The sequence below is a fragment of the Myotis yumanensis genome, unplaced genomic scaffold (assembly GCF_028538775.1).
Source record: "Myotis yumanensis isolate MYYU_CA2020_CCGP unplaced genomic scaffold, mMyoYum1.0.hap1 SCAF_5, whole genome shotgun sequence".
Classification (NCBI taxonomy): domain Eukaryota; kingdom Metazoa; phylum Chordata; class Mammalia; order Chiroptera; family Vespertilionidae; genus Myotis; species Myotis yumanensis.
The window spans coordinates 59,405,159-59,476,945 of NW_027223756.1; the positions used below are offsets into that span (position 1 = coordinate 59,405,159).

The 71,787-nt window shown below is 43.2% G+C and overlaps 4 protein-coding genes, 1 non-coding gene and 2 pseudogenes across 5 annotated transcripts in view; 4 read left to right on the plus strand and 3 right to left on the minus strand.

The window, feature by feature from the left end:
- The first annotated feature begins 14,691 nt into the window (after positions 1-14,691).
- LOC139011754 (folate receptor alpha pseudogene) lies at positions 14,692-15,450 on the plus strand (annotated as a pseudogene).
- Positions 15,451-16,489: 1,039 nt separating this feature from the next.
- LOC139011839 (U6 spliceosomal RNA) lies at positions 16,490-16,596 on the minus strand. Its single transcript, XR_011471668.1, has one exon. It is a non-coding gene; the product is annotated as a U6 spliceosomal RNA (small nuclear RNA).
- Positions 16,597-23,018: 6,422 nt separating this feature from the next.
- LOC139011755 (tripartite motif-containing protein 75-like) lies at positions 23,019-24,425 on the plus strand. The gene has a single exon (XM_070417242.1). It carries the CDS (start codon positions 23,019-23,021, stop codon positions 24,423-24,425), a length of 1,407 nt encoding a protein of 468 aa, XP_070273343.1.
- Positions 24,426-36,120: 11,695 nt separating this feature from the next.
- On the plus strand, positions 36,121-37,527 carry LOC139011756 (tripartite motif-containing protein 75-like). The gene has a single exon (XM_070417243.1). It carries the CDS (start codon positions 36,121-36,123, stop codon positions 37,525-37,527), a length of 1,407 nt encoding a protein of 468 aa, XP_070273344.1.
- Positions 37,528-45,135: 7,608 nt separating this feature from the next.
- On the plus strand, positions 45,136-46,551 carry LOC139011379 (tripartite motif-containing protein 75-like). Its single transcript, XM_070416937.1, has one exon. It carries the CDS (start codon positions 45,136-45,138, stop codon positions 46,549-46,551), a length of 1,416 nt encoding a protein of 471 aa, XP_070273038.1.
- A 4,638-nt stretch (positions 46,552-51,189) lies between these two features.
- On the minus strand, positions 51,190-52,606 carry LOC139011757 (tripartite motif-containing protein 60-like; annotated as a pseudogene).
- A 15,730-nt stretch (positions 52,607-68,336) lies between these two features.
- The window catches only part of APELA (apelin receptor early endogenous ligand), a 16,055-nt gene continuing 12,604 nt past the window's right edge, over positions 68,337-71,787 (minus strand). The window contains exon 3 of the mRNA XM_070417245.1: positions 68,337-70,108. The gene's annotated coding sequence lies outside the window, so the exon portion shown is untranslated. The remainder of the gene's footprint in view (positions 70,109-71,787) is intronic.

Genomic DNA, 71,787 nt, shown 5'->3' on the forward strand with positions numbered 1-71,787 from the left:
AATTGGTTTACTTATACGGCATTTTACTTCAAGTTACAAAACCAATGAACAATGTTAAGTGAGGACTTACTTTAGATCAGGGGTGGGCAATCTTTTTGACTCGAGGGCCACAATGGGTTCTTAAACTGGACCGGAGGGCCAGAACAAAAGCATGGATGGAGTGTTTGTGTGAACTAATATAAATTCAAAGTAAACATCATTACATAAAAGGGTACAGTCTTTTTTTTTTTTAGTTTTATTCATTTCAAACGAGCCGGATCCGACCCGCGGCCGTAGTTTGCCCACCGCTGCTTTAGATTCTTCTTTTACAGTTAAGGTCTCAATGCTAGCTTAGTTAAGCTCCCAGGTCCCAGCTGTTCAAGAAGTTGGGCTATATTTTATTTGTTCTGCCGGAAGCCGGTCCATCCTTGCTGCTTGACACAGTCGCTGCAGGAAAGAAACATCTGCACAGCATATGCTTCAATGGACCTGGCATATATAGCATACTGTTCTTAATATGTTTGCTCCCTTTAAGCGCCATGTGTTTTAACCAAGGTCACCTCTCCGAGAAAGGTTGTTTCCCCAGGTGGGGATCTTTCCCTGAGGTTAGGGAGGGGATACAACCCCTTAATTAAGTGCCAGGCGGGTAGTTAAGCTACATAACCTTTACTCCCTGGAATGGAGATAAGAAACGCCCTAACCTTTGTAATAGAAATTGACAGGATTAAAATCGGCTGGTATAAATATGGATGTAACAAGACAATAAACATCAGAACCTCATCAGTTCCTGACCAGAACTCCGACCAGAACTTTGGCTGGAAATCCTGGCTATAGGTCCTGACTAGGCTGCTGACCAACTGAAGGCTGTCTTCGTGTCATTCCTTCTTTGCCGACTCCATCCACACCTTTGGGGACCCCCGGACCTGCTGGGGCTGGACCCCAGCATCTACAGAACTTGGCAAGAGAACCTAGACAGAACTTGGCTGGAGATCCTGGAGGGAGAACCTCGCTATGCTGATGAACTGAAACCAGTTTCCGTGTCATTTCTTCTTCGCCGACTCCGTCCACACCTTTGGGGACCCCTGGACCTGCTGGGGCTGGACCCCAACATTGTTCCACACACACATTAAGCCCCTGCTGTATATCTGGTGCTAAAGTTACAAAAAAACATAATACAATACAGAGTTCTGTCTTATGAAGCATACCTATTCCAAAAACTTTGATGACTTGTGCTTAGTATCATCTATACTAATAAAAGGATAATATACTAATTAGACTGGACATCCTTCCAGACAAACCCACAGTGGTGGGGGCCAAGGCAGAGGTGGTTAGGGGCGATCAGGCCAGCAGGGGAGAGCAGTTACGGGCGATCAGGCAGTCAGGCAGAGAGGTTAGGGGCGATCAGGCAGGCAGGCAGGCAGGCAGGCAGGTGAGCGGTTAGGAGCCAGTGGTCCCAGATTGCTAGAGGGATGTCTGACTGCCAGTTTAGGGACAGGGATCAGGTCTAAGCCGGCAGTTGGACATCCCTCAAGGGGTCCCGGATTGGAGAGGGTGCAGGCCAGACTGAGGGAAGCCCCCCCCGCCCCCCCCCCCCGCCATGAATTTTGTGCACTGGGCCTATAGTAAGCTATGAAAGAGATATGTATGAGTCCATTGAAGCTGATTCAGAAATGTCATGCTAGAAATAACAAACAGGGACATTAAAAATTATTATAACTGTTTTCTATGTGTTCCAAAGGTTAAAAGACACATGGAAGGTATAAAATAGACCCAGTCAAACTTGTAGAGATGAAAACTACAATGTCAGGTGAAGAGGGCAATAGGAACAGCATTGAGGCCCCAGAGAAGACAGCATTTTAGCTGAGACAAGTATTTTTTTTTTTGGTTGGGGGGGGGGGGGGGGAGAGGCAATTATTTGAAAGGTGGGGAAAACTACTTGGAGACACAGGGATTGAAGGAGTATCCATGAGAAATGGGAACAATGAGCAGCTAGCATCGGGAGAGAGGGCGGGAGATGGTGAGAGGCAAATCCTGGAAAATAACTTGGGAATGGATTGTAAAGCACACAGTCCAAAGTTGGACTTTGTCATGAGGATAATGGGGAGAGTTTGAGGGAGAGAAATATGAATGTTCCTTTTGGAAGAACTTTGACTGCAGTGAGAGGGGGTTGTGAAGGTCTACAGAAGGGAAGGTATTAGCAAAGGCCATGAAAAATGATGAGAGCCTTGACTGAGATAGTGAAAATAGAGAGAAAAGAACAGTTTCAGGAGTTAAAATGGTAATGAATATTGTAATATACAGTAATGCATATTATATAATGAATATTATATGGTAATGAATATTACTATAGGAAACAAGGGAAAAGGAAGAATTAGCGACAATATTGGCTAATATTTATTGATTGCTTACTCTGCACCTAGCAGTGTTCTAAGGACTTTTATGTGTGGTTACTTATTTAATCTTCCCAACAAAGCTTTGAAGCAGGTGCTATAATTATTCTCCTTTTAAAGATGAGGGAACTGAGGCACAGAGGGATGAAGTAGCTTGTCCATAGCTGGGAAGCAGTAGAACATACATTTGAACCCAGGCAGTTTGTCTTAGGAGCCTGCCCTTCACCACAGCACTTACTGCTGGTTGTCCCTACAGCTCTCGATAATCTCTCCTGATTATGATGATACCATCACTGAGTGAGGGAACACTGCAAGGACAGGTTTGGAACATTCGTTCATTCATCACTTGTTCGCTGAGTGCCGACCATGGGTACTGGCATTACAAAGACATAGCAAGTGGGGAGACAGTGGGTCTCAGAAAGTCTACTGGGGAAGACATAAGTAAGAGACCATCACAGGATAGTATGCGGGAGGAGGTCAGCACCAAATGCTTGGGAAGACTGGACGGGGTGGCATGATCCAGATGCTTGGCTGCCCAGGAAGGCTACCCATGGGAATTGCCCCACCTGAGCCTGGAAGGCTGCATGGACATTAGTTAAGGCAGTGGTCAGCAAACTCATTAGTCAACAGAGCCAAATATCAACAGTACAACGATTGAAATTTCTTTTGAGAGCCAAATTTTTTAAACTTAAACTATATAGTTAGGTACATTGTTATTAACTTAATTAGGGTACTTCTAAGGCTTAGGAAGAGCCACACTCAAGGGGCCAAAGAGCCGCATGTGGCTCGAGAGCCACAGTTTGCCAACCACAGATAAGGAAAGAGCTGTGGAAACTAGAACATCTGCTGACCGAGAAAGAGCCAGAGGCAAAGGAGTCTTGAAGAGAACAGAAGTAATCAGAATTGCACTATGAGTTTTGGCAAACTAAACAGGAAACTGTCTAGGCACTGAATTTTAAAAATTGCAGACCAGTGCCCTGGGGGCGGGGGGAGGGGAGGCGGGCGGGCAGTTGGTTGGAATGCCATCCCATACACCAAAAGGTTGTGGGTTAGATTCGAGGTCAGGGCACATTCTGAGCTTGCAGGTTTGAGCCTCAGTGGTGCCAGAGAGTTTGGGAGGCAATCATTTTTTTCTCACATAGATGTTTCTTCCTCTCTCTAAAATTAGTGGAAACAGCCCTAACCGGTTTGGCTCAGTGGATAGAGCATTCGCCTGTGGACTGAAAGGTCCCAGGTTCGATTCTGATCAAGAGCATGTACCTTAGTTGCAGGCACATCCCCAGTGCGGGGTGTGCAGGAGGCAGCTGATCTATGTTTCCAACTCTCTATCCCTCTCCCTTCCTCTCTGTAAAAAAAAATCAATAAAATATATATTTTTAAAAAACTGTGTTTAAAAAAATAAATAATAAAATAAAATTAGTGGAAACATATACTTGGGTGAGATTTTTTTTTTCTTTTTAAAAATTCTTTATGGTTTAATGTACTACATAAGTCTCCTTTTTTCCCCATTGACCTCTCCCCGGCCACTCCCACCCTCCATCACATACCCTCAATGGACACTACTCTCTGTGTCCATTGGTTATGCTCATATGCATGCATACAAGTGGACGGAAGGGGCCACATGCTAACCTGACAAGCTCAGGGAAGCCCTGCATGGTGGTCTTGCAAACTCAGACCTAAAGTAACCACAAAGGATGGTCTGAAATTAAACTTTAACGAGAAGCAGTTATGGTGGGTAATTATCTCCTAGGCCAGTATCTTCACTGACAAGGTCAACTTTTACCTGAACTGAGCCTACCTGTCTTTTTGCATCTATAACATACTCTTGAAATGTCTGGGTAACTTGTAACTTCCCCTTTTCTGGACCCCTTGGGGCACAACCTAATGTACTTGGGCTCCAGGACAAATACCACAAATTCCTTCATTGTTATGTTAATTGTTCCTGCACCCACCTAAGTATGTATCTATCATTTTACTTTTTATCCAATCCCAGGGGTTGCCCTGCTTTGCTTTCTCCTGCCTCTCTATTCTATCACTAATGGATTTCATGTAACCCACTTACATCCCTTTCCTTTGATTGCAATGTATAAATACAGATGTAACCCACCATTCTCTGGAGCATTATCTCAATTTGTTGAGGTTCTGCTTCCCGGCATATGTCGATAGTTTGGCTCCAATAAACTCACAAAAATTCTTTACAGGTTTCAATGTGTGTGTTTTTTTTTTTACCTTAACAAAGTCCTTTGGTTGATCTCTTACCCTCTCACCCCCAGCCTTCTCTCCTAGGTTGAACAGTATATTCGATGCTTCTATGACTCTGGTTCTAGGATTTATTTGTTTGTTTATTTTTGGTTAATCCTCAGCCAAAGATATTTTTCCATTGATTTTTAGGGAGAGTAGAAGAGGGAGAGACAGAAAAACATCCATGTAAGAGAAACACATTGATTGGTTGCCTCCCACAGGAGCCACAGCAAGGCCCTGCCAGGGAGTATTCTGCAATCAAGGTACATGCCCTTGACCAGAGTCGACACCAGGGTCCTTTGGTCCGCAGGCCAACGTTCTATCCACTGAGTCAAACTGGCTACGACTTGGGTGAGGATTTAATGAAATAATTTTAAAAATTGTGGAGCAGCACTGAATGCCTGAGATTGGAAATCAAGGAACCCACCCCAGATCTGGATCATGCCCCAGATTACTGAATTATCTATATAATCCTGTGGCCCTGCCACCACACTCCGCCCTGTCCAAAGTAAAAAGCCCTTATCTTTGTCTCCTAATCCTATTCTTGGGCTTCCCTTTTGCCAAATACTAGTAAGGACTCATTTCCCTCTCATTCTAGGATACCTAGTTAACCTAAATTTCTTGCATCATCCGTGCTATTCATTTACTAATTTATTATTACCTCTCTATAGTATCCCCTGCACTATAGTCTATTGTATGCTGCTTAGGTCTGCATGCTTTTATCCCTAATCTCGCCAATGAAAATGTAATCTTCTTTTGGACTGTGTCTTAAGTTCTTTTGTCTTGGTCAAGTGCCTAATATATAACAGTTTTCCCTAAGAATATTGTTTTAAAATATATTTTTATTGATTTCAGAGAGGAAGGGAGAGGGAGAAAGAGATAGAAACATCAATGATGAGAAAGAATCCTCCTGGACAACCCCACACTGGGGATCCTGACCTCCTGGTTCATAGGTTGACACTCAATCACTGAGCCACACTGGCTGGGCTTCCCTAAGAATCTGAAATTGAGAGATTGCTGTATAAACCAGAGACTGGGAAGTACTGTCCTGTCAAAATAATACTGTTAAACATGATTCACTGGATTTTTAAGTAGCAGCTGAACTTTTGTCAACTACTTCAGTGACATTGTAATAGTTGTTTTCATTGAGAATCTGACATCTACACTAAAGTCTCCTCAAAGGTCTGTCAGGGTGCTCTAAAATATTTCTATCATAGCTGAAAGTTTGTTTTAAGGCCTCTGAATAAAGCCTTCACCACCTCTCCAGAATGTTATGGAGCACAGAGACATAGTTGAAGAATTGCAACCATATGTAATTATTTCATCAATAATATCAATAATGTTAAATTAACAAATCATTATCTAAGTTTGAGAGCTTAAAGAAAAGTATTTACTTTAGTTTCATTATGTATTACCTTGTTTGAAGATAAATGAATTAAGACGTCCTCTACCTGTTTTAATGATTATTGTTTTCACCAATTTCTATACTGAAGTTATCTAGAGGCTTATGGTATATTGACAAAATTGGCTTTAGGTAGGGAGTATGTTTTTTTTGCCTCTCTTGTATAATGCTCTCTAAAGCTTTATAGTTTAGTAAGTTGTTCCTAGAAACATAATCCAGAAAGTGGTCATTATGGCTTGGTTCCCTTTTTCCACACCCCAGGGTTCCTTGGATCCATTCCAAAGAGCTAAAGCAGTGGTTCTCAACGTGTGGGTCGCGACCCCTTTGGTGGTTGTACAACCCTTTCACAGGGGTCGCCTAAGACCATCCTGCATCTCAGATATTTACATTACAATTCATAACAGCAGCAAAATTACAGTTATGAAGTAGCAACGAAAATAATTTTATGGTTGGGGGTTACTACAACATGAGGAACTGTATTTAAAGGGCCAGAAGGTTGAGAACCACTGAGCTAAAGATTACCCTCCTCTAGACACCCAGCATCTTTCACATTATTCCTTACATGCTTACTTTATTTTTTTATAATTCTTTATTGTTGAAAATATTATATATGTCCCCCTTTTCCCCCATTAACCCCTGCCAGCCTGCCTTGCCTCTCCCCCTCTTCCCTCATCATTGATGTTTCTCTCCCTCACTGAAATCAATAAAAATATATTTAAAAAAAGAAAAATCCCAAGAAACCAACCTGCCCATAGGCTATTGATATAAAAAAGAGTTATGGACTCCTCCCCGCCCCCTTCCCCTTCACCACACCTTTGTCTGTGTCCATGGGTTATGTGTATACCCAATAAGTTCTTTGGGTAGTCTCTTCCTGTCACCTCACCTTGTGAAATTTGTCAGCCTGTTACATGTTTCACTATCTCTGGATCTATTTTGTTGCTTATTTTGTGCGTTAGATTCCACATATAAGTGAGATAATGTGATACTTGTCTTTCTCTCACTGGCTTATTTCACTTAGCATAATACGCTCCAGGTCCCTCCATGCTGTCTCAAAGGGTAAAAGTTCCATCTTTTTTTTTTTTCCCCCAGATCTGGAAATAGCCCAAGAGCCCATAAGTAATGAGCGGATGAAAGAAGATGTGGTACATTTACACAATGAAATATTATGCAGCTGTAAAAAAGAAGGGTGTCTTTGAGACAGCATAGAGGTGATGTTCTTAAAAAATATATATCCTTGCCAAACCGCTATGGCTCATTGTCTGTGCATAGACCCATGAACCAGGAGATCAGATTTTGGTCCCCAGTAGGGGTTGTCAAGAGGCAGCCTATCAATGATTCTCTCATCATTGCTGCTTCTCCCTCTGCTTCTCCCTTCCTCTCTCTGAAATCAATAAAAATATATTTAAGCCCAGCCAGTGTCGCTCAGTGTTTAAGTATCAACCTATAAATGAGGAGGTCATGGTATGATTCCAGATTGTTTCTATCTTTCTCTCCCTCCCTTTCTGAAATCAATAAAAAATACATATTTTTAAAAAAGATCACTCCTTAAAGAGAGAGAGAGAGAGAGAGAGAGAGAGACTCCCACTAATGACACACTCCACTGGTAAGCCCAGTTGTTTCTCTTATTTTGTCTGTGTCATGGCTGAGTAGCAAAAATGACAACAGAAAGAAAATCTGAAGATTGACTTAATAATCAAATACAGTAGGTCCTTGAATAATGTCATTTCATTCAATGTCATTTTGTTAAAATGTTGATGGGATGCCATAGGAACTTAACTCTTTTTTTATATCAATAGCCTATGGGCAGGTTGGTTTCTTGGGATTTTTCTTTTTTTAAATATATTTTTATTGATTTCAGTGAGGGAGAGAAACATCAAGGATGAGGGATAATTACTGATCTACTGCCTCTTGCACACCACCCATTGGGGATTGAGCACAAAACCTGGGAATGTGCCCTGATCAGGAATCAAACTGTGAGTTCCTGGTTCATAAGTTGACACTCAACCACTGAGCCATTCCAGCGGGGCTAGAAACCTTTTTTTAAAGAAAGCCAGTGATCTATCTATCAACAATTGAAAAATCTTTGCTTTGCCCTAATTCTAAAAAAAAAACATCTTAAGCACAAGAAAACAGGCCCCAATACAGCGCACTGTGGCTCAGTTGGTTGGAGCTTATGCCAAAAGGTGGCAGGTTCAATTCCTGGTCAGGGTACAAACCCAGGTTGGAGGTTCGATCCCTGGTCCCAAGTTGAGTCTTATGTAGAAGGCAACCAATTGATAGTTGTCTCTCTCTCCCTCCCTCACTTCCTCTAAAACTAATTTTAAAAAAGCTCCAAAAGAAATTCTTATGCTAAACCCCATGTCATCAAACTAAGACTTAATTAAATTCAGCTTTCCCAGAAATTGAATCTTAAACCAGCCAATCAGGAATCACCTGATCAGCACTAGTTAGGTCAGCTGTCTGATGAGCCCTTGCCATCCCCAAAGGAAAGTAACCTTGTAATATCCAACCCGTTCTTTTGTCTATAACCTCCTGCTTGCTCCCTTTTGCCTACGAAGCATTTCATTTTTTACAGTTTCTCAGAGCTCCTTTCTATCTGTAAGATTGGATGCCTCCTATTGAACCATTGAATAAAGTCAATAAGATCTTTAAAATTTACTTAGTTGGCCCTAACCAGTTTGGCTCAGTGGATAGAGCATCGGCCTGCAGACTGAAGGGTCACAGGTTCGATTTCAGTCAAGGGCATGTACCTTGGTTGCGGGCACATCCCCAGTAGGGGGTGTGCAGGAGGCAGCTGATTGATGTTTCTCTCTCATTGATGTTTCTAACTTAACTCTCTATCTCTCTCCCTTCCTTTCTATAAAAATTCAATAAAATATATTTTAAAAAATAAAAATAAAATAATAAAATTTACTTAGTTGAATGTTGTTCTTTGACACACATGCAACTTGGCCAAATAATAAAAAATATTTTAAAAAGAAAGAAAAAACAAAATAAATATCTACAAAGATGTTCATTTCAGCACAGGTTTAAACTTCAAAAAAATGGAAACATTGGAAATATCAATGGTCGGTATTGGCTGAATAAACTACATTACAAACAGGTTTAACACATTCTGTTCAAGAGACTACAAGCCGATTGTAAAGAAAGATGGTAGTGCCAAGTGTATTGATATAGAAAGAGGTTACAGATCAATCCCCAGTGGGGGACCTGCAGGAGGCAGCTCATCAATGAATCCCTGTCATTGATGTTTCTATCTCCCTATTGCTTCCTCTCTAAAATCAATAAAAATATTTAAAGAAAATAAATATCTTCTTTATTGGGGGAAGTTATTGTACAATTGCTGCCCGATCGAGTCAAACTATTGTAAAAGTCTATGTTAATCTATTTACAAGATGTAATGAAAGAATTTATTTTTCTTTTTATAATGAAATAATTTTAATTTTAACACTCATCATTAATGTACATTTCAATAATGTCTAATTCAGGAATCATGGCAAACAGTAGCCTTTCACCTCACAATACATGTATTCTTCTTCACCCCTTGCAGAGAACTAGGGCCTTGCAATGACTTTTAGAAAATGGAAAAAGAGAAAAGTGTGTGTCTCTTCCTGGTGTTGGCCTTCAATGCTCAGGGTGGCCCTTCAGTGCTCCCTCTTTCTCTAGCTGTACTGACCCAGTGCTGTGACAACACATGACTGAGGGAGTTAGGTCCCTGGTGGGTAATGGAGCAGCACCTGCTGGTCTACACTGCACTTTACAACAATAAGCACCTGAGATCACCACAGCATAGCAGGGCTACTCTGATCACAGCATAGCAGGGCTACTCTGATCCGTGTTCCTCAATGAAAGCTCTGCTGAGCATCTTTTCAAGATACAGAGATAGACGAATAATACAGAGATATGCAAAGTAAAACTTTATTTCCAAATATTGTAAACAATACACATACAGGCATCCAAACGGAAGGATATTCTAAAAGTTTGGCAAATAAAAAATGTCAAAAACGAGTATGTTATTTTGGAGGTCATACAGTGATTGCCAAAGGTAGGTTTACAGCCCTGGCCGGATGGTCATCTCCTACATCAGAAAGGTTGCAGATTGGATTCCCATTCAGGGCACATAGATTTTAGGTTCAATCCCCAGTCATGGCACATTGGGGAAGCAATAGATTGATGCTTCTCTCTCACATACCTGTTTTTTACTTTCTCTGTCCATTCCTCTCTCTATATATCAATACACATATCATCAGATGAGGATTTTAAAAGAAAAGTAGGTTTACAGTTGTTAGTATGCAAATTTTTTATTAATTGTTATTAACTAGTATATTATTTATATCACTACTGTCAACCTGCTTTTGCTCACCCCTATATATAAAAATTTTATAAAACATGAAACAGCCCTAGCCGACTTGGCTCAGTGGATAGAGCATCAGTCTGCAGACTGAGGGGTCGGTCCCAGGTTCCATTCCTGCCAAGGGCACATGCCTGGGTTGCGGGCTTGATCCCCAGTAGGGGGCGTGCAGGAGGCAGCCGATCAGTGATTCTCTCTCATCATTGATGTTTCCATCTCTCTCTCCTTCTCCCTTCCTCTCTGAAATCAATAAAGAAATATATATATTTTTTAAAAAAACATGAAACAAAGGCAGGACAATAAGAATTTCTAAAATATTATATGGAAAATAAAGTAAACAGAATTTGTTTCTTATCGAAAATTCTGATTTAACTGTTAAATCTACAACACAGCTTCCATGGAACTCAGCAAATGCAGTGCAAATTACAAGGACACCTTGCCTAGGGAACCAGGATGTGTTACCACACAGTAAGATGAGGGGGCTTCATATTTGGAAAATTCTGCTCACAATGCCAATGGTAGTGACCAGCTTGCATAGTCAGCGTGGAAGCCATCCAAACTTGGTTTCAAATGGTCACACTGATGATGACTCACCACATAACAGAAGAGTATGAAAAAGTTTATTACTCACATGATAAGGTTTTTGGGGGAGAATTCAGTGGGTATTAGAGTAGGTCCCAAAATGACTGAGAGCACAGGGAAAAGGGACTAGCTTGTGGTGTTCATGGCAGTTACTGGGCGCTGTTGGTGGAAGCCTGTTTGATTGGAACTTCCCCCCTGCACCCAAGGATGGAGCACCTGGACTTTCTCATCAGCTTTCCCATGTGTAAGGATAGGGAGAAGAGAAGGGTGAGTCCTTGAAGCTTTCAACATTCAAACATCAAAACTTGAATCAGAATTTTTATTATAAGAATTCCTTTCAATAACAAGGGGAGAAACTACTGTAAGCACATACAAAATCTACATGTTTTTCATCATTGGACTTTGATGATACTGATTGTAAGAGATTCTGAAGAAGATGCAATGGAGAAATAAGGCATAAGTTTTTCTGTAAATGTATCAGTGAACCCATACAAGTATGACCTGTTATTCAAATTATAAAATGAAACCGCTCCCAACTCATAGTCCAGAAAAATGCCAATCTTATGATGTCCTACAGGAGAAGGGCTAAATGTATGAGTGCAGCATCCATTGCTTGGCAATGGTAATGTAAGAGTATTTCTGGGGAAAGATTCTTTACACACACCTAAGAAACGTTCACCGGTGCCTCTGATTTTTACTATCCAAAAATGCCTGCCAGCATCAAATCCCTCAGAACTCAGGACAGCTTGGCTTACATGTTTAACAGGATCACCTTTGCTTACCAAACATTTCTTCCTCTCACCTTCCAGTGAATTGCCTCCCACAACCTCAGAAGCTCCAGACCCCTAGCCTTTCCTCACCTCAAGATGGTATAGAAGTCTCACTTCTCAAATCTTTGTGAAATTCCTGCATTTAAAAGAATGTAATTAAAAATATTTTGTCTCTTGTTAATCTGTTGTATGTAGGCAGTTAGATAAGAGCAGAGAAATTTCAAGGGCCAGGTACAGGTCACCAGGGTGGAAAGCCCCAGGCCCACAACAAGGCACAATCAATTGTAGGGTGGGGCCCTTCCCTCAGGCTGACTTTTCCTTACCTTGAGTAATGCTGATTAAGCAGTTTGGACCCACTGACCTTTCCTCCCTACAGATAACACTTAAATCCTTTAGGACAGAGGACCCTCCTGAGAGCACCCCCTGCTCTTTCCCCTCCCACTCCCTGCCCCAGGCATGTGACCATTCCTCACTCCCAAGCTCCAAGGGCTCTCTTTTACCTCCACAATTGGTTTCCTAAGCCCATTTGTTCTAGGAATTACTTCTATCTCTGTGATTTACCAAATAAATGTTCTCTTACAGTCTGGGGTCTTGGCTCTGAATTCTTTCCAACCAGAACCCAAGTACCGAGGTTGCTGAACCCAGGTTTGGACGGGCCCCATCAGTCAGACCCCAGGTGCTGTTTACACAGCCCACAACAAATCTATTTTATGTCAATTTAATTCTTAGACCAGCCACAGAACCTACAATGGTAGAAGGGAATTTTTTTTCTCTCTCCTACAATCCTAAATTCTTGGAATTGGGTATATAAGAATAATAATATCACTATATATTTTTTTTTACTTATGAGGAGATAGATGTTAAGGAAAGCCCCAGGTTTAAAACACAGTATTTATGATGGCTCCCAATTCACATTTACCAAATTCAGTTTGCTTTTTTTCATCCTTACTCTTTTACAGTATGTTGTATAAGGAAATACAATGGTCCTCTACCATCTTAGGTAAAAAAAAAATAATAATAAAAAAAAAAAATATATATATGTATATATATATTAGAGGCCCGGTGCACAACAATTTGTGCACTCGGGGATGGGGGGTGTCCCTCAGGCTGGCCAGTGCCCTCTCACAGTCTAGGATCCCTCAGGGGGATGTCTGGCTTGTTTCATTCTGCTTCCCTCAGCCCCCCAGCCAACTTGTTTGTTCCCGCCTTCCTCACCACCCTGCTGGCTTGTTTTGCTCCCGCCTCCACCGCCCAGCTAGTTTTCAGCCGCCTGGCCTGCTACGCTCCCAGCAGATATATGCAAATCAACTGCCATCTTAGTTGGCAGTTAATTTGCATATCACCCTGATTAGCCAATGGGAAGGGTAGGGAAGTTATGGTTAATTACCATGTTTCTCTTTTATTAGATAGGAGATATATATATATCTACACTAATAAAAGAGAAACATGGTAATTGGCGTACGACCGCTACCCTTCCCATTGGCTAATCAGGGAGATATGCAAATTAACTGACAGCCAAGATGGTGGCCGGCAGCCAGGCAGCTTGAAACTAACATGAGGCTTGAGTGACAGAGGAAACCAATGTTCCTGCCTGCCTTGCAGGCCTCTGAGCCTGCAGTTTGAACATTGTAACAAACATAGAAGCTAAAAAAAACCCCCAGAAACCAGCTTTCAGCGAGCTGGGATCTCAGAGCTGGAGTCAGAGCTGGAGTTATACATTGTTTCGAACCGAAACAAACCAGATACCTACTTTCAGCAGCGGAGGCCTAAGAGCTGGAGCCTCAGAGCTAAAGCTGGCCCAGAATAAAAAAGAAAAAAAGGAGCAGTTGGGAGCTTCCATCACCCGCCAGCCTGAAAACAGCCCTCAGCCCCTCACCGGTTCCAGATATTCTGCAGCACCAGCAACCTTTCAAATATCATCAGCCCCCAAAGAGGCATATGTTAGGGTGGCATATTCTGTTCCCCTTCAACAGCAGTATGTGCCCCAAAAGCCTCATTTGTGAAATGTGATCCAGAGAATAAAGACATTTAAAACATGCAAATTGAGTATAAACAAAACCAGGGGAAATATTTTCAGTATTTACTAATAAAATATGATCTCTAAATAAAGAATGCCCACAATACAAAGAAGTCACAGAAATAAACAACCACAAAAACACAACTCCCCATGTAGAAAAAGAAGCAACAGTTATGGAAAAAATGCAGAAACCTATTAATAATATGAAATTACATGTCTGCCCTGTTTACTATGCGTATTATATTGGGAAGATTGAACAAATTGGTAGTAGCCTGTTTTGGCTTTGGGAGGTAGGCCTTCCAGCACTGCAGACAGCTGGAGTGGAAACCTTTTCCTAAGAAAGCCATGCTGAACTATCCATCAATAACTGAAAAATCGTTGCTTTGCCCTTATAACCCCACTAATTCTAAATAAACATGTTAAGTACAAGAAAACAGGCCCTGGGTTGTGTGGCTCAGTAGATTGGAGCATCTTCTTGTATATCAAACGGTGGCATGTTCTTTCCAAGGGTCAGGAGTGACCATGATACAATGAATAGAGGATCCTCTCTCTCTCTCCTCTCTCTCTCTCTCTCTCTCTCTCTCTCTCTCTCTCTCTCTCTTTCTCATATCTGTGTCCCTTCCTTCTATTCTCGAAAACCAATTTTAAAAAAAAGACCCCGAAAGAAATTATTTTTTAAAAAATATCTTTTTATTTATTTCAGAGAGGAAGGGAGAGGGAGAGATAGAAACATCAATGATGAGAGAGAATCACTGATGGGCTGCCTCCTGCACACCCTCTACCAGGGACTGAGCCCACAACCCAGGTATGTGCCCTTAATTGGAATTGAACCTGGGACCCTTCAGTCCACAGGCTGACACTCTACCCACTGAGCCGCTGCTCAGCTCAGGTCCTGTCTATGAGGCCCAGACAAGATACCCTAGTTCTACAGGAGATGGGTGTAATATGGAGGGACTGACATGGCTCGAACGATGAGAACACAGCTGTGGCTCCTTCTGGTGTGGGGGGCCAAAGTATGGGCAGCCGGGCCCAGGACTGAGCTTCTCAATGTCTGCATGAATGCCAAGCACCACAAGGAAAAGCCAAGCCCAGAGGACAAGCTGCATGAGCAGTGCAGTCCCTGGGAGAAGAATGCCTGCTGCTCTGTCAACACTAGCCAGGAAGCCCATAAGGATGTCTCCTACCTGTACAGATTCAACTGGGACCACTGCGGCCCGATGAAACCCGCCTGCAAGCGCCACTTCATCCAGGACACCTGCCTGTATGAGTGCTCCCCCAACCTGGGGCCCTGGATCCAGGAGGTGAACCAGAGCTGGCGCAAAGAGCGGATCCTGAATGTGCCCCTGTGCAAAGAGGACTGTGAGAGCTGGTGGGAAGACTGCCGCACCTCCTACACCTACAAGAATAACTGGCACAAGGGCTGGAACTGGACCTCAGGGTCTAATGAGTGCTCCGTGAAGGCTGCCTGCCACCGCTTTGACTTCTACTGCCCCACGCCTGCTGCTCTGTGCAATGAAATCTGGAGTCACTCCTACAAAGTCAGCAACTACAGCCGAGGCAGTGGCCGCTGCATCTAGATGTGGTTTGACCCAGCACAGGGCAACCCCAACGAGGAGGTGGCCAGGTTCTATGCTGAGACCATGAATGGAGCTGGGCTCTATGGGGCCTGGCCTCTCCTGCTTGGCCTGGCCCCAATGCTGCTCCTGCTGCTCAGCTGAGCTTCTGATACCTGGTCATCCCCACACAGTTCAGCCCCATGGCTCAGCTCCCATGGTGGGAGCTCTGTCCAACAGTTTGAATAAACTAGTTACCCCGCAAAAATCAAATAAATAAATAAAATCAATAAAAACATATCATCGGGTGAGAATGTACATATATATGTTATATGCTTGGGACCTGACTACCCACCATGATCTGCCCAGTTAGGAATTTATGATCAAGATCACTCTGTGAGGTTACTATCCATAGAACCCTCTTACCCTCTTTTTTTTCCCTCCACTGACAAAGTCACAGTGATGGTGTTTATAATGGAAGAGGATATACACTATCTTAGTAACAGACATAAAAATAGCTATTCCATAAATGATACTAGCATTAGGTCAGTGCCCCATGACAAACAAATGAGTAAGGAATTAATAGATTAAAAAAATTTTTTTGCCTGGCTGGTGTGTCTTAGTTGTTGAGCGTGGACCCATGGACCAAGAGGTCAGTGGTTAATTCCTGGTCAGGGGACATGCCCAGGTTGTGGGCTTGATCCCCTTTAAGGGGTGTGCAGGAGGCAGCTGATTGATGTTTCCTTCTTATTGATGTTTCTATCTCTCTATCTGTCTCCCTTCCTTTCTCTCTATAATCAATAAAAAAAATATTAAAAAAAAAAAAAACACACCTCAGAGTACAAAGAGACTTCAGGAGTTATTTATTCCAAAACCTTATCTCTAGTGTTTTCTTTAAAAAAGCAAATGTTATCCTCGATAGACTGATGGACGTGCATAGAATGTACGCATATTTTTACTGGATCTGCCGACAAATATATAGAGTAAAAACTTTTCCAACATTCTGCATTTTATGGAAGGAAGGGGCCAGCACCCACAACTCAACTCCCCCCCCAAACCCCATCCTTTCCCTTAACAATAAAAGATGCCTGGATTCCAGACACTCTTAAAATAGATTTGAGAATTAGTTCTCCCATCTCCTTCATCAATAAATCTGTCCTTGCCCCAAACTCTGATCTGTTGAATATTGGCCTTTTAAAAAAATACTAGTATATAATGCTTCACCAATTTTCGTATCATCCTTGCACAGGGTCCATGCCAATCCTCTCCGTATGGCTCGAATTTTAGTATATGCGCTGCCCAAGCGAGCACCGGCCTTTCTTTCCAAGCATCAGGCAGGCGAACCTCGGGCCTGTTACAGCCCCCCACCCCTCTCACCGTCCGTCCGCACCCCCACAGGCCGCCTTCTCCCCAGTGAGCAGGGAAAGGAGAAATGATGCTGCTGGGAGCTTGTCTGCTGCGCCGGAGCCTGTGGCGGTTGAGAACTGCAGTATGATTTTGTGAATCAGAAAACAGAGACAAGCCCTAACCGGTTTGGCTCAGTGGATAGAGCATCGGCCTGCGGACTCAAGGGTCCCAGGTTTGATTCTGGTCTAGGGCATGTACCTTGGTTGCGGGCACATCCCCAGTGGGAGGTGTGCAGGAGGCAGCTGATCGATGTTTCTGACTCTCTATCCCTCTCCCTCCCTCTCTGTAAAAAAATCAGTGAAATATATTTAAAAAACAAAAACGGAGACAAGGACAGATTGTGGAAACACTTCCTTTAAGGGCAGAAGCTATTTTTTAAAAAAAATATTTTTATTGATTTTTTACAGAGAGGAAGGGAGAGATAGAAACATCAAGGATGAGAATCATTGCTTGTCTGACTCCTGCACGCCCCCTACAGGGGGAGATCGAGCCCGCAATGGGGCATATGCCCTTGGCCAATGGAACCTGGGACCCTTTAGTCGCAGGCCGACACTATCCACTGAGCCAAACCGGGCAGGGCAGAAACTATTAAGAGAACCTCTAAAGAAACAGGCTGAGACTTTTAGGCAATTTTTTTTTTAAATCTTTATTGCGGAAAGTATTACATGTGTCCCGATCCCCGCCCCCCCTTAACCCTTATTGCCCATCCCGCCCCCGCCCCCATGGCCTTCACCGCCCTATTGTCTGTCTCCCTGGGTTGTGCACAAGTGCACACAAGTTCTCTTGTTGATCTCTTCCCACCCTCCCATCCTAGGCAATTTCATCTGAGAAAAACAAAATGGGGGCTTTTCAAGATATTCAAGAACGGAGTAAGAAACCAGACACTGCTAGAAGTGGAGGGGAGGTGAACTGCCACCGTAAACAGAGGTGGAAAGTCAGAGAGGAAGACGGAGAATGTCGTAGGGGACAGTCACCTTCCGGACGCTGCCTGCCGTAGGGGCCAGTCACCTTCCGGACGCTGCCGACAGGACTGTACAGCCGACGGGTTCATATTCGGTTCACAGCCGTGAACAGGAAACTGGGACTGTGTCACGCCCTTTGACCCGGACGTGGAAGACCCCTGGCTTCGCGGGGCGGAGAGGAGCGCACAGCGGCCCTCAGGCCTTGAGGACACACCTCCGCTCCGCCCTCGGCGCCGAGCAGAGACCGAGAGGAGAAGGTAGGTGAGCGGGTCTCAGGCCGCCGGTAGGCGGGACTCAAGGAAGAACCAGATGCGGGAGAGGCCGCGGGACCAGCGGGGTGGGGGCGCGGCCGGCGACCCGCGCTGGCGCCTCCTTGTGGTGGGTGGCGGCGGCCATGGCGGAAATGGCCGTCAGAGCGCTGTGAGAGCTGCTGGCGGCCGGAGGTTCTCACTGGGTATTTTGTTTGTTTGTTTGTGTGTTTGTTTGTTTTCTTCTGTTTTTATTTTATTTTCTTTCACTGGGTATTTTGGAGCAGGTTCTCTGGCGGCAGAGTGGATACTTTAGTGTTTCACATGTGAAACGGCCGACATTTTGGAACATGCTTCCGTTTGGCAGACTGTATGTGTATTGGTTATAGTGTTGGCAAGTAGAGCTTTACTTTGCCTATCTCTGTACTCTTCGTCTATCTCCGTATCTTGAAAAGATGTTCAGCAGGGCTTTCGTCGCGGTACCGGGACCACTGCACTGACCGGAGGGCCCTGTTAGGCTGTGGTGCTCCCCGGTGCTTAGCGAGACCGCGTGGTGCTTCCGGTCAAGTGCAGTGCAGGCCCGCAGGGCGCCCCGCCGTTACCGCCCAGGGGTCCAACCCCTCAGTCACGGGTTATCAGAGCGAAGGGTCACTGTCACTAAAACAAGAGGGAGCACGCTGAGACTTGAAGGCCAGCACCGTGAACTGACACGCATTTTCTTTTTCTTTCTTATATATTTTTATTGACACGCATTTTCTTGTATTCCATCTTCTAAAACTGACTGTAAAGTCCCACTTATCAGCAAGGGCCAGGTAAAAATACATGCATACAAAAATTCAAGAATACATGAGTGAAAAGCTTCTGTTTGCCATAATTTCTGAATCCAATTAAACTTTTGTGACATTTATAGTAATGATGAGTGCTAGAATTAAAACTCTCCACTTAGAACTTGTAAAGAAATTAACAGAAATTTACATTATTTTGGCTTAGTTGTATGGCAGTTGTTCAGTAACCTTCCTCAACACTGGAGATGTTTCTTTTAAGTAAAATAAGGGGCCTGCAACCAAGGTATGGGCCCTCGACATGAATCGAACCCGGGAGCCTTAGGTCCACAGTGAAGCCTTGGTACTCTAACATCCTGCATTTGTAATACTCATTAGAGAAGGAATCATTGGGAGTAAAGTCTAAATATAATGGAATGAATGGGGGGGGGGGGGGAGGCCTCAATTGGGAAAGATTTCTGTGAATATGTTGCCTCGGAGCTGTTTTTAGAGAAAGTGGAAGGGATGGGGAGAGACACAGAGAGAGAAACATCGATGTGAGAGAGACACATCAATTGGTTGCCTCCAGCACAGGCCTGACCAGGGCCAGGATGGAGCCTGCAACCAAGGTACATCCCTTTGATCAGAGTGTAACCCAGGGCCCTTCAGTCCCGGGACTGACACTCTATCCACGGAGCCAAAATGGCTAGCGCTGTACTAGGTTTTTGCTTTATAGGACTCACTGTTTTACAGATTGATAGCATATAATAAATGTTTTGATTTTTTTTAATGTGGGTGATGTCAACTATAATTGAAAAATAAAGAAGAGAATGTGGGTAATTTTTTAGTAATCGATGTGAATACCAACTTGCCTAATAAGTAATCTGCCAAAAATAAATTGTGAGGCAGAATTTTAAAGCTCAAAGAATATTTCTCAAAGACAGTAACAATTTGGCTGGGATCTGAAGAAAAATGCCAGTAAAAAGGGAGTAAACAGTGTGTAAGGGGCAAGGAGCTGCCATGGACAAAACCTGCTTGTGCAAAGTACTGTGGTAAGGGATGTCATAACCTGAGTATGGAGAGAGAGGGCAGGATTGCACAGAGAGGGTGAAACTGGTGAGTTCCGAAGTTGTATGTTCCTGGGTGAGAAAAAGCAGGCCTCAGTCTTTCAAATTTATTCTTCTTCAGCAAAGATGGCATTAAAGGTGTTGAGAGGCTGGAAGAGGTTAATGAGGGGAAAAGGAGGACCTATGAAATATTAACAATAAAGAATTATTATTTTTTAAAATCCTCACAGAGGATATTTTTCCATTGATTTTAGAGAGAGGAAAAGACAGAGAAACATCTATGTGAGAGGAACACATCGATTGGTTATCTCCTGCACACTCCCTGACCAGTTCTCAGGCAGCTGAGGAGACTGCAACCCAAGCACATGCCCTTGACCTGAATCAAGCCCGGGACCCTGAGGTCCACAAGCCGACACTCTATCCATTGAGCTAAACAGTATAGGGCTCACTAGTTTTGCCTTACCAACTTCAAAGGCTGGTGTGTGTGTGTGTGTTGGGGGGGGGGGGGGCGTTCCCAGCTTTTCCTGACATTGAATTCCTGACCTTGAATTGCATTCTATGCATGTGATAAATCAGTTTTCCAACGTGGGGAGGTGTTCAGAGTAAATCTAATCTGGTCCAGTTCCCACCTACTTAGGTATACAGTTAGATATACCATGCATTTGAGAAGTATAAATGAAAGAAGCAAGTAAATCTTGATATACAGTATAGTGAAGTCTTGGTATCTAACTTAATTCATTCTGGAAGGATGTTCAAAAAGCGATTTTTTTTCAAAAACCGAATCATATTTTTCCCATTAGAAATAATGTGAATTGATTTAATGCATTCCAAAATGATTCTCTGTTCTAGCCTTTCTTATATACACAGTACATGCCTCATGTACTCTTTAATCTATAAATAAACACTGCTTAAATTGATCCAATCACCCAATACTTACCTTAAATGAATTTTTTTATATAAAACTGCCTCGGAAATGCTATCAGTGGTTAACCAGTTTTCCTTTATCCAATCAACAAGAGTCTTTCTACCTTTTTTAATATATATATTTTTTATTGATTTCAGAAATGAAGGGAGAGAAAGAAACATCAGTGATGAGAGAGAATCATTGATCCACTGCCTCCTCATGCCCCTGAGGATGGAGCCTGCAACCCAGGCATATGCCCTGACTGGGAATTGAACTGTGACCTCCTGGGTTCATAGGTCAATGCTCAACTACTGAGCCATGCCAGCCAGGCTCTACCTTTTCAGTTGCCTGTGATTATTGTTTTGTGAGCACTTTTACACCCTTAGCAACATTAGCATTCTCTCTCTCTTTTTATTTTAATCCTCACCATAGGATATTTTCCCATTGATTTTTAGAGGGAGTAGAAGAGTGAGGAAAAGACAGAGAGAAACATCAATGTGAGAGAAACACATGGATTGGTTGCCTCCTACACACACCCTGACCAAGGCTCAGGCTAGGGAAGAGCCTGCAAAGGAGGTTCGTGCCCTTGACATGAATCGAAAACAGGAGCCTTAGATCCACAGGCCTACACTCTTTCCACTGAGCCAAACTGGCTAGGGCAACATTAGCACTGTTGATGGTCGCTTTATATTTTATATTTGTGCTAATCATTGATTTAGTCAGTAGCAAAAGCATGCTTTCCTTTGTTTTTTGTCCAAGACACTTTTTGTCATTCTGAGGTAACAACATGAAAGAGCTGTCAGGTGGAAAACTGAAGTTTTGGTTGACAACTGAGACATTTTCTGTGAACAGTTTGGTCAAGAGAACTGAATTGTTTGAGATGGGAGATGAGGTTTGACTGTATCATGAATTCAGTGTTGTCAGAAATAACTGTTGTGTTTTGTTTGTTTGTTAATCCTTACCTGAGAATCTTTCTCCATTGATGTTTTTAGAGAGTGTAAGGCAGTGAAGGAGTGGGGTGGAGGAGAAAGAGAAAAACATTGCTGTGAGGGACAAGTCTATTGGCTGCCTCCTGAGCTCGCCCCCATCGGAGCTGAGGATCAAACCTGCACTAGGTACATGCTCTTGACCAGAAAACCCAAGACTCTTGGGTACATGGGTCAACACTGTAATCGGTGGTACACACTGGCCAGGGCAGAAATAACTGTATTTTAAGACAGAAAGTGCCAAATCCATTGCTTAGATTTTTCAAAAATTGGAAGTGATTCAAGTTGGGATTTTTATATTTCTTAACCTGACTCTCTCTCTTTTTTTTTTTTAAAAAATATATTTTATTGATTTTTTACAGAGAGGAAGGGAGAGGGATAGAGAGTTAGAAACATCAATGAGAGAGAAACATCGATCAGCTGCCTCCTGCACACCTCCTACTGAGGATGTGCCCGCAACCAAGGTACATGCCCTTGACTGGAATCGAACCTGGGACCTTTCAGTCCCCAGGCCAATGCTCTATCCACTGAGCCAAACAGTTTAGGGCTTAACCTGACTCTCTTAATGTTAAGGATGTTAAGCACTTTCCCTAATCCCCTAGATAAGTGGTTCTCAACCTTTCTAATACCATGACCCTTTAATACAGTTCCTCATGTTGTGGTGACCCCCAACCATAAAATTATTTTCGTTGCTGCTTCATAACTGTAATTTTGCTGCTGTTATGAATTGTAATGTAAATATCTGATATGCAGGATGTATTTAGGCAACCCCTGTGAAAGGGTTGTTTGACCCCCAAAGGGGTCTCAACCCACAGGTTGAGAACCACTGCCATAGATAATAGGTGACTAAAGCTGAAACTTAGCCCAGGGACAGAGAATCTAGCAGGAAACATTCTCACACTTTTGCAGTTACATGCAGACCCACAGTAATTAATGTGGATGTAGGTGACCTGTAGGGCTGGGGAAAAGAAATCAATGGTTCCCTCAAAGATGATAGTTAACAGGGCAGGGCCATAAGACAAATAGTAATCTTTTTATTTATTTTTTACATGAAACCATATTTTCTCATCCACAGGAACCAATAGGTACTTAAGAGTCATAATTGCTCTCTGACCAAGAGAATTGCTGAACGTGGATTCATATCCTCTTTGCTGTCAAGGAAGTAGTCCTCCAACGACTTTGATTGGCTGCATTTGGGCAGTGGAGCTCCTCTGGACACTACCTCTATAGCTAAGGACCTCACAGGACACCAAGGGCTGACCTTAATTGATAAAGAGAATTTACACAGAAAGGCCAGTGAAATCTGAAGGTGCATCTGCTTCTCAGTGGAGAGGTTTCACAGAGCTCAACCTCCTGAAGAAACCCACCCACCTCAGTCTGTCCTTCATTCAGGGCCCAATGGCAATTGAAGCAGCTCTGGCAGTACTCCAGACAGAAATCAACTGTCCCATCTGCCTGGATGACCTGCGAGACCCTGTCACCATTGAATGTGGGCACAACTTCTGTCGCTCCTGCATCCAGCAGTCCTGGGCTGATGTGCAGGACAGGTTCCCTTGTCCTGTGTGTCGTCACCCATGCAAAGACAGGCACATGAGGAGCAACACCCAGCTGGGAAGGATGGTTGACATCACCAAGCTCCTCCAGATCACCAGGGGCAAGATGAAGCAGCAAGAAGAGAGGCACTTCTGCAAGAAGCACAACAAGTCTCTGACCCTCTTCTGTGAGGAGGACCGAGAGCTGTTGTGTCCCCTGTGCACTCAGCCTCCTGACCACCAGGGCCACCAGGTGAGGCCCATGGAGGAGGCTGCCTCTCATCACAGGCAAAGGCTCAGAAGTTACATTGAGCCCCTGAAGAAGCAGGTGGCAGACATTCAGAAATTAGTAGCCACCCAAGACAGGAAGCTATCAGAACTGAGAGAAAAGGTGGAAAACCGGAGAGCGAAGTTAGCCTCTGAATTTGAGAATCTGATACAATCTGTAGAACATGAGCAAGAGGCAGTTCTCTCAAGGGTAGCTGCAGAAGAGAAGCACATTCAACGGAATCTCATTGCAAACAAAACTGCATTTTCAGACCACATTTCCAAACTTAAAGTTCAACTAAAGGAGATGGCAGAGAAGAGTGTGATGTCAGATGTGAAATTGCTGATGAATATCAAGGGTGTCTTCCGCCATTGTGAAAACCTAGAACCTCCAGGTGTCTATTGCTTCCAGTTTAGTAGAGAAGAATTCAGTCTTCCTCCACAGTGTTCAGCCCTGCAGAAAATTATACAGAGATTTAGAGAAGAAGTTACTCTGGATCCCGAAACTGCACATCCTAATCTGGTTGTGTCTGAGGATAAAAAGTCTGTGACATTTGTGAGGAAAAAGCAAAGAGTTCATAAAAATCCGAAGGGATTTGCAGTCGACCCAGTTGTCCTGGGTACTGAAGGGTTTGACTGTGGCCGACATTACTGGGAGGTCCAGGTGGATGACAAGCCTGAGTGGGCCGTGGGGGTCTGTAAAGACACCCTTTCCAAGGAGAAAAAGCAGCCTCTGCTCAGACAGGAGAACAGATGTTGGACAATTCAGCTGAAGGATGGTGACTATGTGGCACAAGGGTCTGTTCCTGTCACCCTTGTGCTGAAGGAAATGCCCAGAGGGATTGGCATCTATCTGGACTATGAGTTGGGTCAAGTTTCTTTTTACAGTTTGAATGACATGTCTCACATCCATTCCTTCAGGGATACTTTTTCTGAGGTGCTAAAGCCTTACTTCTATGTCGGATGTGATCCAAAACCTCTTACTGTCTTTGCATTAAAAGATTAGGAAGGATGAACTGTCACTTAGTTTCATTTTCTTCCTGTGATTTACAGACAGTAGGTAGAATTTTTTTTTAGTCATAATTTTATTTTAGTTTTATTTTTGAATGTATGTTTATTGATTTCAGAGAGGAAGGGAGAGGGAGAGGGAGAAAGAGATAGAAACATCAGTGATGAGAGAGAATCATTCATTGGCTGCCTCCTACATGCCCCCTACTGTGGATCCAGCCCCCAACCGAGGCATGTGCCCTTGACTAAATTGAACCTGGGACCCTTCAGTCCACAGGCCAAAGCTCTATCCACTGAGCGAAACCAGCTGGACCTTATTTTTATTTTATATATATACTAGAGGCCCAATTCACACAATTTGTGTGCAGGGAGGGGGTCCCTCAGCCCAGCCTGCACCTTCTCTAATCCAGGTCCATCGAACATTCCTCTCGCAATCCAGGACCAATGGCTTCTAACCGCTCACCTGCCTGCCTGCCTGCCTGATCACCCCTAACCCCTCTTCCTGCCTGCCTGATTGCCCCTAACTGCCTCTGCCTGCCTGCCTGATCGCCCCTAGCTGCCCTCCCCTGCCAGACTGATTGGCTCTAACTGCACTCCCCTGCTGGTCTGATGGCCCCTAACCGCCTCTGCCTTGGCCCCCACCACCGTTATTTTGTCTGGAAGGAGGCCTGGATGACCAGAAGATGTCCAGTCAACCTGGTCTAATTAGCGTATTACCCTTTTATTCGTATAGCTATATATTAATCTATATTGTTGAAAGTAGTACATAGGTCTTTCTTTGTGTAGGTAGAATTTTGTATGACTATCAGTGTTTTGGAACCAAAAATTTTTTTTGTTGATTTTTAGAGAGGAATAGAGAGAGAGAAACATCAATGTGAAAGGGGATCATTGATTGGTTGCCTCCAGATTGCACCCAGACTGGGGATTGAACCCCAATCTGGGTATGTGCCCTGACCCAGATCAAACCTGCCCACCCTTTGTTACATGGAACGATGCTCCAACTAACTGAGCTTCACTGTGCTGGGCTAGCACCAAAATTTTGTAAAAAGCACTTCTGTGACCTGAACACTTGGGATATCTCTCTCTCTCTCTCTCCATCTTTTTCCACCCATTTTTCTTCAAGAGCAAGGTGTGTGGGAACAAATGGAAGTGTGAAATATTTGGAATATTGATTGATCAATTCTTTCTAAAGTGTTTCTGAAATTTTAGGACTAGAATGTATTGATTGTAAGTCACAGCTTCAATAAAGTTTTTGTATATTTACATGTATTACAAATTTTGTCTACGTTTCAGGATGTGGCTTTATGCATAAGTACATTACATATTCCAGGTGGGAAAGAAGATAGAATGGTGGGACTCTCAGTGCGTTTCTAATATTTCTGCATGTGTTGAGAGTAAGGAATTGATTGCTTCCAACTATTTTTAAAATATGTCTTTATTGATTTCAGAGAGGAGGAGATAGAAAATTCAATAATGAGAGAAAATCATTGATCATCAGCCCACAACCCCGGCATGTGCCCTAGATCAGAATGGAACCCAGACCCTTCAGTCCACAAGCTGATGCTCTTTCCACTAAGCAAAACCAGATAGACTTCCAACCATTATTACGGATATTTTTATTTTAATATTTATTTTTCCTTTTCTTGTTAATTTTCACATGAGGATATTTTCCCATTGATTTTTAGGGAGAGTGGTAGAGAGAGGGAAAGACAGAGAGAAACATGGATGTGAGAGAAACACATCAATTGGTTGCCTCCTGCACAAGCCCTGACCAGGGCCCTGGCCTAGGAGGAGTCTGGAACTAAGGTACATGCCCTTGATCTGAATCGAACCCTAGAACCTTTGGTTTGCAGCCCCAGGCTCTATCCACTGAGTCAAACCAGTTAGGGCTCAATAGTAAATAAATAAATAAATAAATAATAAATAAATAAATGGTGCTGAGAGGATCAAGAGAGAATAGCCAGGGTGCAAATTAGATCCTGCATATTAACAGAGATCATCCTTTCTGGACTGATAAAAGCATTGAAAATATGACTAGCTAACCCCTCCCTAGTGGGGGAGGAGCCACTGGACTTTGGCAGGCATTGTGTTAATAGCTAGGTCTGCCTAATGGTGTATATACACCAGGGTCAGGTCATGGCTCATGCAGTCCTGAGTAAGACTGTGTAGAAAGATCCTTGTGGGAGATGCGCCTTTTCCTTTTGGCATTACAGACCTGACCGCAGCTGTCTGCTCCTGGTAAGTCGTGATATGAGACCAAGTGAGTGTGGGAGGCTGGAGTGAAGTAAGACCACTGGGTTCCTGAGTGCCTGCTCTGTGCCCTGCTGAGAGACATGTACCTCCAAAGAGAATCCAAACACAGGATTGGCTTATTTAAAAACACATGAAATTAATTATGTTTTCCTGGTCCCCGTCAGAACCTTCAGTCACCTAAATGCCCTTTAACATTTTAGATATCCAGATCTGACCCCCGAGGAGTCAGGAATGGGAACGTTTGTATGGGGTAAAGCCAAGGCGAAGGTCCTCAAACACCCGCTGCACAGAGTTGCCCATAGCCGTGGGCGCTAAAAACCCCGCTTTGTGTGCCGCTGCTCTCTATGAGCCTGGTCCTCACTTTGAAAGAATATCCTATTTCATGTTAAAGTTATTTCATCACGAATGCTTTTTATTATGGTTTGGGTCCTTTGGGGAGTTTTGTACTAAGTCGTAGAATGCTTGCTAAAATTTCAGAAACCAGGATTCCAACCTGAACTAAGCAGGTGACAAAAGCCTCATGTTGCTGGTCTGGAGCTGCATGTGGACTCCTTCCATTATGTCTCATGGAGGCCGGGTTTGTGTATAGGCGGAGGTAGGTGAGAGTGTTTGTGTATAGGAGGGCAGGGGAGAAGTTAGAGCCATGGGCCTGAATCCCAGCTACTCAGAACCAGTATTGATTTGATCTTCCTTAATGGGCCTGGAGAGAGCCACCCACAGTATAAGCAGGTGGCCCAAAGTCTCTCAGTCCCTAAAGGAGACCCAGAGACCTGGCCAGTATTTTAGTTATTCAACAGCTTTGAACAGGGACCGAGGTGATAGTTGGAGATATAACCATGCCAAGGATCACAGGGAGGTTACAGTAATGGGGAATTGAGGTCATCCAAATGTGTGTGAATTTGCAACATGAGTTGAAAAAAATTCATGATACTGCTTTTACTGTTCCTCGACATTGTGGCAACCGAGGAGACCAAACATGGAGGTCACTTCAGCCTCTTCTTGGTCTCTACTTAGATTAGTGCTGACTGTAGGGGAAAGCTCAATTATCTTGACTAGTTATAGCTCACCAACATCAAAGGCTAATGCAAACTACGGCCCGCGGGCCTGATCCAGCCTGTTTGAAATGAATAAAACTAAAAAAAAAAAGACTGTACATCATTATGTAATGATGTTTACTTTGAATTTATATTAGTTCACACAAACAGTCCATCCATGCTTTTGTTCTGGCCCTCCGGTCCAGTTTAAGAACCCATTGTGGCCCTCGAGTCAAAAAGTTTGCCCACCCCTGGGCTAATGTGTGTGTATCTGCTGCCCAGCTTTTTCTCACATTGAATTCCTGACCTTAAATTGCATTCTATGCATGTGATAAATCAGTTTTCCTAGGTGGCTTGGAGTTCAGAGTAAATCTAATCTGCTCCGAATCTCACTGACTTAGGAACACAGTTGGATATACCCTGCATTTGAGAAGTGGAAATGAAAAGCAAGTCAATTTTGATATATAGTGAAGCCTGGGTTCTCTAACTTAATTCATCCTGGTAGCCTGTTGGAAAAGCGATTTGTTCAAACACTGAGTCCTACTTCTCCCATTAGAAATAATGTAAATTGAATTAATACCAGCAGACCCTCGAATGATTCTCGGTTCTAATGTTTCTTATGAACACAGTACAGGTCTTATGTACTGTTTAATTTATAAATAAACACTTCTTAAATTGATCCAATCACCACTACTATCCTGAAAGATTTTTTATATGAAGCTGTCTTGGAAATGCTATCACTGGCTTTTGTTTATCTAACTAACAACCAGTGTGTGTACCTTTTCAATTGCCCCTGATTGGTGTTTTGTGAGCTCTTTCACACCCTTAGCAACATCAGCACTCTTTATTACTTTTCCCTTTACTCCTCAGCTGAGGATATTTTCTCATTGGTTTTTAGAGAGAGTGGAGGAGAGAGGGAAAGAGAGAAAGAAATCTGAATGTGAGAGAAACACATTGATTGGTTGCCTCCTGCACATGCCACAACCAGGGCCAAGGCAGGGGAGGACCCTTGAGCCAAGGTAGGCGCCCTTGCCAAATGGCATCTGACCAACCCTTAGGTCTGTAAGCCAATGCTCTACCCACTGAGCCAAACTGGATAGGGCTCAACAATAAAGATTAAAAAAAAAAGTGAGTACGACCCTAGCCGGTTTGGCTCAGTGAATAGAGCATCCGCCTGCAGACTGAAGGGTCTCAGGTTCAATTCTGGTCAAGGGCATGTACCTTGGTTGGGGGCACATTGGAGGAGGCAGCTGATCGATGTTGCTCTCTCATCGATGTTTCTCTATCCCTCTCTCTTCCTCTCTGTAAAAAATCAATAAAAGATTTTTTTTTTTTTAAAGAATGAGGTAAGAGACTGTTGCATTAGTCATGAAAAAAAAAAGATGTGGCATAAATTAGGATAGTTGTAAAAAAAGCAATGTGAGTATGTAAGTAGGTAAATACCTAGTGCTGACCTATGAATGAAGACAGTGGTGGGGGGTGAGGGTGGAGGATGGGAGGGGTACCGCGTGGAGGGGAGCTATGGGCGGGGAAAAAGAGGAACAACTGTAATAATCTGAACAATAAAGATTTAATTAAAAAAAATACCTGGGAGCCATTTAACAGGAGAAACCAAGATGGCGGCATAGGTTAACACTGGAGTTTGCTGCCTCGAACAACCACTTCAAAAATACAACTAAAAGACGGAACGGACATCATCCAGAACCACAGGAAAGCTGGCTGAATGGAAGTTCTACAACTAGGAGGAACCGAGAATCAGAGGAGGCGCAGTGCTGAAGTAAAATACTAAGGTGCGGAGTGCGCGCAGCACGGGCTGGTGGCTGAGGGCGAGGTTGTCTGTTTCAATCCGGAGGGAGCCTCAGACTCTGAGCTCCAGATCTGGGCAAGTCTCTAGGGACCCAGACTCAAATGGGAGAAGCAGGACTGTCTGGCTACGGTCCCTCCGAGGTTTGCAGCTGTTGCTGGGACAGAGAGGCAGAGCCCCTGGGGACGGACTGAGAGCAGCCAAAACTGCTCCCTCCTCTGCCCTGTTGATCCCGTGGGACCTGCCCCGCCTAAGCCCTGCACAGAGGCATTTGCCGAATAGCCTCAGGCAAAGGCTAGATTAGCACCTCCCTAGAGGACACAAGTTCTTCCACTGAAGACAGCTGATTATCACAGCCAGTTGGCCTGGAGGTCAAATCCCTCTAGTATTAACTACAACAATCAAGGCTTAACTACAACAAGACTGCGCACAAAGACCACTAGGGGGTGTACCAAGAAAGCATAAAAAATGCGGAGACAAAGAAACAGGACAAAACTATCAAGGGAGGATATTGAGTTCAGAACCACACTTTTGAGGTCTCTCAAGAGGCTTCTAGAGTCTGTCGATAAACTTGATGAGATATATAGAAAATCTAATGAGACCCTCAATGGTGTGATAAAGGACCATCTAGAAAGTAAGCATACACTGACTGAAATAAAGAATATTATACAGACTCCAAACAGCAGACCAGAGGAGCGCAAGAATCAAATCAAAGATTTGAAATGCGAAGAAGCAAAAAACACCCAACCGGAAAAGCAAAATGAAAAAAGAACCTAAAAATACGAAGATAGTGTAAGGAGCCTCTGGGACAGCTTCAAACGCACCAACATCAGAATTATAGGGATACCAGAAGATGAGAGAGAGCAAGATATTGAATACCTATTTGAAGAAATAATGACAGAAAACTTCCCACACCTGGTGAAAGAAATAGACTTACAGGTCTGGGAGTGCAGAGAACCCCAAACAAAAGGAATCCAAAGAGCACCACACCAAGACACATCATAATTAAAATACCAAGCACAAAAGACAAAGAGAGAATCTTAGAAGCAGCAAGAGAAAGAAACTCAGTTACCTACAAGGGAATACCCATACGACTGTCAGCTGATTTCTCAACAGAAACTTTGCAGGCCAGAAGGGAGTGGCAAGAAATATTCAAAGTGATGAATACCAAGAACCTACAACCAAGATTACTTTATCCAGCAAAGCTATCATTCAGAATTGAAGGTCAGATAAAGAGCTTCACAGATAAGGAAAAGCTAAAGGAGTTCATCACCACCAAACCAGTATTATATGAAATGCTGAAAGGTATCCTTTATTTTTTATTTTATTTTATTTTTTTTATTTTTATTTTTTTTAATTTTTAGCTAAAAGTATTACAAAGGGTGAAAGGTATCCTTTAAGAAGAGGAAGAAGAAGAAAAAGGTAAAGATACAAATTATGAACAACAAATATGCATCTATCAACAAGTGAATCTAAGAATCAAGTGAATAAATAATCTGATATACAGAATGAACTGGTGATTATAATAGAATCAGGGACATAGAAAGGGAATGGACTGACTATTCTTGGAGGGAAAAGGGGTGTGGGAGATGCGGGAAGAGACTGGACAAAAATCGTGCACCTATGGATGAGGACAGTGGGTGGGGAGTGAGGGCGGAGGGTGGGGTGGGAGCTGGAAGGAGGGGAGTTATGGGGGGAAAAAAGAGGAACAAATGTAATAATCTGAACAATAAAGATTTAATTAAAAAAAATAAAAATAAAATAAAAAAAATACCTGGTGCTGAGAGGATCAAGAGAGAATAGCCAGGGGGCGAATGAGATCATGCATATTAACAGCTTTAATCCTTTTTGCCCTCAGGAATACACTGAAAATCCTCTTACCCTGGTTCACCCCTCCCTCGTGGGGGACGAGCCAATAGTCGTTGGTGGGCGTGGTTAATAACTGGAGCTAATGGGTATATATACCAGGGACAGATTAGGACTCATGCAGTCCTGTGCCACGCTGTGGAGGGAGATCCTTGTGGGGGATTCAGCTTTCCCTTTTGGCGTTTCAAAACGGAGAAGAGCCATCTGCTGCTGGTGAGTCCGGACAGGGGACCAAGTGGGTGCGGGAGGCCGGAGTGAGGAAGACCTGTGGGCTCCTGAGCACCTGAGCAGTTTCCCGCTGAGAGACATGTACCTCTAAAGGGAACCCAAATTCGGGATTGGCTTATTTTAAAACACAAGCGGTTAATTATGTTTTCCTGGCCCCCGTCTGAACCTTAAGTCACCTAAATGCCCTATCAAATTTTCGATATCCAGGTCTGACCCCCGAGGAGTCAGGAATGGGAACGTTTGTATGGGGTAAAGCCAAGGCGAAGGTCCTCAAACACCCGCTGCACAGAGTTGCCCAGAGCCGTGGGCGGTAAAAACCATGGTTTCTGTGCAGCTGCCCCGGAAGGGCCCAGTCGGCACTTCCCGGGGGGATTCTAATGTGGGTTCAGGTTATTTTAGGACCCATGCTTGCATTATGGTTCGGGGCCTTCCTAAGCCATCAAATGCTTTTGCTAAAATTTCGGAAACCAGGATCCCAACCTGAACAAAGGGGGTGACAAACGCCTCACGGTGCTAGTCAGAAACTGCATGTGGACTTCCTTCCCTTATGTCTCAGGGAGGCCGGGCTTGTGCACACGCGGAGGTAGGTGAGAGTGTTTGTGTTTAGGAGGGCAGGGGAGGTTAGAGCCATGGGCCTGAATCCCAGATACTCAGAACCAGTATTGATTTGATCCTCTTTTATCGGCCTGGAGAGAGCCACTCACAGCATAATCACGTGGTCTAAAGTCATTCAGTCCCTACTGGACACCCCCAGGCCAGGCCGGTATTTAGTTATTTAACAGCTTTAGCCAGGGACTGGGAAAACACGGCGACATTCACGGGGAGATGACAGTAATGGAGAACTGAAATTTTCCAAATGTGTGTTAATTTGCAACCTGAGTTGAAAAAATTCATGATACTGCCTTTACTGTTAACCACGCCCACCAAAGTCCAGTGGCTCCTCCCCCAGGGGGGAGTGATGAACCAGAGTAAGAGGATTTTCAGTGCTTTCCTGAAGCCAGAGAGGATTAACTGTTAATAGGCATGATCTAATTTGCCCCTGGTATTCTCTCTTGATCCTGTCAACACCATTTATTTACTTATTTTTTTAAATTATATTTTTATTGATTTCAGAGAGATAGGCAGAGGGAGAGAGACATAGAAACATCAATGATGAGAAGAGAATCATTGATTTGCTGCCTCCTGCAAGCCCCTCATTGGGGATGGAGCCCATAACCCTGATGTTGACCCTGACTGGCGTCCAATCCTGACCTCTGGGTTCATAGGTCTACACTTAACCACTGAGCCATGCCAGCAGGGCATTTATCTTTTTTTAAATCTCTAGTGTTGAGCCCTATCTGGTTTGGTTCAGTGGATAGAACCTCATCCTGCAGACCTAAGGGTTCAGGTTCCATTCCATTCAAGAGCCTCTACTCGGTTGCAGACTCCTCCCCTTCCTGGGCCCTGCACAGGCATGCAGGAGGCAACCAATGGATGTGTTTCCCTCACATCCTGGTTTCTCTAGGTCTTTCCCTCTCTCTTCTAAGCTCTAAAAAGCGATGACATATTACCCTCAGGATTGAAAAAAAAAAAAGAATAGAGTGCTAACTTTGCTATGGGTGTGACAGTGCTCAGAAACAACAATCACATGCTATTGAAAAGGTTAAAAAAAACTGATGTTGATTGGATTAACTAATAGCGATTAACCAGTGATAGCATTTCCAAGGCAGTTTTATATTAAAAAGTCCTTTAAGCCCTATCTGGTTTGGCTCTGTGGATAGAGCCTCGGCCTACGGACTCAAGGGTCCCAGGTTCCATTCCAGTCGAGGGCATGTACATTGGTTGCGGGCACATACCCAATGGGGAGTGTGCAGGAGGCAGCTGATCAATGTTTCTCTCTCATCGATGTTTCCAACTCTCTATCCCTTCCACTCTGTAAAAAATCAATAAAGTATATTAAATACAAAAAAAAAAACACAAAAAATATCAACAAAAAACAAACAACCAAACAAAAATCCTTTAAGGCACTGATCTTAGCAGAAACCAAGTGGACTACCTACCATTGTCTCTCAGGGAGGGCGGGTCTGGGTAGAGTTTTTTTTTTATGTATTTGGGTGCTCCTGCATTGGGTGCATATATGTTTACCAGGATTATATCTTCTTGATGTATTGATCCCTTTAGTATTATGAAGTGGCCTTCCTTGTCTCTTGTTATGGCTTTCACTTTGAGGTCTATTTTGTCTGATATAAGTATTGCTACCCCAGCTTGTTTTTCATTTCCATTTGCCTGAAAGATATTTTTCCACCCCTTCACTTTCAGTCTGTGTGAGTCCCTTTTAATGAGGGGGGTCTCTTGTAAACAGCAAATGTATGGGTCATGTTTTTTTATCCATTCAGCCACTCGATGTCTTTTGGTTGGAGCATTTAGTTCATTTGGTTTAAAGTTATTATTGAAAGGTACTTGTTTGTAGCCATTTCTTTTTTGTGTGGCTGTTTTCTTTCTGAGCTTTTTATTTCTTCTTTTTACACCAGTCCCTTTAGCATTTCTTGCATTGCTGGCTTGGTGGTGATAAACTCCCTTAGCCTTTTTTTTTTTTGTCTGTGAAGTTTCTTATTTCCCCTTCAATTTTGAATGATAGCCTTGCTGGATAGAGTATTCTTGGATTCAGTCCTTTGCTTTGCATCACTTTGTAAATTTCCATCCATTCTTTTCTGGTCTGATGTGTTTCTGTTGAGAAATCATTTGATAATCTAATGGGAGATCCCTTGTATGTAACTTTCCGTCTCTCTCTTGCAGCCTGTAAGATTCTCTCTTTGTCCTGAACATTTGCCATGGTGATTATGATGTGTCTTGGTGTGGGTCTTTTCGGGTTCACCTAGTTTGGGACTCTCTGGGCTTGTGTGACGTTTTTCTTCCCCACCTCAGGGAAGTTTTCTGATATTATTTCTTCGAGTAGGTTTTCTAATCCTTGTTCCTCTTTCTGTTGTTCTGGCACCCCTATTATTCGTATGTTGTTTCATTTCATGTTGTCCCAAAGCTCCCTTAGGCTCTTCTCCTGTCTTTCCATTTTTTTCTCCAATTGCAGTACAGTTTGGGTGTGTTTTGCTTCCTTGTCTTCTAATTCACTAATTCGGTCCTCCGCTTCACCTAGTCTACTGTTGATACTTTCAATGGTGTTTTTTATTGCAGCTATATCGCTCTTCATTTCTTCTTGGGTCTTACATAAGTTATCCATTTTTTCATCTGTTTCTTCTTGCTTCTTTCATCAGTTGTTTATTTTTTTCCTCCATCCGGTTTATGCACTCTGGACCCTTATTCTGAATTCTTTTTCTGTCATGTTGCATGCCTCTGTATCACGTAGCTGCTTTTCTGGTGAGTCCTCCTTTTCTTTCCTTTGGGGGTTTCTTTGCCTGCCCATGTTTGATCTCACTGACATATCTAGATGTTGAGTCATTCAGTGGCTGCTCCCTGGGTGGCAGTGGCTCCTTGGGCTGTGGTTGCTCCTCGGGCAGTTGCGGTAGCAGCTGCTCCTCAGTTGGCAGCAGCTCCTCTGGTGGGTGCTGTTCACAGCTGTGGTGCCTCTTCTGGCTGGTGGGGGGAGGCTTTACGTACAGCTGCTGTTCCTCAGACAGAGGGTGTGGTGATCAGGAGGCTGCTGTTGCTTGGATCTGCTGCGTTGATTTAAAGGCACAAAATACAACACAACAAGGCACAACCTACCAGGCACTGAACACAAATATATTCATGATATTAATAACCTCAAATAAAGGTGACCACCCAAATTAAGAGAATTAGGGGATAAGGAAGACAGAAGAGGAAAAGATAAAAGATAAAAAAGGAAAGAAAAATAAGAAAATAAAAAGAGTGCAAAAATGAAATTGGGAAAAAAGAGGGGGGGAAAAAAGAGCAAAAAGAGAGCATGAAGTAGAAGAGGGGAAGAGACTCTGAGAGCCAAATTTTTTAAACTTAAACTGTATTGGTAGATACATTGTTATTAACTTAATTAGAGTACTCCTAAGGCAAAGGAAGAGCCACACTCAAAGGGCCAAAGAGCCACATGTGGCTCGCGAGCTGCAGGTTGCGGACCGTGGCCCTAGATAATAGGTGACTAGAGCTGAAACTTAGCCCAGGCTCAGAGAATCTAGCAGGAAACATTCTCACACTTTTGCAGTTCCATGCAGACCACAGTGATTAAAGTGGGCAGAGGTGACCTGTGGGGCTGGGGAAAATAAATCAATTGTTCACTTAAAGGTGGCAGCTAACAAGGCAGGGCTACAAGACAAATAATAAGTAGTCTTTTTTTCTTCTTTTTACATGAAACTGTATTTTTTCATCCCCAGGAACCAATCGTTGCTCCTTGATCAAGAGAATTGCTGAACTTGGATTCATATCCTCTGAGCTGCCAAGGACAGTAGTCCTCCAAGTACTTTGATTGGCTAAAGGTGGGCAGTGGAGCTCCTCTGGGCACCTATCTTTGTAGCTAGGGACCTCACAGGACACCAGGGGCTGACCTTAATTGACCAAGAGAAATGGCAGGTGAAGAAGCTGTGGCAAAACTCCAGACAGAAATCAACTGTCCCATCTGCCTGGGTATCCTGGGAGACCCTGTCACCATCGAATGTGGGCACAACTTCTGTCGCTTCTGCATCCAGCAGTCCTGGGCTGATTTGCAGGACAGGTTCTCTTGCCCTGTGTGCCGTCACCCATGCAAAGAGAGGCACCTGTGGAGCAACACCCAGCTGGGAAGGATGGTTGACATGGCCAAGCACCTCCAGATCAGAGTGGCCAAGATGAAGCAGCAGGGAGAGAGGCGCTTGTGTGAGAAGCACAAGCAGGTCCTGACCCTCTTCTGTGAGGATGACCTAAAGTTGTTGTGTCCCCTGTGCACTCAGCCCCCTGACCACCAGGGCCACCACGTGAGGTCTGTGGAGGAGGCTGCCTCTCATCACAGGCAAAAGCTCAGAAGTTACATTGAGCCCCTGAAGAAGCAGCTCGCAGACCTTCAGAAACTATTAGTCACTCAAGACAGGCAACGATCAGAACTGAGAGAAAAGGTGGAAAAGCAGAGAGCAAAGTTAACCTCTGAATATGAGAGTGTGTTAGCATCCATAGAGTGTGAGCAAGCGGCAGTTCACTCAAGGCTAGCTGCACAAAAGAAGCACATTCTACAGAATCTCACTGCAAACAAAGCTGCATTTTCAGACCACATTTCCAAACTTAGAGCTCTTCGAAAGGAGATGGCAGAGACGAGTGTGGTGTCAGATGTGAAATTGCTGATGAACATCAAGGGTGTCCTCGCCCGTTGTGATAACCTAGAACCTCCAGATGTCTATTGCTTGAAGTATAAGAGGGAAGAATTCAGTCTTCCTCCACAGTGCTCGGCCCTGCTGCAAATCATGCAGACATTTAGAGAAGAAGTTACTCTGGATCCCGGAACTGCACCTCCTAATCTGGTTGTGTCTGAGGATAAAAAGTCTGTGACATTTGTGAGGAAAAAGCAAGGAGTTCATAAAAATCCGAAGGGAGTTGAAGACGACCCGGTTGTCCTGGGTTCTGAAGGGTTTGACTGTGGCCGACATTACTGGGAGGTCCAGGTGGATGACAAGCCTGAGTGGGCCGTGGGGGTCTGTAAAGACTCCCCTTCCAAGGAGAGATTGCAGCCCCTGCTCAGACAGGAGAAAAGATGTTGGACGATTCAGCTGCAGGATGGTGACTATGTGGCTCAAGGGCCTGTTCCTGTCACCCTTGTGCTGCAGGAAATGCCCAGAGGGATTGGTATCTACCTGGACTATGAGATGGGTCACGTTTCCTTTTACAGTTTGAATGACATGTCTCACATCCATTCCTTCAGGGATACTTTTTCTGAGGTGCTAAAGCCTTACTTCTATGTCGGATGTGATCCCAAACCTCTTACCATCTGTGCTTTAAGAGATTAGGAAGGATAAACTATCACTTTGCTTCAATTTCTTCCTGTGATTTATAGGCAGTAGGTAGAATTTTTTTTAATTATAATTTTATGGTTACTTTATTTTTTAATATATTTTTATAGATGTCAGAGGGAAGGAAGAGGGAGAGGGATGGAAACATCAGTGATGAGAGAGAATCATTGATTGGCTGCCTCCTGCACACTCTCTACTCTGAATCCAGCCCCCAACCGAGGCATGTATTGTTTTTTGTTTTTTTTAAAATATATTTTATTGATTTTTTACAGAGAGGAAGGGAGAGAGACAGAGAGCCAGAAACATCGATGAGAGAGAAACATCGATCAGAGCTGCCTCCTGCACATCTCCCACTCGGGATGTGCCCACAACCCAGGCATATGCCCCTGACCGGAATCGAACCTGGGACCCTCCAGTCCGCAGGCCAACGCTCCATCCACTGAGCCAAACCGGTTTGGGCCAGGCATGTGTTTTTAACTGAATTTAACCCGGAATATTACAGTCCACAGGATGAAGCTCTATCCATTGAGCTAAATCAGCTGGACCTTATTTTTACTTTATATATATGTTGTTGAAAGTATTACCTGGTTTTTGTGGGTAGAATTTTATATACAGGTATCAGTGATCTAGCATCAAAAATTTTTTCTTTGGTTGTGTTGATTTTTAGAGAGGGAAACATCAATGTGAGAGGGCACCATTGAATGGCTGCCTCCAGAATTCACCCATGCCCTGACCCAGAATCAAACCGGCCCACTCTTTGGGTTCATGGGACAATTCTCCAACTAACTGAGCCACACTGGCCAAGGTTAGCACCAATATTTTATTAAAAACACTTCTGTGATTTGAATACTTGTTTTCTCTTTCTCTCCCCCCCTCTCTCTCCCTTCCCCCCAATTTTCTTCAAGACCAAGGTGTGTGGGAACAAATGGAGTTGTGGAGAATTTGGAATATTGATTGATCAATTCTTTCTGAAGTACTTCTGAAATTTTGGATTAGAATGTTCATTAAGGCACAGTTCAATAAAGTTTTTGTATATTTACATGAATTGCAAATTTTGTCTATGTTTCAGGATGTGCTTCTATGCATAAGTACCTTATGTATTCCATCCAGGTGGGAGAGATGGCAGAATCATGGGGGACTTTCAGTGGTTTCCTCTTATTTTTCCTTGTGTAGAGAGTAAGTTACTGATTGCTTCCAACTATTTATTAAAATACTAGGGGCCTGGTGTATAAAAATTTTTGCACTAGAGGGGTTGGTGAGGTCCCTCAGCCCAGCCTGCCCCCTATCACATACTGGGAGCCCTCAGGGGATTTCTTACTCCCTGCTGCCTGCTCACCTTGGGTAGAAGACCTAAGCCACTGTCTATCCTCCCTTTGTGTGAGTCGACCAGGCTGATCAGGGGAAGGCACCAGCCCCATCACCCCTCTGTTGCAGCCACTGCCAGTCACCACAGCCTCCAAGGTGTTTTCACCAACACGGACTCTAGTCCCTTCACCATGAAAAAATGACAACTTTCTTTAGGCATTTTCAAGATGTGTCTTTCAAGGATATGACATTTCTTTCTTTCTTTTTTTTATCCTCACCTGAGGATATGTTTCCATTGATTTTTAGAGAATATGAAAGGGAACAGGAAAGACAGAGAGAAACATCAAAGTGAGAGGAACACTTTGATTGGTTGCTGCCTGCATCAGCCCTGACCTGGGTCTAGGCCAGGGAGGAGCCTGCAACCTAGGTACATGCCCTAGGTCAGAATTGAACCCAGACCCTATGGTGGGGAGACCAAGGTATTATCCACTGAGCAAAACCAGCTAGGGCAGGATATGACATTTCTTAGTCCTCCAGCAGCAGAACTTCCTTTGTTTCTCCAGGAGTGTGGTAAAAAACCCTAGATCACCTTATTGGATTTTTATTACCCAAGTTACTAAGAATATTACCAGTGGCATACAGGGAGCTTAGAAAAGGTCAGAAAAAGTGTTTCCTCTGTAGTTCACAACAATTGCCGGCTTGGGTCCTGCCCATGCCCAACTCCTCTGGCCCAGTCATTAGGCCTGGGCAGGGAACCCCCAGCTCCCGCAATCATCGGCTCCACCCCTGTTCCCCACCATTGCCGGATCCGCCCCTGCTCCCGGTGATTGCTGGCTCCGCGCCTGCTCAGGCCTAACTCCTCAAGGTGTTAGGCCTGGACAGGGACCTCTTAGCTCTGATTGCAGGCTCCGATCGCCACTGGGCGCCTACATATGCAAATTGACTGTCATCATTAGTTAATTTGCATACTCATATGATTGGCTGCTGGGCATAACGAAGGTACGGTCAATTTTCGTGTTTGTCTATTATTAGGTAAGGTGTTTTTTTTTGTGGTTTTTTTTTAATTTCAGAGAGGGAGAGGAGAGAGACAGAAAAATCAATGATGAGAGAAAAGCATTGATCTGCTGGCTCCTGTAAGGGATTCCGACCACAACCCCAGAATGTGCCTAGACCAGAATGGATCTCAGATCCTTCACTCCACATGCCCATGCTCTATCCACTGAGCAAAACCAGATCAGGCTTCCAACAATTTTTAAGGATATTTTTACTTTATTTATTTATTTATTTATTTATTGTTAATCCTCACATGAGGATGTTTTTCCATTGACTTTTGAGGAGAGTAGAGAGAGAGAGAAAGACAGAGAAACATAGAAGTGAGAGAAACACATCAATTGGTTTCTCCTGCACAAGCCCTGTCCAGGGCCCAGGCCTAGGTGGAACCTGGAATGAAGGTACATGCCCTTGATCTGAGTTGAACCCAAGAACCTTTGGTCTGCAGGCCCTGGCTCTACCCACTGAGCCAAATTAGGCAGGGCTCAACAGTAAAGATTTTAAACAAACAAACAAACAAACAAACAAACAAAAACGGTGTTGAGAGGATCAAGGGAGAATAGCCAGGGTGCAAATTAGATCCTGCATATTATCAGAGTTTATCCATTCTGGCCTGAGGAAAAGCACTGAAAATCCTCTTGCCCATATAACCCTTCCCTCCCTGGGGGAGGAGGCCTTGGACCTTGGTGGGTGTGGTCCTAATAGCTAGGTCCTCCTAATCGTGTATATACACCAGGGGCAGGTGAGGGCTCATTCAGTCCTGTTGCAGACTGTCAAGAAAGATCTTTGTGGGAGATTCGCCTTTTCCATTTGGCAATACAGACCTGACCTCGGCCTTCTGCTCCTGGTAAGTCTGGAAATGAGACCAAGTGTGTGGGGAAGGCTGGAGTGAGATAAAACATGGGTTCCAGAGCACCGGCTCTGTGGCCCACTGAGAGACATATATCTCTAAGGAATACTTGGCTGTTGTTATAAAAGAAAGCACTCTTACCATTCACAACAGCATGGATGTACCTGGAGAGCATTATGCTAAGTGAAAAAAGCCAGTCAGAGAAGGATAAGTATCACATGACCTCACTCATTTGTGAAATATAATGAACAACCTCAACTGATGAACAAAAATAAATCCAGAAACATAGAAGCATCAAACAAACCATCAAATCTCAGTGGGAAGGCAGGGGAGGGTGGGAGCATCGGTGGGGAAGCAATCAACCAAAAAACTTGTATGCATGCATATAAGGATAACCAATGGACACAGACAATAGGGGTGGTGAGGGTCTGTGTAGGTGGTTGGGAGCGGGAGGGGAGAGGACAATGGTGGCAGGGTGGAAGGAGAAGGAGACATATGCAATACTTTAATAATAATGAATTTAAATTTTAAAAAATGTTACAATTAAAAATAAAAATAAACAAGTAAAGAAATCTGAACTGGATTTCAAAAAGCATATAGCTAATTATTTTTTCCTGGTCCCTGGCAGGACCTTCAGTCACCTAAATGCCCTTTAACATTTTAGATATCCAGATCTGACCCCTGAGGAGTCAGGAATGGGAACGTTTGTTTGGGGTAAAGCCAAGGCGAAGGTCCTCAAACACCCGCTGCACAGAGTTGCCCATAGCCGTGGGCGCTAAAAACCCCGCTTTGTGTGCCGCTGCTCTCTATGAGCCTGGTCCTCACTTTGAAAGAATATCCTATTTCATGTTAAAGTTATTTCATCACGAATGCTTTTTATTATGGTTTGGGTCCTTTGGGGAGTTTTGTACTAAGTCGTAGAATGCTTGCTAAAATTTCAGAAACCAGGATTCCAACCTGAACTAAGCAGGTGACAAAAGCCTCATGTTGCTGGTCTGGAGCTGCATGTGGACTCCTTCCATTATGTCTCAGGGAGGCCGGGTTTGTGTATAGGCGGAGGTAGGTGAGAGTGTTTGTGTATAGGAGGGCAGGGGAGAAGTTAGAGCCATGGGCCTGAATCCCAGCTACTCAGAACCAGTATTGATTTGATCTTCCTTAATGGGCCTGGAGAGAGCCACCCACAGTATAAGCAGGTGGCCCAAAGTCTCTCAGTCCCTAAAGGAGACCCAGAGACCTGGCCAGTATTTTAGTTATTCAACAGCTTTAAACAGGGACCGAGGTGATAATTGGAGATATAGCCATGCCAAGGATCACAGGGAGGTTACAGTAATAGGGAATTGAGGTCATCCAAATGTGTGTGAATTTGCAACATGAGTTGAAAAAAATTCATGATACTGCTTTTACTGTTCCTCGACACTGTGGCAACCGAGGAGACCAAACATGGAGGTCACTTCAGCCTCTTCTTGGTCTCTACTTAGATCAGTGCTGACTGTAGGGGAAAGCTCAATTATCTTGACTCGTTGTAGCTCATCAACATCAAAGGCTAATGTGTGTGTATCTGCTGCCCAGCTTTTTCTCCCATTGAATTCCTGACCTTGAATTGCATTCTATGCATGTGGTAAATCAGTTTTCCTAGGTGGCTTGGAGTTCAGAGTAAATCTAATCTGCTCCGAATCCCACCGACTTAGGTACACAGTTGGATATACCCTGCATTTGAGAAGTGGAAATGAAAAGCAAGTAAATTTTGATATATAGTGGAGCCTGGGTCCTCTAACTTAATTCATGCTCGTAGCCTGTTGGAAAAGCGATTTGTTCAAACACTGAATCCTACTTCTCCCATTAGAAATAATGTAAATTGAATTAATACCAGCAGACCCTCGAATGATTCTCTGTTCTAACGTTTCGTATAAACACGGTACAGGTCTCATGTACTGTATAATTTATAAATAAACACTTCTTAAATTGATCCAATCACCCCTACTATCCTGAAAGATTTTTTATATGAAGCTGTCTTGGAAATGCTATCACTGGCTTTTGTTTATCTAATTAACAACCAGTGTGTGTACCTTTTCAATTGCCCCTGATTGGTGTTTTGTGAGCTCTTTCACACCCTTAGCAACATCAGCACTCTTTATTACTTTTCCCTTTACTCCTCAGCTGAGGATATTTTCTCATTGAGGTAAAAGACTGTTGCATTAGTCTTGAGGGGAAAAAAAGATGTGGCCTAAGTCAGGATAGTTGTAAAAAAACAATGTGAGTATGTACGTAGGTAAATACCTGGTGCTGAGAGGATCAAGCGAGAATAGCCAGGGGGCGAATGAGATCATGCCTATTAACAGTTTGATCCTTTTGGGCCTCAGGAATACAATGAAAATCCTGTTACCCTGGTTCACCCCTCCCTCGTGGGGGACGAGCTGATAGACGTTGGTGGGCGTGGTTAATAACTGGAGCTAATTGGGTATATATACCAGGGTCAGGTTAGGGCTCATGCAGTCCTGTGCCACGCTGTGGAGGGAGAGCCTTGTTGGGGATTCAGCTTTCCCTTTTGGCGTTTCAGAACGGAGAAGAGCCTTCAGCTGCTGGTGAGTCCGGACAGGGGACCAAGTGGGTGCGGGAGGCCAGAGTGAGGAAGACCTGTGGGCTCCTGAGCACCTGAGCAGTGCCCCGCTGAGAGACATGTATCTAAAGCAGCCGTGGGCAAACTACGGCCCGCGGGCCGGATCCGGCCCGTTTGAAATGACTAAAACTAAAAAAAAAAAAAAAGACCGTGCCCTTTTATGTAACGATGTTTACTTTGAATTTATATTAGTTCACACAAACACTCCATCCATGCTTTTGTTCCGGCCCTCCGGTCCTGTTTAAGAACCCATTGTGGCCCTCGAGTCAAAAAGTTTGCCCACCCCTGCTAAAGGGAACCCAAACTCGGGATTGGCTTATTTTAAAACACAAGCGGTTAATTATGTTTTCCTGGCCCCCGTCTGAACCTTAAGTCACCTAAATGCCCTATCAAATTTTCGATATCCAGGTCTGACCCCCGAGGAGTCAGGAATGGGAACATTTGTATGGGGTAAAGCCAAGGCGAAGGTCCTCAAACACCCGCTGCACAGAGTTGCCCAGAGCCGTGGGCGCTGAAAACCATGGTTTCTGTGCAGCTGCCCTGGAAGGGTCCAGTCGGCACTTGGCCAGGGAATTCTCAAGTGGATTCAGGTTATTTTAGGACCCATGCTTTCATTATGGTTCACGGCCTCTCTAAGCCATCAAATGCTTTTGCTAAAATTATGGGAACCAGGATCTCAACCCAAACTAAGGGGGTGACAAAACCCCTAACGGTGCTGGTCAGGAGCTGCATGTGGACTACCTACCATTATGTCTCAGGGAGGGCGGGTCCTGGTATAGGCAGAGATAGGTTGGGGTGATTTTGTATAGGAGGGCCGGGAGAGGTTAGAGATGTGGGCCTGAATCCCAGATACTCAGACCCCGTGTTGACTGCACTTACTTAATAGGCTTGCAGACACTCAGAGTACAAGCAGGTGGCCCCAAATCTCTCAGTCCCTAAAGGAAACCCCGAGACCTGGCCAGTATTTTAGTCATTCAACAGCTGTAGCCAGGGCAGCTGCACAGAAACCAAGGTTACATGCAGGTGATGGTAATGGGGAATTAAGATCTTCCAAATGGCCGAAACCGGTTTGGCTCAGTGGATAGAGCGTCGGCCTGTGGACTGAAGGGTCCCAGGTTTGATTCTGGTCAAGGGCATGTACCTGGGTTTCGGGCACATCCCCAGTGGGGGATGTGCAGGAGGCAGCTGATCGATGTTTCTATCTCTCTCCCTTCCTCTCTGTAAAAAAATCAATAAAATATATTTAAAAAAAAAGATCTTCCAAATGTGTGTTAATTTGCAGCCTGAGTTGAAAAAATTCATGATACTGCCTTTTAATAGGTGACTATATAATAGGTGACTAAAGCTGAAACTTAGCCCAGGGACAGAGAATCTAGCAGCAAACATTCTCACACTTTTGCAGTTCCATGCAGACCACAGTGATTAATGTGGGGGTAGGTGACCTGTGGGGCTGTGGAAAAGAAAGCAATGGTTCCCTTAAGGGTGGCAGCTAACAAGGCAGGGCTACTAGACAAATAGTAAGTAGTTTTTTTTGTTTTTGTTTTTGTTTTACATGAAACTGTATTTTCTCATCCCAGCAACCAAGCGGTACTGAAAAGTCATCGTTGCTCCCTGATCAGGAAAATTGCTGAACTTGGATTCATATCCTCTGAGCTGCCAAGGACAGTAGTCCTCCAGCTACTTTGATTGGCTGCAGGTGGCCAGTGGAGCTCCTCTGGGCACCTACCTCTGTAGCTAGGGACCTCACAGGACACCAGGGGCTGACCTTAATTGACCAAGAGAAATGGCAGGTGAAGGAGCTGTGGCAAAACTCCTTACAGAAATCAACTGTCCCATCTGCCTGGATATCCTGCGAGACCCTGTCACCATCGAATGTGGGCACAACTTCTGTCGCTTCTGCATCCAGCAGTCCTGGGCTGATTTGCAGGACAGGTTCCCTTGCCCTTTGTGCCGTCACCCATGCAAAGAGAGGCACCTGTGGAGCAACACCCAGCTGGGATGGATGGTTGACATGGCCAAGCACCTCCAGATCAGAGTGGCCAAGATGAAGCAGCAGGGAGAGAGGCGCTTGTGTAAGAAGCACAACCAGGCCCTGACCCTCTTCTGTGAGGATGACCTAAAGTTGTTGTGTCCCCTGTGCACTCAGCCCCCTGACCACCAGGGCCACCACGTGAGGTCTGTGGAGGAGGCTGCCTCTCATCACAGGCGAAGGCTCAGAAGTTACATTGAGCCCCTGAAGAAGCAGCTCGCAGACCTTCAGGAACTATTAGTCACTCAAGACAGGCAACAATCAGAACTGAGAGGAAAGGTGGAAAAGCAGAGAGCAAAGTTAACCTCTGAATATGAGAGTGTGTTAGCATCCATAGAGTGTGAGCAAGCGGCAGTTCACTCAAGGCTAGCTGCACAAGAGAAGCACATTCTACAGAATCTCACTGCAAACAAAGCTGCATTTTCAGACCACATTTCCAAACTTAGAGCTCTACGAAAGGAGATGGCAGAGACGAGTGTGGTGTCAGATGTGAAATTGCTGATGAACATCAAGGGTGTCCTCGCCCGTTGTGAAAACCTAGAACCTCCAAATGTCTATTGCTTGAAGTATAAGAGGGAAGAATTCAGTCTTCCTCCACAGTGCTCGGCCCTGCTGCAAATCATGCAGACATTTAGAGAAGAAGTTACTCTGGATCCCGGAACTGCACCTCCTAATCTGGTTGTGTCTGAGGATAAAAAGTCTGTGACATTTGTGAGGAAAAAGCAAAGAGTTCATAAAAATCCGAAGGGAGTTGCAGACGACCCAGTTGTCCTGGGTTCTGAAGGGTTTGACTGTGGCCGACATTACTGGGAGGTCCAGGTGGATGACAAGCCTGAGTGGGCCGTGGGGGTCTGTAAAGACTCCCCTTCCAAGAAGAGAAAGCAGCCCCTGCTCAGACGAGAGAAGAGATGTTGGACAATTCAGCTGCAGGATGGTGACTATGTGGCTCAAGGGCCTGTTCCTGTCACCCTTGTGCTGCAGGAAATGCCCAGAGGGATTGGTATCTACCTGGACTATGAGATGGGTCACGTTTCCTTTTACAGTTTGAATGACATGTCTCACATCCATTCCTTCAGGGATACTTTTTCTGAGGTGCTAAAGCCTTACTTCTATGTCGGATGTGATCCCAAACCTCTTACCATCCGTGCTTTAAGAGATGAGGTAGGATAAACTGTCACTTTGGTTCATTTTCTTCCTGTGACTTATAGGCAGAAGGTATAATTTTTTTAAATCATACTTTACTTTTATTTTAATTTCATATCTATTTTAAATATTGTTGAAAGTATTACATAGGTCCCTGTGTAGGTAGAATTTTGTGCAACTATCAGTGATCTATCATCAAAATTGTTTTTTGTTTGATTGATTTTTAGAGAGGAAAAGAGAGAGAGATTAACACCAATGTGAGAGAGAATTATTTGTTGGTTGCCTCCAGAATGGATGGAGATTGGAGACTGAACCCTTCTGGGTATGTGCCCTGAGTGGGAATCAAATCTGCCACCCTTTGGCGCATGGACGATGCTCCAACTCACTTAGCCACACTGGCCAGGGCTAGCACCAAAATTTTGTAAAAAGGCACTTCTGTGACTTCAACACTTGGGACTTTTCTCTCATTTTTTCTCCCCATTTATCTTTAAGAGCAACGTGAATGGGAACAAATGGAAGTGTGGAATATTTGGAATAATGATTGATCAATTCTTTCTGAAGTGTTTCTGAAATTTTAGAATGTTTTTTGTCTATGTTTTAGGATGCAGCTCTATGCATAAGTTCCTTATACATTCCAAGTGGGAGAGACAATAGAATCATGGGGGGACTCAGTAATTTGCAATTATTTTATTTTTACATGTGTTGAGAGCAAGGTGCTGATTGCTTCCAACTATTTTTTTAAATACATTTTGATAGATTTCAGAGAGGAAGGGAGAGAGAGATGGAAACATCAATCATGAAAGAATCATTGATTGGCTACCTCCTGCACACCCCCTACTCGAATCGAGCCTGCATCCCAGGCATATGCCTTTGATAGGAATCGAACCTGGGATTCTTCAGTCCACAGACAGATGCTCTATTCACTGAATCAAACCAAGCAGGTCTTCTCCCCCCCCCCCCCACCTCCCCCGCACTGGGATCGAGCCTGCAAGTAGGCATGTGCCCTTGACCAGGAATTGAATTGACAACTTCCTGGTTCATGGCATGATGTCCAACCAATTGAGCCACACCAGCCAGGCTAACCTTTCATTTCCTTGAGTCATTTTCTTGAGTATTATTATTATTGTATGTCCTTGAACCCTTAGAGATACGAATCATAATCTGTAATAGAAAAATTTACTCTGTACTGTTACAAATATATTTTGGCACTTTCGTTTAAAGACAAACTTTTGACAGTGTTGTATGGCTTCGGGGTTTAGGGAATATATATATAGCCTTTCTTCCTCAGAAATTAAATAAATATTTAAAATCTTCCTAAATGCCTTCAGTGTATTTTTATGCTTACACTTTAAAGGTGGGATTCAATATTACATGACACATGGAATATCAAGAATCAGAAGTAATAGCCAAGTCATCTATACAGATTAATTCCTTAAAAAAAAAAAAATCCTCATTGGAGGACATGTTTAGAGAGTTAAAGATAGGAAGAGAGAGAAAAGCAACGATCAGATGGAACCCACAACCCAGTTCCAACCGACCAGAATCAAACTGACAATCTCAAGGTGCACAGTCAACTGAGCCACTCTGCCGGGCTTTTTTCTTTTGTTAGATTAATACTTTCATGCTTAATACAACCAACAGATTAAAATAAAAGGAAATACAAGTGTAAAAATTAAACCATAACTTGAAGTATGTTACACTTCTCTGCCTAAGATACTCTAGTTGATCAAGGGCAAATGTGCCAAATGCTGTGATTAGGTTTATGCTAAATGTTCACAAGTCAGAAGGAAACCCAGGGGGCTGTTACCATCATTTGCTGGTATCCCTGACAGTCTGGGAAGTTTAGTAATCTTTTCCCTATTAGACTAGTGGAACCTAGAAAGTCTCACTTGCAGTGTCTCACTGAAAAGCCTGTTCTTTCATCAACCTTAGATTGGGTGACAAGGGAGGCCTGAAAGAAGACCTCTGAGCCCAGCCGGTGGGCTCACTGGTTGAGCACTGACTTATGAACCAGGAGGTCTCCAAGGCATGTCCAGCCCATCTTGCTCAGTCCCAATCAGCCGGACCCCAGCAGCAAGCTAATATACTGGTTGGAGCATCTGCCCCCTGGTTGTCAGTGCATGTCATAGTGAACAGTTGAGTGGCCTTAGCATATTATTAGCATATTAGGTTTCATTGGTTGAACAGACTACTGGACACATAGCATATTAGGCTTTTATTATATTGGATTATATAGGATATAATTAACATGGCAGCAGAGTAGGGTGAGCTGGATGTGGGGAGGATCCACTGTGGTATTAGAATGAGATTTAAGGGTGGGACCAGGAATCTGTGCTAGGCTGGAAGGTGGCAGAGAGCATGCACAATCCAACAGGGGTGGGGACAGGCATCAGTAAACAAACAAAACCATCCTGGGGTCCTTCAGAGTTCAAGGATTCTTGCTCATAGGAGGACCCTGTGCCTCCTGCCCATGGGTCAGCAGCTCTGGGGACTCCTGGTGGCCAACCTGTGATTAGCCGCGGCACACAGCAGGTTCTGGGTCTGGGCTTCCAGGTGAGACACAAGGAGGTGGATGGAAAGGTACATGGGATGGGCAGAAGAGCTGTCCTCTCCATCCTGGACTCAGCGCCTGGAGAGCTGGCCATGCAGGGTCAGCTGGGTGAGCACTGTGTTGTCTACTCAGGGCATTGAGTTAGTTGTCTTGACAGACTGTACTTGAAGTGTGGCAGCCTTGACTGGGCCTGTTCTCAGAGACCCACTGACAACCATGTGGCACAACTGCCACCGCTCTTGCAATAACCTGGGAGAAGCTAAGAGCTTTCTCTCCCAGCCTTGTCTGCTGCTCACTATGCTGGGAGGAATTTTATTACCAACTAGAGGATGGGGAGCGGGCCTAAGCCAGCAGTCGGACATCCTTGGCTCTGCCGCGGAGTCAGGAGAGGCTCCCACCACCACTGCTGCAATCGCCAGCCGTGAGCCCAATTTCTGGCTGAGAGGCGCTCCCCCTATGGGAGCATACTGACCATCAGGAGGCAGCTCCTGGGTTGAGCGCCTGCCCCCTGGTGGTCAGTGCATGTCATAGTGACGGTGGGAAACTGATATAAGGTTAAGCCTCGGACTGACCTGTTGGCAAAGTCACAAACAAGTCCCAGCTTAGAGGGCACAGTCCTCTTAGCATAATTAGGCTTGACCTTACAACACTCCCTAGATCTTATCTGGAAAGCTAATGGGCTGAGGAAAGTGCAGGAAATGGTCAAAACAAGTGAAACTCACAAGAACTGTGTAACTATGGTAACTACCTACCTTGTTTACCTCTGACTATAAAAGGTTGGTGCGGCCTGAGCACCAGTGGAAGCCCTTCCTCCTGAGTTGGACTTACCTGCCTGGTCCCCCAATATTCCCAAATTATCTCTTGTCTTTTCTCTTTCATTTGTGTGCGGCTCCTCTTCCAGGCCCTGAACCCTGAACCACGCCGCACCCTGTCACACACAGAGCAGGGCCGATCAGGGGGTTGGTGCGCTGCACCCTGTCACACACAGAGCCGCAGAGCGATCAGGGGGTTTGGGCGCTGCCCCCTGTGCTGATCCCGGTGCCTGGAGCCTCGCTGCTCCGCTGATCCCGGTGCCGGGAGGCATATTACCCTTTTACTATATAGGATAGAGGCCTGGTGCACGGGTGGGGGCCGGCTGGTTTGCCCTGAAGGGTGTCCTGGATCAGGGTGGGGGTCCCCACTGGGGTGCCTGGCCAGTCTGGGTGAGTGGCTGAGGGCTGTTTTCCGGCTGGCAGATGACTAAAAGCTCCCAACTGCTCCTTGTTTTCTTTTTTCTTTTTTTTTTTTTTATTATTCTGGGCCAGCTTTAGCTCTGAGGCCTTGCTGCTGAAAACATCGATACAATGTTGCGGTTCGGGGCTGACTGACAGCCGTTTTCTGGGGTTTTGTTTAGCTTCTTATTTGCAACATAGTACATAGTTGCTTAGAGTTGCAACTGAGAGGCCGGCAAGTGAGGCGGGGGAACGTTGGAGTCCTCCTTCACTGCAGCAAGCAAGCCTCATGTTCGCTTCCAGCTGCCTGGCTGCCGGCCGCCATCTTGGCTGACAGTTAATTTGCATATACTCACTGAGTAGCCAATGAAAAGGGTAGTGGTCGTACGCTAATTACCATTTTTCTCTTTTATTAGTGTAGATGAGCATCTCCACAGAAAATCCAATGTACTAAGTCAAAATTGACAAAGACATAATAAAAAGAACAAAACACATTACAGAGAATTATTGCGGTAAACAGATGAAAGTTGAGTGGCTGCCTTTACAGAGCAGGTGGTCCTGGAGTGGTCATGCATGCCTTTAGTAAAGGTTTTCTTTTTTAAGGGAAAACATGGAGGCAATTAATCCAGAAAAGTTAATTGGATTTTGTCAATACTGGACTGCTAAAGTAATACATTTTAATAATAAGTATTTTATCTTAGAATTTCTAAACCACTTTCCAATTGGATCTGGTAAGTTATCTGTAAACTAGGCATTTAGCCACATTCTCTAGAAGTTGACCAAACTGAGATAAAAACCATTCTGGTTGTCTAAAGGAAAAATAAACACGGAATTGTTGAGACAGATACACTAGCTTAGTTTTGTCCACGAACTTAAAAGAAACAAGAGTCCTACAATAGTTCATTATTCAGAATCTGTTACTGTACAGATTTTAAGAGGTTTTGAGTCCATTCCAGTATAGAAATAAGGCCAAAGTGCTCCTGTAAAACAATCATTAAAAATATAGAGAAGAGATCTATCACTCAAATTGTAAAAGGAAACCTCACCCAATTCATAGTCTAAAAAAATGCCAATCTTACTAGGCATTTATTTTTGGCACAAGATATATATTTTTAGGACCCAAAGCAATATAATTATTCTGACCACTTTGCTCGATACACCACAATTCATCCTGCAAAAAAATTGATGGATTCTGACTCCTTCTTCTGGAAATAGAGTCTTTACAGACACCCAAGACCCACTCAAACTTGTCTTTCACTTCTACTTCCAATACTGTCTTCCAGAATTATATCCCTCAGAACCCAGAATAGCTGGGCCATGATAAAATCTCCTTGGGTTATGAGATAAGTTTTCACCCTATGTCCATACTGCACTGTCTTTCTATTACCTGAGACAGTAGGTTTACAATGTGCTGTTTCAGGGTCTAGAAATACATCAACTTGAAATCGCTTGATAATTTTGTTTAGGCCAGAATATTATGGAGGAAGATGGTAACCATACTCCTTCAACTGGAATGAAAAAGGTAGAGGGGCCTTTAAGGTTTTATATCTATGGTAGATACTTTTTAACTTCTGTCAGGAATTCCAGGTCTGACTTCACATATTTGCTCTCTATCTCCTTTAAGAGGTTTTTTAATCTGGAAACATGATCTGAAAATTTTGTTAGGTTTTCGTTTAGTTTTGTTAAAATATCCATTTCTTCATCTTTTAATTGCTGAAGAACAGTCTCTCGCTCATTTTGGAGAAATAACTTCAGTTGTTCAAATTCAGACCTTATTTTGTCTCTCCTATACTCTACCTTCTTCTTCAGTTTCAATGATTTTCTGGTTTGCATAGTTATCACTTTTTCAACTTGTTCCATTTCCTCCTTCCATGGTTCAATGCAGAACTCCAATTTTTCCCGATGATAGGGGGCAGCTTTTTCTATGGGCCAAATGTAATGATTCTGGTGATCACTGGAGAACCTGCACTGTGGACATAAAACCTCTAAGTCCTTTTGACAGAAAAAAACTTAAAACGTGATTGTGTTTTTTACATAAAAGCTCTTCTTGTTTCTTCTTCTTGCTTCTTCTTACCTGGAGTCACTTAGCAATTTCAGTCAAACTGCCCAGCTGGGGGTTGCTTGCAAATTTCCTTTCTAGACAGCAAAATTGGCAAAAGGGGCAGGGGAAAGTATCAGTTAGAACCTTCCAGGACATATTGATAAAGGAGAGACAGAAGTTATGACCACAATGAAGGGTCACTGGGTCTTTCAAGTGGTCCAAACAGATGGGACATCTAGCCCCTGCTTGAAAGTTTGCCAGTGCTGTTTCAAACTCCATTGAACTGTAAACAAAGGTGGTGGTGGATAAGGCAATGTGTAGTAAGGCCTGGCTTTAGCCTCAAGACACAGCCAGCAGTGGATATCCCCCCGCAGACCTCACGAACTGACAAGCGTGGTTTGACTGGCTTGGCATATTGATGGCATCTTCTAACTTGTCTATCCCTCTGCCACTTAGTTTTTGCCAGGGATACACCACAGGCTGCACCAAGTATACACCACTTTTATATCTTAGAACATATTGGCTGGACTGCTGCTCTTCCCATTCAGTGATATGAAGTCAAAGTTAACGACTTTCTTTTTCAAGAAAGTAGACTTGGGTCTAAGATAGGAATCCTTTCAACGGATGAGAAAAGACATTAAATTAAAAATATGATCCTACAATCACCAATGTATTAAAACATTCACACAAGAATCATCAATGAATGATACAATCATTGGAAGTTCTTTGAAAAACAGGAATTCATATTTGTAAAGTTCACCTCATACATTTCTTATTAATCAAAAAACAACAAAAATATTGAACGGGCCTTATTTGCTTCCTGATGTGATGCAGTATTAAATACATAGCATTGTCTATAAAATATTCTTGCCCCAAATATTCCATTTCAATCTAATTAAAGAAGTTCTAGATTTAAGGCTATAAAGCTATGACAAATGAAAGGTGCAATCCCTGATTTAATCTTAAAAGTTAAACATTTTGAGGTCAAATATGAGAATTTTAGTACAGGTATTACATCAGTACTGTTTTTAATTTATCACATTAATTATAGGTAAGAAATAAAATGTCCTTTTATTTTAGAAATATATATATGGGGGGCGGGGACATTTGTAATACTGTCAACAATAATAAGTGGTTGAGGTTGACCTATGAACCAGGTCATGGTTTGATTCCCAGGCAGGGTACATGTCCAGGTTGTGGGCTTGATCAGTGTGGGGTGTGCAGGAGGCAGCTGATCAATGATTCTCTCTCATCACTGATGTTTCCATCTTTCTCCCCCCCTTTCTCTCTGAAATTAATAAAAAAATATTTTAACAAAGAAAAGAAAAATATACTGAAACATAGTGGGGGAATCATCTTGGTGACTGAAACTTACTTTTGGAAGGTTCAATTTAAAAATGTATATACAGCAGGTCCTTGAATAACATTGTTTTGTTCAATGTTGTATTGTTATAATGTTGATGAGATTCCACAGGAACTTAATTCTTTTCTTTTAATATATATGTTTTATTTTACAGAGAGGAAGCCAGAAGGATAGAGAGTTAGAACATCGATGAGAGAGAAACATCCATCAGCTGCCTCCTGCATGCCCCCTACTGGGACCCATCAGTCCGCAGGCAGACACTCTATCCACTGAGCCAAACTGGTTAGGGCCTTAATTCTTATTTACATTAATTAGCCTATGGTAAAACTGGTTTTATTATATATCATTTTGCTTCAAATTACAGAACCTATCAACAACATTAAGTGAGAACTTACTGTATAAATAGAGAAAAAGCAACTATATAGCAAAAGCATAACAATTGGTAAATCTAGCCAAACGGTATACACAGGTATATCTATGTTTACTGCAATCCATTCAACTTTTCTGTAGGTTTAAAAATTTCAACATAAAAAGTTAGGGAGAAAATGTCCTGGCTTGTTTTTAAGATACCCACCTACACCTCTTTTAAGCCAATCAAATTCCTCCAAGCTTCTGAGCCATTAACATCTAACCATTAACACAGTATTCTTTCCCTTCACACACTTAACACTTTCTCAACTTTTGGTTTTACTCTCCCTTTCCTCATAACCCTATAATATGGGTATGACTTTGACATTTGAACTTGGCTTTGTCTTGGTGACCTAGCAAGTTCTTTTACTATACAGATTTTCTCTTCCTTCCAGCAGAAGAGGAAAAATGAAATAGTTGTATAAAATCTCCATCAATAAAAGCTATTATAACAACACACTACAGGAGGCAGTGTTTCACAACATAAGGGCTAACATTAGTAAAAGGATATTAGCTCCCGGATATTTACTGAGTATTTTTAAGAATATGCATGGTTTTCTTTTTGAATGCCATTTCTTTAACCTATAAAAGGGAGATTACGCCTTTTTAAAATAAGGATATCATATAAATGCCAGCTAATACATGCCTACTGTTCTTTGCCAACAAAGAGCTATTTTACATTTCAATAGATTCAACTATAGCCCATACATTGCATTTGATTAGTGCTTTTAAATGTTGTTCAGTGTAGAATAGCGTCTCCTGCCTCCACCTTTGTCCTACAGACTCTCTCAAGTTTTTTTTTTTAATGTAGCACATATTTTTATAAGCTATTGCTTCTTGATATATTTTAACTCACCCTTCAAGCCTTCACTTTTGAACTAATTAACTCTTTCCTCTTATTTAAAAACCTGTCAATTACCAAGACGCAGGACCAAGTGCTCCATCCTCAGCTAACCATTCAGAGTCCTTCATACCTTATTATCTTCATCTGGCTATGGTCCTCTGAAGTACTTGGCCGTTATTATTTTTTTAATGCTTTATTTTTCGTCAACCCTATTTCCATTCTGTGTCATGCTATTCTTCTTATTCATAAACCACACTGCTTATCCTTTCCTCACTTCTTTCTTGGGACTAAGGTTCGCTCCTTTGGGAGACTCAGATCAAAGATGGTTTTTTATATTTGAGGCACTAAAGGCAGATCTTTCATACAGTCACTAATTCAATCAAGCTCTTAGAACAACCTTATAAGTTAGGAGCTACCATCCTCAATTAGAGCTGTAAAAATTGAGTCTATAATAATTTGAATATACAGTGCTGCCATTTAACATGTACAATAAAAAGTATTGTAAGACTATCTTATAAAAGGTAAAAAGCTCTAAGAAATCTAGCTAAATCCACATACCTATACCATAAAGTGTTACTTTTTTTACATTACACATTACATATATGTTAATTTACTTACATATAAAGAGAAGCTCCAGAATGTTAAAATACACTCAGCTTTTGATAAATACCAACACAGAATTACATTAAATAAAGCCTTAAGTCTCTTCCAAATCAGTCTCCCAACCTGCCCACACTATGTGTAATGATAGGTATTAAGGCTTTGGTGACTTTTAGTCCTTACAACATTTTGATCAATGAGGGACCGCACATACAGGATGGGGCAAACATAGTTTGAGTATCTGAAAGTTTATTTTTGTATTATTATTTATTACTAGAGGCCTGTTGCACAAAGAGATTCATGCAATAGGCCTTCCCTTCTCCTGGCTGCCAGCACAGGTTTTCCTCTGGCTCCTGGGACCCAGGCCTTCGCTCTGGCTGGAGCCGCCTTCAGTCTTCCGTCTTCACAGCTCCAGCTCACCTTCAGTCTTCCCTCCGCTGCTTGGAGCCTACTTATGCAAATTAATCACCATCTTTGTTGGTGGTTAATTTGCATATCATGCTGATTAGCCAATGGGAGATGTAGCGAAGGTATGATCAATTACCATGTTTGTCTATTATTAGATAGGATTGTATTATTTCCCTTAAGAACAACTATAAATCTATTTTTGCTCCACCCTGTATTATGGTGGTCCCATAAGATTATAATGGAGCTGAAAATTTCCTATCGCCATAGCACAAGGCATTACACAAATGCCACTGTGTCACAACTGCCTATAGTATTCAGTATCTAATCTAATAATAGACAAACATGGTAATTGACCATACCTCTGCTATGCTTCCCATTGGCTAATCAGCAGGATATGCAAATTAACCCAACCAAGATAGTGGCCGGCAGCCACACAACTGAAGCGAGCAGGTGGCCTGCTTGCTCCAGTGATGGAGGAAGCCAAGGCTCCCCACCTGCCGCGGCCTGCTCTAAGCTCCGAAAGCAACAAAGTTTCAATTATAGAAGCTACACAAACCCCAGATACCTGCTTTCAGCATGCCCTGGCCTCAGAGCTGGAACAGCAACAAAGTTTCAATTATAGAAGGTAAATAAATCCCAGAATAAAAAAAAAAAAAAAAAGGAGAGGCTGGGAGCTTCTGTCACCGGCTTGGCCAGTCTGAAAACAGCCCTCAGCCCCTCATCGAGACTGGCCAGGCACCCCAGTGGGGACCCCCACCCTGAAGGGGGTGTGGTGTGACGAGCTGCAAACAGCCATCAGCCCCTCACCTAGGCTGGTCAGGCACCCAAGCGGGACCCCCACCCTGATCTGGATCACCCTTCAGGGCAAACCAGCTGGCCCTCACCCGTGCACCAGGCCTCTATCCTATATAGTAAAAGGGTAATATGCAAACTGACCCTAACAGCAGAACGACTGGGAATGACTGGTCACTATGACACACACTGACCACCAGGGGGCAGACACTCAATGCAGGATCTGCCCTCTGGTGGTCAGTGCACTCCCACATGGGGGAGCTCTGCTCAGCCACAAGCCAGGCTGATGGCTGCCAGTACAGCGGTGCTGGTGGGAGCCTCTCCCGCCTCCTCAGCCGCACTAAGGATGTCCAACTGCAGCTTAGGTCTGCTCCCCCTGGCAAGTGGACATCCCCTGAGGGCTGCCGGGCTGCCAGAGGAATGTCTGATTGCCAGCTTAAGCCCAATCCCCTGGGGAGCAGGTCTAAGCCAGCAGGTGGTCATCCCCCTAGGGGTCCCAGACTGCAAGAGGGCACAGGCCAGGCTGAGGTGCCCTGGCTGAGGAGGCTTGCTTGCTCCAGTGATGGAGGAAGCCAAGGTTCCCCGCCTGCCGCGGCCTGCTCTAAGCTCTAAAAGCAATAAAGTTTTAATTATAGAAGCTAAACAAACCCCAGGTACCTGCTTTCAGCAGGCCCTGGCCTTGGAGCTGGAGCGGCAACAAAGTTTCAATTATAGAAGGTAAATAAATCCCAGAATAAAAAAATAAATAAAAAAAGGAGAGGCTGGGAGCTTCTGTCGGTGCACAATTTTTGTGCACCGGGCCTCTAATAGTAACATGATGTACAGTTTATAGTCTAGGAGCTGGAGGAACAGATTTTGTCACCCTAAAATATGCCTCTTTGGCATAAGGATTATTGCAGGCTAGTTAATTTTAAGAAAGAGTGTACTTAGGAGAAGCTCAGAAAACAAAATAAAAGTTACCCTGTTACCCTTTGAAAAAGATATCTACATTTGTAAGGGAAACCTTCATTTGTAGATGTGTCTCCCTGGGCTGGGCCAGGATGACTTTAGCTCTAGGAATTTTTATCAGCGCAGAAGACAATGACTTAAATCTGCACAACAATCATACCAGCATTAATCCTTTTACTGTACCCTCCCATAACTGACTGCCCATCATCTTTTGTTTCCAGTTATTTTGGTGAGTTACTCCTCAGTTTTCCTGGGTCTCTCCTATGTATACAGCAGGTATACATATTAAGAAAAACAGGCGCTGAAACCGGTTTGGCTCAGTGGATAGAGCGTCGGCCTGCGGACTGAAAGGTCCCGGGTTCGATTCCGGTCAAGGGCATGTACCTGGGTTGCGGGCACATCCCCAGGAGGAGATGTGCAGGAGGCAGCTGATGTTTCTAATTCTCTATCCCTCTCCCTTCCCCTCTGTAAAAAAACAATAAAATATATTTAAAAAAAGAAAAAGAAAAACAGGCACATGAACCAGGCTAAAAGCCTTGAATTTTCTCTACTCTTTGAGTGGGCTGCACATAGCAACTTCCTTCTTAAGAGGAAAGTTTGAAAAGACAGGAGGAAAAGAATAACTCTGTCCTGGAGAAAATGACAAACACTACCTCAGCCAGATGATCAAGGTCAAGATCAAGAGTGAAAAGTCATGTTGAACCCGGCTGGTGTGGCTCAGTGGTTGAGTGTCAACCCATGAACTACGAGGTCACCGTTGGATTCCAGGTCAGGGCATATGTCCAGGTTGCAGGCTCAGTCCCTAGTGTGGCGTGTGCAGGAGGCAGCTGATCAATGATTCTCTATCATCATTGATGTCTCTATCTCTCTCTCTCTGAAATAAATAAAAGTATATATTTTTTAAAATGTCATGTTGATAGTACACCCGCTTATGATGTGATGAGAAAAATACTTTACCTCTTGTGGTCTTCCTCCTCAAAATCCACAACCCTATAATAACTATGAGAAAAACACCAGACTCCCCAAATAGGGGGACATTCTACAAAATACTCTTCAACACCGTCAAGATCATAAAAAAACAAGGAAAGCGAGAAAGAGTCAAGAGGAGCCTAATGAAACATGACAACTAAATGTAAAGTGCTCGGTGGTATCTTGGAACAAAAAAAGGCACAAGCGAAAAGCTAGGAAATCTGAGTAAAATATGGATTTCAGTTACTGACAATGTATCAGTACTGGTACATTAGTTGTGACAATGTGCCATACAAATATAAGATGTAATAATAAGGAAAACTGTGTGTGTGTGTGGGGGGGGGGGGGAGTATAGAAGCTCTCTGTACTATCTCTGCAAATGTTCTGTAAATCCATAACTCTTCTAAAAGGAAGTTTACTTTTTAAATTGGAAAAAAAAAGATGGGGAGTGCATGGAATTGGAGGTGAGGTTGCATAGAGTAGTCAGAGGTTAGAAAATAGAGGCTGAAAGATGTTTTATGAAACTTGCCCAATATCATGCAGCTAGTAAATTGCAGAGCATAATGGGAAAGCTAAAATCTAAAGAAAAAATATGTAACTGTTAGATATTCACTCCAAGTATCATTGTGCCCTCCATTTCCCAAGCTCCTTTACTAGCGGTTCTCAACCTGTGGGTCGCGATCCCTTTGGCAGTCGAACAACCCTTTCACAGGGGTCGCCTAAGACCATCCTGCATATCAGATTATTTACATTATGATTCATAACAGTAGCAACATTACAGTTATGAAGTAGCAACGAAAATAATTTTATGGTTGGGTCACAACATGAGGAACTGTATTTAAAGTTCCGGCCCTCCGGTCCAGTTTAAGAACCCATTGTAGCCCTTGAGTCAAAAAGTTTGCCCACCCCTGGGCCAGAAGGTTGAGAACCACTGTCCTATACAAATCAGTCTTCCCCACTTTTCATAAATCAAGCCATTAACAAAATAGACCATGAAGTGAACACAACTGGTTTCAAAGGCACTGCTACCATTCTACTCCTTTTTCTACCTTAAAACACAAATGGTGCCTCCAATCAATTGCCTAACTCTGGCTAAACTGATCTAAGTGCAAATATAATCCCTTTATTTTCCAGCTTATTCCCCTGGTTCTTTATGAAAATTGTCCTCAAACCTTAGCTTGCCTATTACCTGTAGGTCTGGTTAAAAGGTTGCTGGGCCACAATCCCCAGCAATTCCGTTTGATCCAGTTGGTGTGTAGTATTTCTGAAAAGTTCCCAGGTGATGCTGCTGGCCTTTTGAACCTTACTTTGTGAACCACTGCTTAAACAAAACTTAAAACAAAACAACAACAACAACAACAAAACTGTGGTAGATTGCTAGCCCTCGGTTTCAATCATTGCCATACGGGATGATTCTTGACTTGCCTGAGCCTAACCGAGCTCATCTGTGAATTTGTAATGATGATTCTTAACTGTAAGATCTCGGGAGGACTAAGGGATGTTTACTTTGGCCAAGAGGTGGAATGTAGGGCAGTGGGTTCTCCAATGGTGGCTACTACTCCCTTCACCTCCCCCTTATCCTCTCTCCTCCCCAACTTTCCTCCACCAAACACAGCCATTCTTGGGCGATAACATGGCAATTCTCAAATTATTGTTCAGATCAAAATCTCCTTGACTAATTAACTAAACGTTAATTAAATGTTCTGATTCCACAGGTCTGGGAACGGTAGATTTCACAAGATCTTTGCCAGGCCGAGGAGACGCACTCGTGGACCAGCGTGACTTCGAGGTCTGGCGCCCAGTCGCCTCCACCGTGCTCAGCTACGGCCCCAGACAGTGGCCGGGCGCTGCAGGCTCCCGCTTACCTGGAGCTGACGGCCCAGGATTGAGACGGTGCAGGAACCCAGGAACCCAGTGCAACGCAGGACTGACACCCAACCACCTGGGGTGGGGGGGTTCCCAGTCGGGGCGCACACTGGGCCTGTGAGCTGATTGGCTGTTCCCCCGAAAGTGGGCAGGTAATAGACAGGCGCCTGCGCAGTGACTCTGGGGGGGGGGGGGGGGGGGGCGCGGGGAGCGCGGGAAGAGATCTGGAGCACAGGTGGCTGGAATTGTTGGCTGGAATTGGCCATTTCACTCCCAGAGAATGGCAGGCTTTCCAGATTCTTCCTATGGAGCAACTTGAGGATAGAAGTAAGGTTCCCAGGTTGGTGTTAAAGCCCCCACCGCCACCCCCTCCTGCTCTCAGACATGAGGGAATGGGTAACCGGGCGGTGGAGGAGCCTGTTCACTGGGCCTGTGGTGGTTGGTAAGAGGCAGTAAACCTGGAAATGAAATGGGGACAGTCGCCCGATGGGTCAGTTCGCCTGTCAGTGGATGAGTGGGTGGGTCGGCCCCACCCCGCGGAATTATCCCACGCCTCACCTCTGCTCTCTGAGATCTTCTGAGGACGTGACATTTAAGGTAAAAGTTGAGTTTTTGTGTTGGTTACATGACACAATGATAACATTTTAAGTATATTGTGCTAAAATAAATAAAATGCTAGTATTTTTAATGCTAACATTTTAAAAGAAGGTAAAATTTGTCCTGGCAGATGTGATAAGAGTGTAGGCCTGGGCACTGAGGGGTCGCTGGTTCCATTTCCTGTCAAGGGCTCATACCGAGGTTGCAGGTTCGATTTCTAGGGTGCATGGGGGAGGCAACCCCCATGTGTGTCTCTCTCTCACATCGATGGTCCTTTCTTTCTCTCTCTCCTCCCCGCTCTCCCTCCCTCCCTTCCACTCTAAAAAGCAATGGAAAAAATATCCCCGGGCGAGGATTAACAACATATTTTTAGAGGTAAAATCTGAGTGAACTGGACAAATTTGAGGATGGAAGTCTTCAAGGATGAAGGAAGAGCCAGTGAGAAGGCTCTTAACTCTAAAGAACTTGGTACGTGAGGGACTAAAAAGTTGATTTGGCTGACACCTCAAGGGGAAGTGAGGTGCGGGAAGTAGAAAAGATTAGAAACGGCTTTTGTGAGGCTGATGAGATAAGCAAAAAGATGCTGCTGCAAGACCATTTAGGCAAAGTTGAGGATTTTGATCTTTAAAGGAAACATGTGGAGCATTTTAAATAGTTAAAGGCTATACAAGCATACCTCAGAGATTGGGTTTGGTTCCAGACCGATGTAATAAAGCAAGTATTGCAATAAAATAATCTTTATTGGTTGTGGAGGGTCTTGCCTTCAGTTTGTAAAAAAAAAAAAAAGCAACACTCATGAAACACAATAAAGCAAAGTCTGCCTGTAATAAAATTTGAAATTTGAATGGATTACTGGCTACAATTCAGAAAACAGATCTTTTGGTGCCTTTAAGAAATCCAAAAAGTAGTGCTTGGTGAGCAGTTAAACACTGGTGTGAATTAGAGACCCCTCAATAGATAAAGTTGTGATGTCTAAACCTTTTGACTTGCTGGTGGCAGCAACTGCCTCTCTTTTTGTTTGTTCTTTTACTGTGGGGTGAGTATATGTTACTATAAGATAAAAAATATGAGTCATTGCTTAAGACAGGAGTCCCTTGGTTGTGACACTGAATTCTGAAAGGCTGCAGTGCTTTGTAGGGCATAGCATAATTCAACTGGATGTAGCCAGCCTACTTGCTGGATGCTAATTACCCTAATGAGTTGATTGTTCTACATTGGATTCTTCCTCTGGATCCATTGTGTTTAAAGAATCATTTTCTTCCCTACAGTACTAGCTCAGAAGCAATCTTATTTTCAGCCCTACACCTCATGTAAAAACTGAAACTGTTCTAAGTTGACCAGTGATCTAGTTTCTTAGCTAAGGAATATTTTTCAGGCCTGTTACTCTCTGAGATGCTTTGTAATCTTCGTCTCTGAATATGCCCTCTTGTGTTAGCAGTTGCTCTCCCTTTCCTGCCCTTCATGCTGATAGGTAAGGGTCTTCAAGGGCATTTGATAAACTTAAAATGTAGCATGAAACATGCATGTGGATGTGTATCTGTATGTGTACACACACCCAGCCTAGGTCCTGCTGCATGTAGAGAGGAAGCTAAAGAGCAGTGGTTAAAGCCTGGCTTTGGAATCAGGCTCCCAGGAGTTCAAATCCAAGCTCTGCCCGCTCTGTGTGACCTTTGGCAGGTTATCTTTTTTGTGCCTGTTTTCTCACCTAGTAAAAAAAGATTGGGGGCAATAACAGTACAACTTGCCTCTTAGAGTTGTACTAAATGACTTTTCACAAGTTAGACACTTGGAACAGTGTCTGGCATAGTAAATGTAATGTAAAAATAAGTAATAATGTGTTTATTTGTGTATGTATATATGAACATACACATTATAAATTCATCTAAAAATGTCTATTTCTGTTCCTCTTAGGGCAGAAGGGAGATTTAGAGGGAGCTGGTGTGTCACCTTTTGCTTTATATCATTTGTAAGTTTCTTCTCCCCCGCCCCTCTCCCTGGCTCTTTTGATGCTATGTTGTGTATTGGTTTATATGATTTTAAAGCCACTTGTTTATGACTTATGTGAAGTTGTTTTAATCTACTCGTTTATGACGAAGGGAAAAAAGTGGCTTTGATACAAGAATGAAGTAAGCTGTACCAGGATGTCATCATTGCATATCTATGTCATTGATAAGCAGTCCGAAGCCCAGCTTCTGTGGGGACCCGCTGGGGGATTATCATAAGAACACATGGAAAAGCCACTGTGGCAAGGGGACATTTAGACTATAAATACTGAGAGTTTGTGAGGACTATTTGAGTTTTGGTTTGGGTGAGGCAACTATTCTCTAACCTAAAAACTCTCAGAAGATCGTTGGGGCATTTGCTCCTGTCCTGGGGAGGTACTCCTTGAAGACATTGTTGATAAACCCACATTAACCTGGTGAAAGAGGTAAGCCCACCTACCAGCACTGATGTCTTTGTACCCTAGCAACATGCTCTAGCAATAGGGATCTTTTACTTCACCCTGCCACCTGGAAATCAGCCCTTTGGTTGGTGGTTGCTGACTCTCTGAGTGCCTCCTCCTTTTAAAAAAGACACACCTCATATGAAATTTAGACTTCATTCCTTCACCTCCCCTTGCCTGGAAAAATAGTGTGATTAATCTGTCATTTGTTGGGAGTATGTTATTTTTCTATTTGGCTTTACTAATATAGCATATTTGGCTTTATTAATAGCATATCCTGTAAGCTATTGGCTTGTGAAATTATGATTCCCACACCATCCTATGCTAAATTAATTTTTGACAAAGACAAAAAATAGTTTCTGGAGCAAAATTTTGCTACCTTCCCAAAAGAAGAAAACCCATGTCATTATTAGAGTAGTTTGAAATATTCTGCTTAAATATGACAAACAAAAAGGGATTTTAGTTTATATAAGTACTATTTTTCTCTTTAGAAAATAGTTAAAGCATAAAAAGAAAAAAACAATAAAAAAATAGTTAAAACAAAAAATACTTTTTAAGTTTCCTTGAAAGGAGGGAAGCTTTGGTTGGGAGGGAATGAATCTAAACTTTGTTCAATTGAATCATACACATTTTCAGGTTGCAGGTCAGGAAACTTTTTTTATTCTATTATGAAATATGTGGGTTTAGTAAAAAAATTTAAAACTCCTCTTATATCATAGTGGTTAAGAGCATATTTTGGAAGACATGTCGAGTTGTGTCCCAAATATATCAGTTTACCAGCTGTGATTTTAGATTACTCTTAATTTAAAAAAATTACGTGTGTGTGTGTGTGTGTGTATTTATTTATTGATTTTAAGAGGAAGGGAGAGGGGGAGAGAGATGGAAACATCAATGATGAGAGAGAGTCATTGATCAGCTGCCTCCTGTGTGGCCCCTACTGGGGATAGAACAGGCAACCCCGGCATGTGCCCTTGACCAGAATTGAACCAGGCACCCTTCAGTCCACAGGCTGACGCTTTATCAACTGAGCCAAACCAGCCAGGTACTCTTATTTCTAAGTCTGTTTCCTCTTCTAAAGATGGGCAAATTAATACTCAATCCTCCCAGGATTACAGCAAACTATTTTGCAGAGGCTGAGGCCCTTTCTTCTCTTCCCCCCTCCTTTCCCTTCCTTTCTAACAAGTGCACTTTTTACATTAAACAACAACAAAAACCCTGAATAATTTAAAAAGAGAGGGTCAGATACTTTAAAAACAGAACTCCAAAAATTATAATTTATACAATGCCATGCACAATCTCATTGGAGGGAAGAATATATCTATCTATCTATCTATCTATCTATCTATATATATATATAATATTAGATTTTAGAGGCCCGGTGCACAAAAATTTGTGCACTGCAGGGGGGTGGGGGGTCCCCTCAGCCCAGCCTTTGCACTCTCGTAGTCTGGGATCCCTTGGGGGATGACCACCTGCTGGCTTAGGCCCGCTCCCTGGGGGATTGGGCCTAAACTGGCAGTCAGACATCCCTCTGGCAGCCTGGGAGCCCTCGGGGGATGTCCACTTGCCAGCGGGGAGCAGGCCTAAGCTGCACTCGGACATCTTTAGTGCTGCTGAGGAGCTGGGAGAGGCTCCCACCACCACTGCTGTACTGGCAGCCATCAGCCTGTCTGTGGCTGAGCAGAGCTCCCCCTGTGGGAGCGCACTGACCACCAGCGGGCAGCTCCTGCATTGAGCATCTGCCCCCTGGTGGTCAGTGTGTGTCATAGTGACCAGTCATTCCCAGTCGTTCTGCTGTTAGGATCAATTTGCATATTACCCTTTTATTATATAGGATAGAGGCCTGGTGCATGGGTGGGGGCTGGGTGGTTTGCCCTGAAGGGTGTCCCGGATCAGGGTGGGGGTCCCGCTGGGATGCCTGGCCTGCCTGGGTGAGGAGCTGAGGGCCATTTTCAGGCTGGCCACACCCCCTTCAGGGTGGTGGGTCCTGCTGGGGTGCCTGGCCAGTCTCTGGGTGAGTGGCTGATGGCTGTTTGCAGGCTGGCCAAGCCCCCCAGCGGGGACCCTCACCCCATGAGGGTGTGGCCATCCTGGGTGAGGGGCTAATGGCTGTTTGCAGGCTGGCCATGGCCCTCAGCCACCCAAGCTCCCAGTGGAGGCTGGCTGGAAGCAGGTATCTGAGATTTATTTATCTTTTATAATGGAAACTTTGTTGCCTTGAGCAGAGCCCACAGCTGGCCAAGGCAGGCGGGAAGCTTGGCTTCCTCCATTGCCAGGGCAACCAAGCCTCCTGCTTGCTCCAGCTCTGTGGCTGCCAGCCGCCATCTTCTTTGGGTTAATTTGCATATAGTCGCTCTGATTGGCTGGTGGGTGTGGCTTGGGGTGTAGCGGAGGTGCAGTCAATTTTCATGTTTCTCTTTTATTAGATTAGATATATGTGTATATATATATATAAATATATATGTCAAATTCCAATTTTAGAATTTTTTTTCCATTTTTCAAAGCTAATGTTGTTAAAAGTTTACCAAATGATGAATAATTGGAAATATTTTTGCTTTGTTTTAGTGCAATATTTGAACTTCTCATTCCACATATGGCTCAGTTTATACAAGTTGTATTTAGTTAAGCATTAACACTATTTGAGTTATGAAACACATTGTCCACAACCTACTGGAGGAGAAAATAAAATAGTGTGAAAACTGACAAACTGATGCATTCTACCAGGTGGCATTACATTAAAAATAGGAAAACCAAGAAATGGCTGCATACCAAAATATTCCTTTACTATTACCCATTAAAGTTCAAAAGTTAGAAGGCGTGCTCTTCCTCCTGGGAGCATGCTCAAGCCTTACTCCTCCTCCTTTACTTTCCCCACAGGCGTGCATCTCCTAAACTCTAAGAGACCCCATGAGACTTGCAACCAGGGGAGCAATGGACAGCTAGCCTCGTCTTGGGCTAACCTTCCTCTACCTGTCTCCAAGGCCCCCTTTTCTCTGACTTCCCAGTGAGCCAAAGCACCGCTGCCTAGTCTCTCTCCTGTTGCTTCTTCTATCCTAAGCCCTTCCTTGTTTCACTGTCCCCAGCTTTAATAAACATATTCTCAAAAACCAAACAAACAAAAATACTTAGAATGTTATACAGTCACTTACCTAGCCAAGTGCCACAAAACAGTTAATCTGAGGTATAAGAACTTGCAAAAATAGAGTATTGTGCCAAGCAGATGTGGCTCAATGGTTGAGCATCGACCTATGAACCAGGAGGTCATGGTTCAATTCCAGGTCAAGGCACCTGCCCAGGTTGCCAGCTCGATTCCCAGTGTGGGGCATGCAGGAGGTAGCCGATCAATGAGTCTCTCTCATCATTGATGTTTCTATCTCTCTGCCTCTCCCTTCCTCTTTTAAATCAATAAAATTATTTTTAAAAATAGAGTATTATAATATCCGAATAGTATAAGAGATAGTTGTAGGTAGTTCTTAAGTACACTCAGATGACAAACTTCCAGATGAAACTGATAGGACTTTTCTGTAGAGCAATTATCAACCTCACTAGCTCTAACCAAGACTCCTTGGAATCCAGTCATATGAATTTATAGTAAGATGTGAACTCAGCTGTAAAAAGCCAGGGCTAGAATTCAGTGTTCTTCTTTTAAAAAAAAAAAAAAAATATTTTATTGATTTTTTACAGAGAGGAAGGGAGAGGGATAGAGAGAAACGTCGATGAGAGAGAAACATTGATCAGCTGCCTCCTGCACCTCCCCCCCCCCCCCCCCCCCCCACTGGGGATGTGCCTGCAACCAAGGTACATGCCCTTGACTGGAATCGAACCTGGGACCTTTCAGTCTGCAGGCTGACGTTCTATCCACTGAGCCAAACCAGTCAGGCGAATTCAGTGTTCTTTCCATGAACACTCTCCCAGGTGGAAGCCAAGAATGAGAAATGGGATAAGATCTAGGGAGTTTAGGGAGTGAAGTCATTTTGGGAAGTGAGAAGAAGGGAAAAATCAAAAGGCTGGAACTCAGCCTCCACTATGCCTAAAATAAGGCTCTTATTAGTGACAGGATTAGTATTACTAATTTTTTCCTTTTGCCTCAGGCTATATCATGGTTTAATTGATCCAATCTTTTTCCTAAAAGTTTGGTATTGTGTTCATCATACTTGATTTTTATCTTTTTCAAAAATGCTATAAAAATATTACTAATCTTTATTACTAAGGCTTTTGGCACACCCTTATATTTTTTACCTGCTCATTTCATTCCTGGGTTTTCAAAGGAGAGTGAAAATGATGCAAGAATAGGACCAAAAACTGATTTCAGAGTTTGGAAGGAACTGAGCCAAGAAAGAAGGAATCAAAATTTATAATCGTTCTTTGGTCTATGACTCCATCTGCTCTACTTTACTGACTCGCCCCATAGCCCCAAGTTAGGATGGCGCCATTACCTCTGATCTTGGTTAAACTATGTAAAATCTCTTTTCTTTTGTATTCTGAAAATATTAGCTATTACAAAGATCTTTTAATAGAAAAATAATAAAACACCAAATCATAAAGATGGTTAAGTTTAAAGTACACATATTAGACACGCCTCTGATCTATGGCTCCACCTTGGCAGTGAGTAAAATATGATTCCATTGTCATGGACTTACTCTGTTATGCCACTTTCAGCATACAAACCACTGGTTGTTGAGTTTTTATAGATTTTGAGAATCTTTGCCCTTACTCTGATAATCTAGAATTAAGTTAAAAATCTTCTGTGGCAGGATACATAATAAGGCTGTTCAGTCTAAAATGCTTTAATTAAAAGGAACAAATAGTGGAATACAAATAAGTGTCAGGGAACATTTCCATCATGCTGTGCTCAATACTCTGAACATTTCTTATACAAACTAAGGACAACTAGACACTCAAATCACTGAGTTTTGTGTGTATTTTATTTTTAATATACACTGAGTGGCCAGATTATTGTGACCAGCCAGATTATTATGACCACCCCATCACAATGAAGTGAATTAGTTATGCAAATAATAATAATAATAATACCTTGAGAGTATTTGCTTAAGAAGTTTTCAATATTCAGTATTTTTGGAAGTGTCAATGACGTACTGATGGGGTGGTCATAATAATCTGGTCACTCAGTATATGAACTTCTCCAAATATCTAATTTTAATAAGAGGTAATACATTTTAGGAAACATCTTTTGTTTGTATGTAAATTTATTCACAGTGCTTTTTACAAGCACCTTCCATTCTAAAATACATCATTAATAAGCTATGAAAGGGAGACAAACTCCATGATGTCAGAATTTCTTTTTTTTTTTTTTTTTTTTTTCAGAATTTCTATATCAGGTTCTTTATTTACCAATCCCAACCTTTTATTTTTGCAAAATAAAAGTTAATAGTTTATGGCTCCTCCTACTTTTGTACAAAGTAAAGATTTTAATCATGATATGAATTTGTAAATCTTATACCTGAATTAACTTATAGCAAAATAATAGAAATTTTATGACACTGAGTTAACAGTCTTTCAATAAATACAAATTAAGAGCATATTCAATAATTTGGGAACATCTAATTATCCATACAATTCAGAATTAGACAGGGTAATATCCTTGTTGGGTAATCATTCATATTCCTAAATTCCTCTGATTTTTTTTTTAACAAGTCTCACCACCACAGGTTGAACAGCACCACAACAGAGCCTAGCAGAATGATGAGCACTCATGTTAGATATTGTCCAGCTGGGACTTCATTGGCATAACTATATTTTAAATGTCAACTTTAAGTGAGCCTTTTAAGAAACTACTGGTATACAAGTGAATCAAGGACAATAAACAGAACTTCAAAGGAAATCAAACACTGGCTTCTTGTAATTACATGATGAGAAAAAGATTCAGAAATGAACATTTCAGTTTTAAAATAAAATGAGCTACAATCAGTATTTCAAACGTCCTGTTACAACTTTAAGTGAATATTATTCAAAATAAAAATTCTTTCATAAACATTAAAACCTATAATATAAAACTGGTAGCAATTAATAGCTTCTTTCTTAGTCTTTTTATATAAGTGACCGATGAACCAATTATTTTCTCTTCTGCAAAGCCAAATAGTCTTTGAAATTGATTCCAGATTTAGCATTTTTTAAAAATAATCATTCAAACATATACAACATTATTTTAATATTTTTGAGGATTATAGGACTATGAAAGCCAAATTTTATATTCTTGCACTTTTTACTATTTAAAAGTCCAAAGACATTACAAAGTATTTTTCTTGCTAACCCATGTAAGAATTATAATGTGCAGAAAAGATGAGGGATTTTTTTATGCAGGTAATAACTGTGCTTCAGACTGTAATTGCTTTTCAATTCATGTTATTTTCCCTCTAAAAAGAAAACAGAAGAAGAGAATCTTGTGAAACTAATAAGACATCCCAGGTCCTTTCAAAGGATTCCTTTTCATATAGGAACAAGCAAGCACACGATTGTGTGGGTGGGTATTTTTCCTTCAATCCTCTTCTTCTGGCAGACCAGGTGAAGTCAGTAAAAGAAGATCTATATTTGAAAAGCAAAGGAAAAAGAACATATCAGAATAAGAAATGCAATCCAGCACACTAATTTACCCATGCTTATTTTTTTCAAATAGACAGAGTTATGAAAATTTCATAATTTCAATAGAATAAAGGACAAAAACGCTTGATAATCTTAATAGACAAAGAAAAAAACAGTTAATAAACCCCAACACTCTTTCACGATAAAAAACATTCAACACTAGGAATAGAAGGGAACCCCTTCAAATTGACAAAGACATCTACAATGACCCATAGTTAACTTCACACTTAATAGTGAAAGACAGATTGCTTTCCATTTAAGATAAGGAATGAGACAAAGATGTCTGTTCTCACCACTTCTATTGAGCATTGTATGGGAGGTTCTAGTTAGGACTATTAGGCAAGGAAAAGAAATAAAATACATTTAGATTAGAAATGAAGAAAGAAGTAAAACTATCGCTATTTGCATATAACATGCTTGTACATAGAAAATCCTAAGGAACATAATGAATCAATAATTTAATTAAGGTTACAGGATATAAGATCAACAACCATAAATTAATCATATATCTACCAGAGGTCCGATTCGTGCACTGGTGGGGACCCTTGGCGTGGCCTGCGGGGATTGGGCCAAAACTGGCAGTCCCATGCCGCCTGCCACTTCAGCTCATCCGGGTCCTGCTGTGCCTGCCTGCTATGCCAGCTGTGGGCTCGTGCCCAGTCAGTCCCGATCAGGAGAGGCTTGCGCTGCTATAGCAGCGCTCACCAGCCGTGAGCCCTATGTCTGGTGCCCTGTCAGATCAGCTGAGTGGTGCTTCCACTGTGGGAGCACACTGACCACCAGGGGTCAGCTCCTGCATTGAGTGTCTTCCCCCTGGTGGTCAGTGTACATCATAGCAACTGGTCGACTGGTTGTGTATGGGTAGGGTCCCTAGGCCTGGCTGGTCATTAGGGCCGGCTGGGGCCTTCCTTTTCCCGGCTGCTGGCTGCCAGTCGGGGCCTTCCTTCATTTTGTGCTGCCCCCTGGTGGTCAGCACACGTCATAGCGAGCAGTCGAACAACTATCTGTGTATCTACAAATAAATACATCTAAGTTTAGTGACCTGTAAAGAGGCAAGGTAATATACAATTTGCATATTAGCCTTTTATTATATAGGATTAGCAATGAATAATTGAAGATGACATGAAGAAAATTTCATTTATAATACCAGCAAAAGAATAAAACACTTAGGAATAAATTAAACATCAGACGTATAAAACTTGCACTCTAAAAATTATAAAACAGCCCTAGTTGGTTTGGCTCAGTGGATAGAGCAATAGCCTGCGGACTGAGGGTGCTGGGTTCGACTCTGATCAAGGGCACATGCCTCGTTGTGGGCTCAATCCCCAGTAGGGAGCATGCAGGAGGCAGCTGATCATGATTCTCTCCCATTGAAGTTTCTATCTCTCTCTCCCCCTCTCCCTTCCTCTCTGAAATCAATAAAAATATGTTTAAAAATAAAATAAAAATTATGCCCTGACCGGTTTGGCTCAGTGGATAGAGCGTCGGCCTGCGGACTGAGGGGTCCCGGGTTCGATTCCGGCCAAGGGCATGTACCTGGGTTGCAGGCACATCCCCAGTGGGGAGTGTGCAGGAGGCAGCTGATCGATGTTTCTCTCTCATCGATGTTTCTAACTCTCTAT

What these genes read in the sequence shown, in the direction of transcription:
- LOC139011755 (XM_070417242.1), top strand. Translation starts at nt 23,019, where the DNA reads ATGGCAATTGAAGCAGCTCTGGCAGTACTCCAGACAGAAATCAACTGT.
- LOC139011756 (XM_070417243.1), top strand. Translation starts at nt 36,121, where the DNA reads ATGGCAGGTGAAGAAGCTGTGGCAAAACTCCAGACAGAAATCAACTGT.
- LOC139011379 (XM_070416937.1), top strand. Translation starts at nt 45,136, where the DNA reads ATGGCAGGTGAAGGAGCTGTGGCAAAACTCCTTACAGAAATCAACTGT.